The sequence below is a fragment of the Protopterus annectens genome, chromosome 13.part0, assembly GCF_019279795.1.
Source record: "Protopterus annectens isolate FY-2018-M chromosome 13.part0, PAN1.0, whole genome shotgun sequence".
NCBI lineage: Eukaryota > Metazoa > Chordata > Ceratodontiformes > Protopteridae > Protopterus > Protopterus annectens.
The window spans coordinates 102477785-102549873 of record NC_056747.1 but is presented as its reverse complement, the minus strand read 5'-3'; the positions used below and the strand labels follow the sequence as shown (position 1 = coordinate 102549873).

The 72089-nt window shown below is 40.0% G+C and overlaps 1 long non-coding RNA gene across 1 annotated transcript; it reads left to right on the top strand.

The window, feature by feature from the left end:
- The first annotated feature begins 43706 nt into the window (after positions 1-43706).
- On the top strand, positions 43707-63922 carry LOC122788317. Its single transcript, XR_006362634.1, has 3 exons — positions 43707-43717; positions 54999-55003; positions 63833-63922. It is a non-coding gene; the product is annotated as an uncharacterized LOC122788317 (long non-coding RNA).
- Positions 63923-72089: the final 8167 nt, after the last annotated feature.

Genomic DNA, 72089 nt, shown 5'->3' with positions numbered 1-72089 from the left:
GTCAGACATGCTGGCTTGTCTGTGGAAGTCCTGTGGGGTGAAGCACATGAAGGCCACCCCTACCATTCCCAGACTAATGGTCTTGTTGAGAGGTTAAACTCTACAATCAAGTCCATGCTACAGGCATTTGCAGATCAGTTTAAGAGGGGGTGGGACAAATATTTGCCCCATCTGTTGTTTGCTTACAGAGAGGTTCCCCAGGAATCCACAGGTTTTTCACCCTTTGAGTTGCTGTATGGACATAGGGTAAGGGTACCTCTAGATTTAATTTGAGATGAGTGGGAAGGTGAGTGCAAGTCTCACAAGGAGTCTGTTGTGGCATACATCTTAAACCTCAGGACAAGGCTCTGGGAACTCATGGGCTTGGCCCAGGAAAACCTGGCAGAAGCCCAACAACAGAAAAAGGTGTGGTATGACAGGAATGCTCGAGCTAGAGAGTATGCTGTTGGGTAGCAGGTAATGGTTCTCATTACTGTTAGACACAACAAACTGCAAGCAACTTGGGAGGGACCCTACAAGGTGATAAGAATGGTAAGTGATGTTAACTATGTGGTGGAACTGCTAGGCAGATGGCAGGGGCACAGATTGTACCATGTTAACATAATGAAACCTTACCATGATAGGGAGGCCCTTGTGCTGAGCATTTGCAGTGGATTGCAGGAGGAGTCTGAGGGAGATCTGGGGACTAATCTTCTCAGTGAGGCTCATGCTGACACCTCAGTGGAAGGGGTAGCAATGTCACAGCAGCTATCTGCTACCCAGGTTCGAGAAATCTGAGCAGTGTTGCAGGAATTTGGGGACATGTTCACTGGGAAACCAGGGTGCACCCACCTAGTGCAGCACCAGGTGGATACAGGACCCCAAAGGCCTATTAGACAGGCCCCTTATAGAGTGCCTGAGAGAGTCAAACAGACTCTGAGGGAGGAGGTACAGGAAATGTTGAAACTAGGGGTGATTCAAGAGTCCAACAGTCTCTGGGCCTCCTCAGTGGTGCTGGTGCCAAAGAAGGATGGCAGCACCAGGTTCTGTGTGGACTACAGAAAATTAAATAGTCACACAGAGTCAGATGCTTACCCCATGCCTAGGACAGATGAGGCCCTAGAGCATCTGGGTGGGGCTAAGTATCTTACAACCACTGATCTTACCAAGGGTTACTGGCAGGTGCCCTTAACTCCCAGTGCTAGTGAGAACTCAGCCTTTGTGACTCCTTTTGGCTTGTATGAGTTCACAAAGATGCCCTTTGGGGTGAAGAATACCAAAGCAACTTTCCAGAAGCTGGTAGATCATATCCTAGCAGGAGCAGGAGGGTTTGCCCTTGCTTACCTAGATGATATTGCCATCTATAGCCATTCCTGGCCACAGCACCTTCAGCATGTCAGGGAGGTGCTGGGCAGACTACAGAGGGCAGGGTTGACCATTAAGCTGAGCAAATGTCAGGTGGGTATGGAGGAGGTCTCCTACCTAGGACATAGAGTGGGGAGTGGTAAGGTAAGGTCAAAACCTGCCAAAGTGGAAGCCATTCAGGCATGGCCTGCACCTGTTACTAAAAAGCAGGTGAGGGCATTTTTAGGGACAGCATGGTACTACAGAAAGTTTGTCCCCAGTTATAGTACCATAGCTGCTCCCCTCACAGACCTGACAATGAAGAACAGGCCAGATAAGGTAGTGTGGACCCCAGCATGTGAGCAGGCATTCAAAGAAGCTTTGGGAGGACCCCCTGTGTTAGCCAGTCCAGATTACAGCAAATAATTTGTTGTGCAGGTGGATGCTTCAAACCATGGGGTGGGGGCTTTACATAGCCAGATTTCTTCAGAGGGGGAAGAACACCCAGTGGTTTATCTCAGTCATAGGCTCCAACCCAGGGAGGAATGTTATGCAGCTGTAGAAAAGGAATGTCTAGCAATAGTGTGTGCACTGCATAAACTTCAGCCTTATCTGTATGGAAGGAAATTCACTGTTATGACAGATCACAACCCCCTAACATGGTTACACAGAGCCAGCCAGCCAGCAAAATGCCAAGTTGCTAAGATGGAACCCAGGGTTGCAAGCATATGATATGTCAGTGCAGCACCGCAGTGGGAGTAGCAATGCCAATACAGATGGGCTCTCAAGACAGGGAATGGGGTAAGGTACACTCAGATAGGCTTAACCCTTTCAAGCAGCTTTTCTCAAGGGTCACTTGAAAAACTAGATTGAGTTCTCTGGGGGGGGGGGATGTGAAGACTGGTAGAGATGGGTGAAGGCTGCTAGCCTAGCCAGATAGGATTTTATAGATAATTCTATCATTTGTAAATATGAATGTTGAAATACAAGCTTGTTTTCTTAATTGAAAGGATATGCTGTGAATTATTGAACTTAAAACAATGTAGCAACATTGCCCTCTGCTGTAAAGAAAGCTAAGACAAGCATTTTATATCTGTTGCTTTGAAGTTAGAATTTGGAGTCAATGAGTCTAGAGTAAAGCATCCTGCTGATTGTTTTAACTCAAGGAATAATTACTAGAGTTTACATGTGGAATGTCTTTTATGGCTGTAGTTTCCTGCAGGTGCAAGATGTTAAGAATGTAAATGCAGTTTCTGTGTTGCCTGGGAACCCCAGGGAAGTGTAAAAATGAGGGAATGTTTATCAGAGCTGCAATTTCAATTTAAACAGAGAGAACCAGAAAGCATTAAGCATTTTTTTGTCTTGAACATCCAACTCACAGCACCATCTTGCTCTATATATGTAAGTCATCTTAAACTTGTGTTTTCTTTTAGAAATAGCAAGGAACTAGAAAGATTAGACTAAGTGTTTTTCTGTTATGTCAGAACTGTACTACTGAATTATTTTAAGTATTTCTGTGTGATCTCTGAACTCTTGACTAGCACTGTGTAGTAAGAAGTATTATCTTGTGTTTTTATTATTTATTATTAAATATTTTAAAACTTTTCAACTGTGGGTGTTTTGTGTAGAGATAATTTAAGCTCTTAAGAGTACTTGTATGCCTTTGGTAAAATTGTACAAAGCCACTCTAATAGCTTTAGCAATGGGCTGTACTACCAATTGGATAATAATATTGCACAGTAATAATTGGACATCCTTTTAAGGGCCTTTGAGTAACTGATAAGTATTAGTGGGTGGTGGCAAGTGGAACTACTGTACAGTCTGGGAGAAAGGGGCACAGCTGGAGAAACTGTGCCAGACTTCCCCAGGAGTGTCTGTGTGGTTGTATAATTTCTTATCTCAAAGTGCATGTGTGTGTGTCAGCTACTTGGGCAGGGACACAAAGCACTGGCTGGACAGAGAGGGTGCTAGAGGTTTTAGCTTGCCCACTAGGCTGACATCTGGACCCTCTAGCTGTGCCAGTGGGGAGTCTTATGGGGACCTGGAGAGCAAGGGAGTGTCCAGCCCTGGACTGAATATGATCCCTATGTGCTCTTAAGAGAAATTGCACTTTACTGTGTGTATTTGCTATCCTTTCCTCATATATGAGACTGGTGTTAGTGGTGAGGATTGAGGCTCCTTGATTGCTGGGCCGGGGCACGGGCATCACACCTACCAACAGTTAGTTACACCTGAAGTGTCTCCAGGGAATCATACTGTTTAACCAGCCTGGAGATGTATTTATCTTTAATGAATATACTGCCTCCTTTAGTTTTCATGCCTTGCATTTATGGTCTGAACATGCAATAGGAGGTTTAACCTGGTATGGTTGGGGTGCTCTCCACTGCCTTGAATCAGATCTCTGTGACTGCATAGATGTCAATGTCTTACAAGGTGAGGATTGCTTCCAGTGAGTGCAGTTTCATGCTAAGACTCCTAGCACTTAGCAGCATAACCTTGAGGTTGTTTTTTGATGACATTTTTATGTCAGGAATTTTCTCCTTGTGACTTTGCCTAAAAAAGGCACTATGGGGGTGGCAAGAGCCTTTGCCAGTAGCTGAAGTCCCAGGTGTGATAGAAGAAGACCATCTCTGGCAAAGCATCAAGATCTATCGATTATGTCATCCCAGGCTGATAGAAACTGGATCCTCTTAGAATGACACCAGAAACTAAGCCAATTATTGAAGTCAATGATTTTCTGTTTATATTGTGGTATCACCCTAGACAAGGGTAATATGCTGCTCAAGGCTAGGGACATACCTGTCTGTGACACATAATCAGAGAGCTCAATCATGTCTCTCCTCATGTAATCTAAGGAGGTATGTCTCAAGTCGTTCAAACCAGCATGTACTATGACCAGATCATAATGGCACTTGTTGAGAGACTTGATTAACTGTGTAATCTGATGAATCCTGGCATCAGAAAGACAACTGACCATGACTTTCTCCTTGTTCAGCCTGGTGAGGGGGACGTCTGTGTGTCTCACTACAGAGTCTCCTATGACTAAGACATTTGGAGTAGATGTGCATTGCCTTATGGGCTTTGATGTTGAGACAATTGTGCTTGTGTTATTATGTGTAGTGTGTGTTTTGAGTGTTATAGTTGCTTTAGTATGTATGTGTTTTGGAGGTCTCTGGTGTTTAGGTAGATTTTTTGAGAGTACCTCTGCATATGTTGGTCTATGTGTATGCTGTATTTCATGAGTAGGAGTTGTGGTAGGTGGGCTGACAACCTGCTATGTATTGCTATCTACTGCATGAGAAAACTGTGATTCCAGATTCATAATGTAGGAGTATCTCTCACAAGTGGTACAGGAATGATTTAGAAGTAGGGGGTTGGCAATGTACATGAGGCAGTTACTACACTGCCTCAGTAGAACCATGTCAATCAGGCTGGTAGGAGAAAAGGGGGGAAACTGACAGTTCATGGTCCTAGGAATAATCTTGGTCTGGCTATAACAGTTGAAAAGGGAATACAGCAGAGGCAGGTATTAATAGGTTTAGGTGTGAAGAGTTCTGGTTTAGGTAATATTTGCGAAGCTAGAAAGCAGGTGTCTGTATAGCAATCCCTCTGCGCAATAGCGAACAATGCTGTGTGATGCGCAGATAGGCTCAAACAAGCACAACCAGTTCAAACAGAGGCTTATTAAAGCAGAAAAACAGGAAACAGGCAAAGTTCAAATTATCCAATCAAAACATCCTAAACAGAGTCCTGCAACAGTAACTCAAGCTAGATCAGTCCAAACTGTACTTTCCTCCCATGAGTGCACTAGGGGGGCGGCGGCCTCTCCAGACAAACAATTAACTGTTTTTCAAGCTCCAAAGCTCACAAACAGTACTAGATTCAGCAAAAAAGCTGAACGTAGTCTATGCTTGTGTTTTTCAAGTGTAGCAAACAAATGAACAAAACAAGCAGATGAACAGTAATTACAGTTGTAAGAGAAATTCTGTTAGCAGTAAAATACAGCTGCACAGTTTAAGCAAACAGATGTGCAGCAAATCTTGTTTCTGTTAATCAGAAAGTGTAGAAAACAGTTGAAAATAAGCACGTATCTTTTGTAGTCTCTCAGCAGGTATTTGGAAAATAGTAGAGCAAGGGCAGAAGGTGTAACTTACTGCAGCTTTGAGCAAACAATACTGATAAAGGTACAGGACTAAGCAATATACTTCAGGAACACCTCCTAAAGGTTGCATTTCATAGGGTAGCTGCTACCATTGTATAAGAATATGTAAAACAAAACATTTTAACTCTATTGATATAGGTAAAACTTATGAGATTAGATGCCTTATCACTTGTGATACCATTTGGTTGGTGGTAGTATGTTCTTGCAGCACTTTTTATGTTGGACAGACATCAAGGCTTTTCAAACAAATAATTTCACTGCACATAAATGATATTAACTGTAACAGAGATTGTAGTTCACTAGTTAGGCGTTTGGCTAGACATCAGTGTGCAGCATATACTTTTCCTCTTATTGACCGTACAGGTAATGACAGATATTACAAGGGGCTTTGGTATAAGCTATTAGAGCTAAAAGTTTGGATTGTTACCTTCAGAGCCCTGTATTCTCAGGGTTTAAATGAAATACTTTGATTAATTGTTACATATTGCTATTTTTTTTATCAAAATGATGTAATTTGTTGACGTTTCCCCAGATGGCATTTATCTGAATATAAATTATACATAAGTATGGATTTTTCATGGCTTATTCTGTTCTATATTATTATTATTTACTGTTGTATATTCTTGGTGAAAAAGTCTTTTAGTTGCACTTGCCAAAAATGTCATTATTACTTTTGTGAAATACAAATTTACTATACTTAATTATATGTGACAGCCATGAGGTGTATGCGGATTATATATAGCTGTGATTTTCCTAGCTTTGTTAGATGATGACACTAGGAGGTTAAAGGAATGGTGAGGATGCAGGGAGTAGAGTTGGCGAAGGTGGATGAGTTTAAGTACTTGGGATCAACAGTTCAGGGTAATGATGAGTGTGAAAGAGAGGTGAAGAAGAGAGTACAGGCAGGGTGGGGTGGGTGGAGGAGAGTGTCAGGAGTGATTTGTGACATGCTGGTATCAGTAAGAGTGAAAGGGAAGGTCTACAAGAGGGTAGTGAGACCAGCTATGTTATATGGGGACAGTGGCATTGACAAAAAGGCAGGAGTCAGAGCTGGAAATTGCAGAGTTAAATATGCTAAGATTTGCACTGGGTGTGACAAGGATGGACAGGATTAGGAATCAGTATATTAGAGGGTCAGCTTTGGATGGACATTTGGAGACAAAGTCAGAGAGGCGAGATTGCGTTGGTTTGGACATGTGCTAAGGAGGGATGCTGGGTATATTGGGAAAAGGATGCTAAGGATGGAGCTGCTAGGTAAGAGGAAAAGAGGAAGGCCTAAGATAAGGTTTATGGATGTTGTGAGAGAGGACGTGCAGGTGGTTGGTGTGACAGAGCAAGATGCAGAGGACAGGAAGAAATGGAAACAGGTGATCCGCTGTGGTGACCCCTAACAGGAACAGCTGAAAGGGAAGAAGAGAAGAAGAAGTTAGATGATGACACTGATGATGCTTTTTAATGAAACCGGTTTCTCCTTTTGAGGGATTTGCAATATATGGCCGGAATATGCATTCATATATTTCATTAACTTTCCATTTCTACTGATTGTCACCAGATGCACTGGATTGTTTTTTGTGGATTTCTGGATACTTCTTTTTATGCACCCCTTTGTTGTAGCCCATGCACCATGATCTTGTGTTTATATGAGCACACCTCTCAACCTCTTAGTACAAGAAGTCTATAAAAAGCAAACACAGGGACAATTTTTAAATATTGCTCTTAAAAACCTAGAAAATTGCTAGAATAACAGGTTTTGCATTAGCACACATTTTCTGAAGGATATAAAGTCTGAAACTCAAATGTATGTCATTATTTAACAACTTCAGATCTCACTGATTTGCCAGAGAACCACAAATTTTATGAGTAACAGATCAAAAATATGAGGCAAAAATGTGGATATTCTCCAGAAATCTGGACAGTTGAGAGGTATGAATATGAATGTAACTCAAAACACTGAATGCTGATTTGGTTGAAATGTTTTTTTTTTTTTTTGTTGTTTTTTTTTTTGTGGGTGTAAAAAGAAGAGATTGTAAAATGAGTGAACTGTCATTTGTGCAAATCTCATATGGTTAAATTTAGTTTTATATAGTGTAGTTAAGTAAGAATGTGCAGGAAAATTAAAGCTTAAATGGAAAAGTGATGGTTATGAAGATGTGCAAGACTGTATTATACCAGCGTGTAGTGTTCACGGGTCAAGGGTTAACGTAAGGGGTTCACAGGTTAAGAGATAAAGTAAGGGGATAGATTCAGGGTCCACAGGTTAGAGTTAAAGTGAGGGGATAGATTCAGTGTTCACAGGTTAAGGGTTAAAGTAAGGGGATACAGTCAATGTTCACAGCTTAGGGTTAAAGTGAGGGGATACATTCAGTGTTCACAGGTTAGGGTTAAAGTGAGGTTATAGATTCAGTGTTCACAGGCTAGGGTTAAAGTGAGGGGATAGATTCAGTGTTCACGGGTTAGGGTTAAAGTGAGGGGATAGATTCAGTATTCACAGGTTAGGGTTAAAGTAAGGGGATAGATTCAGAGTTCAAATCGGAGTTGTGCACGTTTGGTATTGCGTATTCTGTGTCCTTTTGCCTTGTGTTGTGGTACTGTTAGAGAAAGGGGTTTTAGGAATGTAATGCACAGGACTGGATATATATATATATATATATATATATATATATATATATGGTATACATTAATTTATTTGAAAGGTGGTTGTACGATTCACCAAAGTGCGAAAGTGCAACCTCCAGATGTCTGAAATGCCGAGTGACAATGGTTTGACTTCCAGTGAGCAAATGCACATTGGCATTCGTTCATTGGAAGTCTGCATTTCAGGTGCAGATCACACTATAGTGGGGATCGGGAAATGAACCCTTTCCCTTACTGTAGTGTGATCTTGGAGTTTGTATATTAAAGTAGGGGGCTGTGGGGGGGTGCAGGGGGGCTTGCCCCCTGCATAACAATGTTTGGAGCTGTTTTGATTTCGAAAATGGTTGAATCTGGTTTTCCAGATTACCATTTTTGAAATCTTGTTCCGTCTGACATATTGTCTTTCAGCATTTAAAGTTGCACAATAGTGCGAATGCACAAATGCCTTTCACACAATATATATGTATGTTGATTGAAATGCTGAAAGATCAAAACACAAATGATCAATCCCAGCATATCGAACAAACAAAAGACTAAATATTGCAAAAGGAAACAATCCATTTTCTTGTGTAATCCATTAAAAACAGCACTAATTTCAGACACATTTCACTTGAACAATGGTAGGGTTACAGAAAGGGATTTGCAGAGGTAGGGTGCAGTGTTAGAGTGAAGGGCACGAGCAGAGTTAAGGTTAATATGCATTAATAAGATAGTGTGGGGGGGCAGAACTTACTTATTAACTCTAACCCTGTCCATTCCCTTATCCCCCAATCTTGTAGCTCACCTTAGAAAAACTATACAAATCTCAACGTCACCTCAAACATACTGTAGTTACAAATGACAACACCTTCTCTTTCAAACAGCATATTTCATGGTGGGGGCAAGTTTCTTGCATACCCCACACTCTCCACACCCCATTACTTATATATCCTAACTTCATGGTTGCACAAATACGAGATAAATTGCATACGTGTCACACAGGAACTAATCAATGCTTCACTTTAAATCACACCTGTCATTGTAAAACCTTCTGTGATCAGCTGCACTCATGTTTTAGAAGGAATTAGATGAAAGGGAAGTTTGTTTTAGAACCTGTCTACGTAGCTTCAATGACATGCACCTTTATGCCTATTTGTGGTTTTGCTATATGCATGAGACAACCAGTAGAGGACTGGAACATACACTGAGTTTTATGCTAAGCCGGTGTGTTGACCTAAGTATATCACAGTAGGTGAATCCAGCTGCAGTATGAAAGACAGTAAAGAACACAGAATACCTGAAAAAAGAGGGAGAAAACTAAGCAGGAATGAATGTTTTCTTGCAAAAAGGGGATTTAGAAATCAGCAACATTATACCATCTTTACATTGTAAAAGATTTAAAACTCTAAACCAAACATTGTTAGAGTGACTATGCCATATCATTTCTGTTTGCAAGCTCATATAGACCTATTTAATACTCTTTGAGCCATGCGGTAAATTCATTTTACTAGATAATTGGTGCATATTTTATAAACAAGTGAGATAAGGTTAGAAATTCTGAACATATATATAAGGATTAAGTGCAATGGTTCACATTTTATATTTAATGATGAAACTTTATAGGTTCATAGGTTTATAGGTAGGTACTAGGTTATCGGCCCAAGGGCCTACGTAAGCCTAGCCAGCAAGGTTCCATAGCTTATGCCACCCAAGAAAGCTATTAGGCATCTAAATCAACAAATTTATTTATTTATTTTATTTTACATTTGTTAACCGGGATAGTCCAGCTGGATACATGTCCATTTTCAGTGCAGGCCCGGGGAGAAAAGCTCCAAAGAGACAATTTTACAGAACATGCAGACAAACTTGGGTACATATTTCATCTAGATCCATTAGGGTATGTAGTTATTGACACTTAAAGGTATAAATTACAGACAGATACAGTTTACAGTAGTCAATAAACTGTGTTCATACTAACACAGTTACATGTATGTCATCATACCTCTGATGTGGTATACATTTATATGCAGGTAACAGATAGGACTCTAGTTTAGGACAATAGTTACAACAGTACTGGAGTGGATCAGGTATTAGTCTGGAGTTGAACAGGGACATGGCCATTTGTTGCTGAGGTAGTTGTAGATAGCTTTTTTAAATGTAGGTAGGAAGGTTATCAGGGATATGGATGTAGGCAGGAAGTTCCAGATTTTGGCCACATAAGAAGAGTAAAGGTAGTCACCAGCATGGTTGTTGGATCTAGTAACAGCTAACTGTAATTTGTCAGTTGAGCAGAGTTGCCTAGGACAGGAATATTGGTGGACAATGTTAGCCGGTGAAGGTGATATATTTTGTTGATAGAGTAGCTTGTGAGTAGTAACCAGCTGACTATATATAAGTAAGTTAGGTAGTTCAAGCCAGCTCAATTGCTTTAGGTTTAGGCAGTGATGTGTTCTGTAGGAGCTGTTGTTGGCATATTTGGCTATCTGATTATAGCAGGTTGTCATTTTATTGATTTCTGTTTTAGATAAATTAATCAAGATGGGTGAGGCATACAGTAGTGTTGAGAGAAGGTGCGTACGTGCAATTGTAGTTCTAGCATTATGGGTCAGGAATGCTTTATGTTTGTAGAGGCTACCTAGCTTTTTGTTAGTATTTTTAATGACCAGATTAATGTGTACATCAAATTTGAGCTTGTTGTTAATAGTAATACCTAGTAGTTTTGTCTGGGCTTCAGGTGATATGGGGGTATCGTTATTTGAGTGGATAGTAAAGGTGCAGGTGGGGGCAGTTATAGTTGAGGGATGAAATAGCAGTAGCTTGATTTTTTTGGTGTTGAGTATCAAGCCATTCTCAGTGAGCCATGTTTTCACTGAGTGAAAGTTATCCTGGGTCTTTTTGTGGAGGTCTGGTAAAGTAGGGGTGCTACATAATATAGTTGAATCATCTGTGTATTGTATAAGGCTTGAACTTTTTGCAAGTGAGTGGAGATTATTTGTAAAAACTGAGAACAGCAAGGGGCCCAGTATAGATCCCTGAGGTACTCCGAGTGTTACAGGTAAGAGTGGAGACAAGTTATTATTCCATAGTACTGCCTGTTGTCTATTGTAGAGGTAGTTTTTAAACCAGGAGACTGATAAGTTATCTAAGCCTAGGTTTACAAGATGGCAGATTAGTTTTTCATGGTTAACCATATCAAATGCCTTTGATAGGTCCAGGAAGAGGGCTGAAGAAAGCTTACCATTATTCCTGTTGTGGTTAATGGTATCTATGAATGATAGCAGGGCGGTGGTTGTGCTGTGTCCTGGCCTTTGATAGGTCTAGGAAGAGGGCTGAAGAAAGCTTACCATTATTCCTGTTGTGGTTAATGGTATCTATGAATGCTAGCAGGGCGGTGGTTGTGCTGTGTCCTGGCCTTTGATAGGTCTAGGAAGAGGGCTGAAGAAAGCTTACCATTATTCCTGTTGTGATTAATGGTATCTGTGAATGCTAGCAGGGCGGTGGTTGTGCTATGTCCTGGCCTTTGATAGGTCTAGGAAGAAGGCTGAAGAAAGCTTACCATTATTCCTGTTGTGATTAATGGCATCTATGAATGCTAGCAGGGTGGTGGTTGTGCTATGTCCTGGCCGAAACCCATGCTGTGTATGAGATATGAGCTCTTGATCAATAACATGTGTCATTAATTGATGGTGAATACATTTTTCTAATATTTTAGCAAGTGGGGATAATATTGCTATTGGTCTGTAGTTAGATATGTCATATGAATTTTCCCCTTTGTGTAGGGGTATGATATAGGCAGTTTTCCAGATCAAGGGTACTAAACCTTCTGAGATGGATTGGTTTATTAGGATTGAGACTGGTTTAGCTATTTCATTTGCTGCTAGTTTTAAGAATTCATTGGGGTGGGACTCTGCTCCTAGTGTTGCTGGTTTTAGTTGGGATAGTAGTTTTCTTATATAGAAGGTTGAGGTAGGTTGTAGCTTAAATGTGGGGCTGTTGTTAGGTTTGGGGGGGACACTTGTAGTATTTGTATAGGTTTGGTTTTGGGCAAAGGCAAGTACAGTCTCAGTAAAAAATGAGTTAAATGATTCAGCTATGTTTTCTTTTGTTAAGCCTGTTGTTGGGGGTGGGATAGTGGTTTTTCCTGGGTGTAGTAACCTGTTTAAGCCTGCCCAGAATGTTTTTTGGATTGTTCGAGTGTTGGGTTTGATGGGTTATAAAGTAATTTATTTTATCTTGCATTACTAGTTTCTTAGTTAGATTTCTTATCTGTTGGTATGCTTGCTGTGTTCCTGTGTTTTTGTTGGACCTCCAGGCTGTCCAGGCTCTATTCCTTTCTTTTTTTTGCCTTGTTTCCCTTGTTAACCATGGAACTGTTTTGGATTTAACTCTGGTAGTTCTTGCAGGGGCATGCCTATTTAGTATCTCTAGGAAGGTAGAGTTGAAGTGTTTGATAGCTTCGTCTAGGGGTAGATAATACAGTTGCGACCAGTTGTAGAGCTGTAGATCTTGTAAGAAGTTTGGTAAGTTGAAGTGTTTTTTGTTTCTTATTGTTTGGAGTATGTGGGGTTTGGGGGTGGTGGGAGTTATATTTGAGTAGGAAGGTAGTTTGATGGTCACTTAGTGAGTCAGGAAGGGGAACTGCTAAATATGAGCAAGGTATTTTGTTTAGTAAAATCCAGTCTAAAAGTGTTTCTCTTTTACTATTTTTGTCGACTCTAGTGGGTTCTTTGATTAGTTGAGAGAAGGTAAGTAGGTTGATATGATTAGTGGGAGCCTGGGAAGAGCATGTGAACCAGTCAATATTAAAGACCCCTAATAGAATAGTTTCTTGTGGCAAGGTTTGTGATAGCCATTGTAGTAAATTTCCATGATGGGGATATTATTTCCTGGAGGGATATAACCTGTTGCTAAGTTGATAGTTTTGTTGTTGCCTATTTTGAGCTTAGTTAAGAGTATTTCTGCCTTGTCCAAGGGGGGTAAAGTCAACTCAGTTTTAGCTATGGATAGTGTATTTTTATAAAGTAGAGCAATGCCTCCACCTTTCTTCTTTAGTCTATCTTGCCGAAGGATACTGTATCCAGGTGGCAGGATCTCTGTATCCTTGGTAATTGGTTTTAGCCATGTTTCTGTTAAACTGATTATATCTGGGAGATATTGTGAAATTAGAGTATGAAGCTCATGTATCTTTTTATTGATGCTCCTGATATTTAGATTTAGGAGGAGTAGACTATTTGCTGGACTGGTATTGATTTGGGTTAGTTTGGGAGGTTGTGTATTAGTAGGAGGATTTGTATCATAAGGACCTGGGATAGGGTGGATATCTCCACCATTTAATAGTTCACGTTTTTTTGTAGAATTTTCATTATCTTTTGCAGTATTATTATGTATTTGTGGGTAATAACAGATTTGGGGTAGATGCTGATGGGTTTAAGAAGGGTATAAGTAGTGGCAGTGGTGTTGAATAGGGTGGGGCTTATCATTAGGGAGTATGTAGAAGGGATGGGAGAGATAATGGATGTGAATTTATGGGTGAGGGAAGAGTTGTTTTGTATTGAGTAGCTGTAACAAGTGATGTGGTAGGTAAATGCTAGGAGGAGTAGTAGGGTCATTTGCTGGAGGAAGATATTCATAGTAATTGGCCTTGGTTAATTGACAGGAATGAATTGGAGTGATGTAATTAAATATATGAGGGTAGTAAGGATGTGATTGGTAACAGGAAATGCAGAGGGTGGAAAGGATGTTGATTGGATGTAAGTTAATTGTGGGAGGGACTGGACAGGTATAAATGTAGTTGATGTGGGGGTGTGTGGAATTTGGGGTAGGGTAGGGGAGCAGAGTGAGCCCGCAGGATGAACGGAGCGGGTAGAGCCAAGTAGTGAAGTAAGAAGGCAGGTAGTGAGGAAAACAATCAGAGATTTGGAAGGTAAATTCAAAGTAAGGTATATGAGGAGGTCAGGGGCTTACAAGTGGTGAGAAGGGAAGAAAGATAAGAATAAATTCAAAGAGACAAGGGGTGAGTAAAGGTGGTACCAGAGGCAGGAATAAAACAACTTAGGTTTGAGGACTTGTTTTGTAAGAACAAAGTAACTGGTAGGTCGGGATGTTATACTGCCCTCTAGTGGTTACTCCTTATAACATCAATAGTGATATCACAGGGCGAGATTGATAGAGTTGTAGGGAAAGGAGAGGAAACAATAAAAAACCAGGGGGAGAGTTAGAGGTTAGATTAATGGATGGTATAGAGGATAGTGAGTGGGAGACTATGGTTGCTGGTATTCCCGATAGGGAGCGCTCCCTTAAACTAATAAAAACAGGAATTAGTTGCAGTTGTAGGAGATAAGGAGCAGGTTACACATACTTTTTAACTACAGTTCCCGCGTCCTAGGCCAGTACAGCACAGGGATGACAGTGGTCCTTTTTCTGTGCTGGGATGAAGTAGCAGAGTTTGAGTATGAAGTCTATTATTTCTGTAGGTCTTGGCCAGCTCGAGGGGCACAGTATCTGGGGAGGTTTACCCTGGCAGGACGGTTTCAAGCTTTAAGAAGAAATGAAAAGAGGGAACAAAGTGTTAACAGATACATAATGCAGAGAGAGGCAATACTTTGTTTAGTCTTACAAGAATTTACTATGCTGTTAAATGCTACACAATACTAAGTCAAGCAAATACTTCCAACTGTTTTGCAATAATCTATTAGGCAAAATGTAGACAAACAAGCTATGAGAATTAGACACAACGACAAAATAGCTAGTATAACATTGGAATATCTAACCATTCTATTTTTCTGTTTAAAAGAGCCAGTTAGTGGACTAGGTATAGCCGCTGGTCTTTACAATTAAAAGTAACACTCAGTTTAAACAGTTTGCTGATAATATAGTACCAAAAACATAGAATGCCAACCAGGGACCATTGAGCAATGCTCAGGCTGGAAAATAAGCAATAATGCTGCAAAGCAAGCTAGTTGCACAGACCATTCAGTAGCGGTAGCAAAACTACAACGTATCCTGAGGGTTCTCGAGATAATTGTTTCACCAGTTAAAAAATGAAGCAATACCCGGGGTGACTATTTGCCTTTGAGGTGCCTGCTGAGCCTTAGCTCAATTTAAATTAACGGGCACAAAGAAAACAACTATGCATTCGGATGCTTAACAAAAAGGAACAAAAACCTTTACTTGCACTGGCGTCCGTATCTAGTAAAAGGGAAGAGACCAGCAGCGTATGGAGAAAAACATAGCAAGACTGTTGGAATGCTGATGTAGATACAGTTAACTTACTAATAGCCTGGAAGCTAGGTACTAGATTCCAAGTGAGCTAGCAGCAATATCATAACCTGTTCAGCGCTCCTGTTGTACTAAAAGTGCGCAAACAACTAGTCTGATGCTAGCGAGAGACATAGATAGGTAGCTGGTGACCAAAATACAGGTTTTAAGTTCATTACTTGTTCAGCACTTCTGCTATACTAAAAATGCACAAATAACTGAACTAGCGCTAGCCAGAGTCATAAAAAGTAGCTGGTAACCAAAATACAGGCTGAGGTGCTAAAAAGGTTAGAAACTGTGGGAAACCCTCAGAAAACGCAGTACAATTAATAACATATGTTCACTTAGCACTTTACAAAAGATAACCCTTGACACAATTATGCAATAAACAGAAGTGACTACAGTACAATGTGCCAACAACAGTATATGTTTATAGAAGCATAAGTAATTAGGAACAGTTTGAGTTCAGAAACATAATTAAATAAAAAGCGTCTGTTCCTTTGCACCAATGTAAAAAGTAGTTAATCAAAAAGAAACTTACTGCAAACATTACCACTAGGGATGCACAGCAGCCGGGAGTGGGGATAGGGATTTCAAAATGGCGCCCTGGGGGAGAGGATGGATAAATAGGTTTTGGAACACGAGCGGATGTTGAAAGAGTGGGGAGGAGGGGCTAGGTAGGTGTGTGCGTATAGGTAGAGAGAGGAAAAGGGGGAGGAGTAAGGTATATGTGTATGAGTGGAGGAGCTGGGAGGAAAGGAAGACACGGGGAAGAAGTAAGATAGAAGCAGATAGTGTAATGGGGTGGTGAGTGAGATGCGTAGGGAGGGGGGAGAAGTAAGTAAGGGAGATTAGATGGAGAGGTAAGGTAAAACAGAATATTGAATAGTGTATAACTATAGCACAGTGTGAGGTCAGGGGGTAGGGGGAAGAGCCAAGTAGTGAAGTAAGAAGGCAGGTAGTGAGGAAAACAATCAGAGATTTGGAAGGTAAGTTCAAAGCAAGATATATGAGGAGGTCAGGGGTTTACAAGTGGTGAGAAGGGAAGAAAGATAAGAATAAATTCAGAGATACAAGGGGTGAGTAAAGGTGGTACCAGAAGCAGGAATAAAACAACTTAGGTTTGAGGACTTGTTTTGTAAGAACAAAGTAATAACTGTCAGGTCACGATGTTATACTGCCCTCTATTGGTTACTCCTTGTAACATCAATAGTGATATCACAGGGGGAGATTGAGAGAGTTGTAGGGAAAGGAGAGGAAACAATAGAAAGCCAGGGGGAGAATTAGAGGTTAGATTAATGGATGGTTTAGAGGATAGTGCGTGGGAGACTATGGCTGCTGGTATTCCCGATAGGGAGCGCTCCCTTAAACTAATAAAAACAGGAATTAGTTGCAGTTGTAGGAGATAAGAAGCAGGTTACACATACTTTTTAACTACAGTTCCTGCTTCCTAGGCCAGTACAGCACAGGGATGACAGTGGTCCTTTTTTCTGTGCTGGGATGAGGTAGCAGAGTAGGTCTTGGCCAGCCCGATGGGCACAGTATCTGGGGAGGTTTACCCTGGCAAGAGGGTTACAAGTTTTTAACTACAGTTCCTGCTTCCTAGGCCAGTACAGCACAGGGACGGCAGTGGTCCTTTTTCTGCGCTGGGATGAGGTATTAGAGTTTGATTATGAAGTCTGTCAAATGATGTCAGAGTTGATGGCAGGCACAATTCTCAACCCTGTCAACACAAATTTCTGTTTTGTAGCAATGAGAATCCTAAGACCAAATACCATAATTATTGACTCAGAAAACGTAACTTTTAAAGTAGTAAAAGAAGTACCCTTATACCTTGGTAAGTCAAAACCTTCAGGAAGGATTAAAAATTGCTAATGAGCAAATGAAGCTATTTATAATTAATACTGGTCACATGATTGCCATAATGACAAATATAAAGAGATCATATAAAGTAAATGCTCTCCAGTTTACTTCCTAATTCACTTCTCCATCCTCCCAAAACCGTCTCACATATACAGTGTTCTGTTGTGTCTTGCTTTCATTCAGCTGATTACTTAAGAAAAAGGCAAAAACACACATGCTCATACTGTTTTAAGAAAATATGAAATGCTGAAATAAAAAATAGCACTTGTTTTCGTTCTATAAAGATGGAAATTACGCATACATGCTTACTGTCCAGAACGTTCTGTTGATTGTGGTAATGAGGTTGAGGTCTCCGGAGCATGTAGTGCACAGAGATTGGGATTTCTTTAAATGTGGCATTTCTAACAGAGCTGGGTCAGACATGGCTTTGTAAGTCAAGCAGAGATCGCCTCTAAGTAGGTGATATGAGACAGAAAATAGTTGGAGTTTTTTTGAGTCTGTCCATATAGGACTACTGTTTAAGGCCTAGGATCCTCCTTGTGAGGTACTTTTGTGACTACACCAGTTGTTGCACGTGTCTAGTGAGGTACATGCCAAATGGGGCATTGTACTCGATGACTGGCCTAATGATGGAAGAGTAGAAGGAGACAATGATCTCTTTCTTCCTGGATGCAAAACCCTTATTAATGAGATGTGCCACATAGAAGGACTTTCTGATCACAGTGGCAATGTGGTGATCTTTTGTTGTCAACCTGTGCTCTCAGATCTCTTATAATGCCTTCTGTGTTCAGTGGACTACCCTCGATGCGATAATTCATGGGAACTGGATTTTTCCCAAAGGGGATGACGACACAATTTTTGCATTGAGCTTAAGCCCATGGTTCTGACACCAGTAGTTGGTCTCAGTGAGGCCATTCTGTAGGATGTCAGCATCATGTGAGCAGTTAATAATAGCTCTCAACTTGCAATTATCTGTGAACTTTGTCAGCCAGAGTCCTTTCGTGTTGGCCTGGACTTCAGAGAAGTAGATACTAAACAGGAGAGGACCCAGGACCGATCTCTGTGGGACTCCACTCATGACTAGTCAGCAGTCTGACTTGGAGTCAGCTACTTTCACACTATGGGTTCTATCTGTGAGCCAGTTTGCAACCCACCTAGTGATATAGGGGTTGATGCCTAGCTTTCTCTATGATTCCTGAGTGGGGAATGGTATCAAAGGCCTTGGCCAGATCAAGGTACGCTGTATTAACCACCTTGCCTTCATTCACAGCTCTGGTGACTGACTCAAAGAAGTCAACCAAGTTGAGCAGGCATGATCTACCCTTCACAAACCAAACTGGTGGGATTCAGAGTTTGGAGACTCCCTATATCCTTGTTTATCAGGTCCATGATGATGCGTTCCATAGCTTTGCATATCAGACTTGTCAGGCTAATGGGGAGATAGTTCCCAGGGTCTGTAGTCACTCCTCCTTTGTGGAGAGGGATGACTGTAGTAGAGCGCCATTCGGTAGGGACAAAGCCTTAGGTGAGGATGTGATTGAACAAGGCACACAGGTGAGGTGCCAGTTCACTCTGTAGTTCATAGGTTCATAGGAAGGTACTAGGCTATCAACCTAAGGGCCTACATAAGCCTAGCCAGCATGGTTCCATAGCTTATGCCACCCAAGAAAGTTATTTTCCTGTGCCACTGTCCAGCAGAGACACAGAAGTGATCCCTGGGGTGTATTTCCTATCTCCCATCCACTCATCAAGATTTTTCTTGAAGAGTGCTAATGAAGAACTTTGCTTGACATAGATGGGTAGCTTGTTCCAGAGTATAGGAAGTCTCTGGGACAGGAATCTATCCCTCAAGCATGTCCTGTTTATTGTGGTGACAAGGTTTAGGTCCCTAGAGCGTGTAGCTCGGAGGGATTGGGATTTCTTTAGGTGTAGCATGTCCAACAGCTCTGGGTTTGACATAGCTTTATATGTTAGGCAGAGATCACCTTGGAGTAGGCGATATGCTATGGAATAAAGCTAGAGTTTTTTGAGGTGGTCAGTGTAGGGCATGTAGAACACAGCCAGGGATATTGTCAGATCCCAGAGAAGCTGTATTCTTGGCCTTGGACAGTGCTGTTTTAACCTGTGCAGCAGTAATACTGGGTGCCTGACAATCTACTGGCATTGTGATTGGTCCTTTGGGGGGGAGGGGTAAAGTTGGCACTGAATCTGTCAACCAGTATATTGGCAATATCTGTTGGCTCGGTATAGGAGGCACCATTGTGCAGTAGCTCAGAGCAAATATGGGTATTGCTGTGGAGATTCTTTACATAACTATAGAAGGCCTTGTGGTTGTCTTTATTATCTGCTGCAATTCTGTTTTCATAGCTAGCTTTAGAGGATTTGATGAGGGATCTCAACTTTTTGTTGAGGCTGATAAGGGAGTTTTTCCAGTCTTGGGACTTCACCTTATTCTGTATCAGTTTCCTCCTTCTGTTGTAGAGTTTGTTTATGGCAGGGGACCACCAGATTGACTTCCTTTATTTGGAGGAGAGCATCTTGGTTCTATTGGGTATGGCGAGAGCCATGCATTTGTGTACATGTTCATACAGTGCATTAGTGTATGATTCGGTGGTCATGCAACTATTCTCCATTTACATGTGTGTCGTGAAGTTAGACACCTCTGTTTTTAGGAACTCAAAGTTAGCTTTGGAGAAGTTTCTCATGGTGGTTACCTTTGCGAGGGGGGTGGGAGTTGAGAGCGATGTGAATTTCCAAGGTGATTAGTTTGTGGTCGGATCTAACCAGGGAGGAGTTGACTATTGGTAAAGCAATGGTCACCCATGTTAGTAATGACCAGGTCAAGGATGTTGCTACCTCTAGTTTGGATAAGAAAGAGATGGTCCAAGGCATTGGAATTAATGAATTCCAGGAAATGCTGGGCAAGTATATTGATACATGAGTAGTTTTCCCAGTTAATGAAGGGGTAGATGAAGTCACCTAGTATGAGAGTGTTAGGCTGGACCCTAATATTCTCCAGGGTGCTTAGGAACATGGACCCTTCCCAACATTCATTGCTTTGCCCATGCTCTGCAGACCTTTCCTTCTCTTTTACCTTTGACCATTCCCAGCATCTGTGCTTTGCCCACGTTCTGCAGACCTTTTCTTCTTTGGCATTTGCTCTTTCTCACCATCAGTGACTTCTACAGTGAATCCTGTCTTTGATTATATGTGGTCAAACATTCTGAGTTTTAGTTTTACTTTTCAGGCCTTCCAGTGAAGAGTCTGGGATTGTTCCTTAAGTGCCAACTCATTTCATCATTTTGCAATTCACAGAGAATTTTCTGAATATATCTCCAACTTTCAACTGTCCTTCTCCAAAATGTGGAACACTACATCTCATGCGGTGGGACAAATGGGCAAAAATGTGAAACACTAACAATGACAACTAGCTCACAACATGGTTTAAATATGCTGCTTTATACTTATAAAATATTATTTTGATGCATTAATATAATTCAGTATTATTTACCATAAATATTATTTTAAAAGTTCTTAACCCTAAATGTGCTGAAGACCCTTTCACTATGAAACATAGACTTTTGAAGACTAAAAATGAAAAATATTCTTTATAATGAGATATATTTAAAATACATACCAACAGCACATTTTGAAGGTAACCAGAGCAAGTCCCGAACCCCAGAGACTGAATGATCAATAAAAACATTCTTACGTATATCAGGTCTAAGACTGTCATTTGCTGGAATATTCCCTTTTCTCCAAATTAATGTCAATCTTGGAGTCGGTATATATATATATATATATATATATATATATATATATATATATATATATATATATATATATATTAGACTGCGGTGGTGGTGATGCGTTAGCATTGTCGCCTCACAGTTAGACGTTGCACGTTCGATTCTCAGTTAGAGCGTCTTCTGTGTGTCAACATACGTGAATGGGCGTTCCTTCGCTGAAGGTTGTGCGTTAGGCCCGACAAGCCAGCACGTAAAAAAATCTACTGCCAATCATTAGCGGACCGGAGTTCCGCTGTGGCGACCCCTAACCGGGAAAAGCCGAAAGACAGTTTTATATATATATATATATATATATATATATATATATTTATATATATATATATTTATATATGTGTGTGAGTGTATGTATGTATGTTCAGGGGTGTGGGGGTCTTGCTCTCCTGCAAAAAAAGAAGCTTAAAAGAGAAGAGTAATGTTTGAGATTTGATCTTCTGGGTTTTCAATCTTTTTTTTTTTTCAGTCTGATTGGCAACATTTTGAAAGGAAGCTCCATCTGAAAGCATTAGTTTTCCAGTACACAGTCTGACTTATAGTTTAATTCTCATACCTTTACATTGTTCCCAAGAAAACTATCAGTTTGACTTTTAGAGAACTTTTTTGACAATGTATTGTTATTCTTTAATATCTTATCCAAAGTTGCCATAGTTTTCTTGTCCAAGAAGCAAGTTACTTTTAAATTCATGGCTGCAGTCATCATCTACAGTGATCTTTGAGGCTAGAAAGCAAAACCATTTCACCTGCCTGTTTAAATGTGAATAGGGCTAGATGACTTGATCTTTATCTGATGTTCACCAGCAAACCTGCTTTTGTGCTTTACTACTCTCACCTTCATCAGCAGGATCAACAAATCTTTCTTGATTTCGACCATCACAGTGGTATCTTCTGTACATCAGAGGTTTGATTCCAGCATATGATTAATCTAAGCCAGCATTTCAAGAGATTATGGACTTGGTAACAAAATTTAGCACTTCCTCACCATCTCAGATCTGTTAGTGTACCTACATGAAGGATGTATTATTTATTCCTAAGAAGAACCCCTGTATCCTTTGATATCCTATGTCACAAATGTTATAAGGGAGGACCTTGAATTATTTCACAGATTCTTTTACTGGTCCAGGATAATTCTGCTTAACACTTTTGCTTGCCCCTTTAACACATTGCTGGCCTGCTGGTGTCACTTCTGTCACAGAGACCTATCTCATTCCATCAGGAATCTCAGCTTGCATAAAATAAATTAATAAAAAAAAAAAAACTAAAAACAAATATGCTTTTAATAGTGTAATGATGCATAATACACTTAACCACTCCCACAGTAAGTGCTTTCATCTTTCCAAACAACCTCATCAGGAAAAAGTATATTTTTAGAGGAACAGACTTCTGGTACAGGGACTCCTGAAGTCTGGACCTCTTCGTTTTGCACACGAGTGGAGGTTCCTGTATTTGATTACAGCATCTGTGTACTGGAATGTTTTAAACTTGTGGCAACAGGTCAAAGTGGCCTCTTTAAACACCAAAAACCTCTCTACAAAGTAGAAAAAGATAAAAGAGTTTCCCCCTCTTCCATCTTTATCCAAGTCAGATGAAGAAAATGATGTCTTACCTTGACTTTAATGCATTAATTTGCTGCTGAGTTTATCAAAGACTGATCAGTTATGCCTGCAAGATCAAATCCATTTTTGATAAAAGTATTTTATGTAGGAACAAACCCCTTCCACATTGCATTCCTTGTATCATGTAATTAAATCAGGTACCTGCAAGGGCTCCAAACATCGAGAATAAATTATAGTTTCCTTACTCTGTCAGGCTTGACCACTTTTTGGTGACTAAATAAATATCCCTTAGCATGTTCAGATCAGATTATATCTTCCATTGGCATTCACACAGATATAGGGATGAAGAAACTTCTTTCTCTGGTGTCCCCAGAAGAATGTTTCTTTTGGTGATACTTTAAATGTTATGAAAAAAAACATTTAAATGACTGACTTAGCCCTTATCTTGCCTCGGAACTGGAAAAGCTAAGCTGATGAAGCTGCCAAAACACAAAGCACTAGCATTACCTTCTATTCTAAGTTCATTGTTAGGTATTTTTCAGAGCTTTCTTTGGAACCTGATTATTATTCACTTGCCGCAAAGAAAGCCAGTAGCTTTTGCACAGTTCACAAGAAAGCTAAACTTCTGTACAAAGATGCAGTGGTTGTTCTGATATTGTAGAACTGTTTATGCTTAAGGAATGAAAAAAAAAACTTCTGCTCTATGCACTTTCCCTAATTATAATGAGACCTTGGGCATGTCTGAGGCATATCACTCAACCTTTTAGCGAAATAAAATCTGGACAAAATGAAAATTAATGAGGGGGGCAAAGGCCCTAAAATAGTGGCAGATTTTAAATATTGCTCTTAGAAACTTAAAAAGGTGTTAGAATAACAGGTTTTGTGTTAGCATTCATTTTCTTAAGGATATGAAGTCTGAAACTCAAATTTCTATCATTATTTAATGACTTCAAGAAAGCTACAAATTTTATGAGGAACAGACTCAAAATATGAAGCAAAAATCTGGAGATTTTGATAAAATCTGGACAGTTGAGTGGTGACCAACAGAATAACATATATATTTGCTATTTTAACCATCATAATTATTAATTGTTAGCCCTATATGATACTGTATCAGGATGCAAGCTTAACCGAGTGCAAAGTAGCTCATGGTTGCCTGGGCACTTCTCATAAGAGGAAAATAACATTGTCTCAGACTTCAGACAACATAGGGTCCCCTATTGTCAGGAGTAGTTATGACTCTGTGATGCTAGCTTTAGAAAAGTTGCACAGTCACATTATTACACTGACCTGCTTAGGTTCTTACCCAGGTGTCCTGCCAAATTATTATGCTGACTTACCTGGTTCCTTACCCAAGGCTTTCTAGAAGATCTTCGGCATCTGTTGAAATGGTCTTCTGGACAGTTTGGTCCTAGTTTGGGAAAAATGTTTAAAAAAACTTGAAGAAAAGGGAAGGAAAATGTAAAACAAAGATTTCATATCCAAGTTTTATTTCAAGTGCATTACATCCACTCACAGCCTCTTTTTGTCATTTTTTTTGCACATGAGGTTAAGGTGTCACTTCAACAGTGACAATCATGTAGAGCCAATGTTACTTCAAAAAGTATTTTTATAGTTAGTAGACAGAAGAGCACCAGTATAATGCAAACAATAGTGTCAGCAACTAAGTGGAGGAAAGAAGAGGCCAGCGAAAATATTCTGAAAAGAGAGAGATTGTTTCCTTCTAGTTCCATGTGACAGGGTCTTCTATTACCTACCTGGATGCCAAAACAAAGGACAAAGATTCTCTTGACTTAGAAAGTTTTGGCACCTTATAACTACAGACAAACGGGTAGAAATTTCCTTCAACTATTGTTACTCCATGGAATTCTGAACCCACCCCATTTCCAAACTAATTCCAGATGCCTCAGAATACCAGCTTTCAGGAGTGTGTCCTCTAATTATATGGCTTTTAGTATCTAGAACTGTTCAACAACTGCTACATTTGAAGACAAGCCAGGATTTTTATTTAAGGTTTTCGGTAGCACCAAAGGAAGAAACAGTTGAGCAATGTGCTATATCTGACAAACTTCAACAATTTAGCTCTCGATAAGCACAGCTCCACCAGGACTTATAGTAACAAAGCCCAGCAACTGGATTAGCGGTAAAAAGTTTATTCTTCCTGGTAAAATGTTTATTCTTCACTTTCGTCTGTAAAAGACTTCCTCAGAACAAAATTCAGACTCACAACAAACATTTTATACAAAATTATATCAATTAATATAACCCCTACCTTCAGCTTCCTGACTGTCCTTCTAGTCTTTTCAACTCCCACTTCTGACTAGATTTAACTGGAACCTACTGATGTTAACCCTTCAGCATATTGAGTTCCAGCCCAGATAGAAACACTAAGCAGCTAAACCTGAAATTGTGAGCTTTGACTTTCTAAAACAATCAGACCTGTAAATCACCAACCTGACTGTTTTTAGCCAGAAAGGCATCCGTGGTTCTTCCCACTCTGTTTGCCCTAGGGGCTCACTCCACTCCCCTACCCTACCCCCATTCCCAACCACCCCATTTCAATTTGATTTATACCCATAGACCACTCCTCACAATTACCAAAAGCCTCCTCCCACCACCCCTTCTACCCTATCACACTCCAATATGCTGTCAGCCCTCTTAAGTGGTCTACTACAATCCTCAGCACAGTATCCAATTACTCTATGAACCCTCCCTTATATAAATAACAAACCCATTACCAGTCAAAGCCACTCTAAGACTTCTTCCATATGCAGTCTCCATAGCTATCCAACTTCTCCTCTTATCCTTAACCAGCTACCATGTCCATCTCCATGTTCCCCACAACACTACCCCCCAAGACAGACCTCATCCCTAGACTGTAATTTAGTCCCACTAAACTTTCTATTTACTCCACACCTCTTCCAACCCTCCCACACTGATTATCACAAATACAGATTGCTTCCAATAAGGAGTAGGTCCCACACCTATCTAAAGCATACTAAAAATCGTCATAAAACTCAACAAGCTCTACCAGTCTTTACTAAAAAAACTCGTTAGTAGTGGGGACATACACCCTAACCCAGGTCCAGCTACAACAGTCACCCCATACCCCAACATAATTAATACCCTAATCCATAGGCAAATAACCTCTCTGCTCACTCTCAACCTAAACATGAGAAGTATCCTCAATATGGTTCATGACCTACATGTCCTATTAGTGCTATACAAGCCAGACATTGTCCTGCTGACCGAGACCTGGCTAAAGCCTGAAATCCACAAAAATGAAATTACAGCTCCTGGGTATAATATCTATCAGAAGGACAGACTAAGAAAAAGGGGAGGGGTGGTAGCTGTAATGTATAAGAACCACATTAACCCTGAACAACTTCAGATTACCCTCTCAGATAGCAAAAATGTCGAATTCATTCTTGCCAAGTTTAAATTGAACCCCAAAAAACATATTAATATCATAGGAGGCCACATACCCCCTGGAAATAACATTACAATTATGGAAAACCTACTAGAATGTGTCACAAACTCCATACCTCAAGAGAATATCATATTAGGTGACTTTAACATAGATTGTCTCAACTGTTCTAGCTAAAATCCAGTCACCCACATTAACCTCCATGGGTTTACCCAAGTTATTTCATCTCCCTCCAGAAATGATAAAAAAAAAAAACAAACACCATCCATACTGGACTGGATGCTTACATCCCACCCATCCCTTGCAGCCCAAACTGGATGTCGTCCAGACATCCTCAGCAACCAACAACCAACATATCTACTGAGAACCAAAACTCCCCATATATTCCAAGTAACACATAAAGAAGTCAGAAACAAAAAGATCTTTAACCCTAATGCCTTTAACAACAACCTAAAAAGTTGCAACTGGACCCCTTTAAAACAGTTACCACTTGATGAGGCAGTGCAACACTTTAACTCAACTTTCCTAAACATACTGAACCAACATGCCCTCCCCCACACCCCGAACCACTAGAATAAAAGCCAGACATGCCCGCTGGTTAACTAAAGCCACCAAAACTATTTTCAAAGAAAGGAACAAAGCATGGGAACAATTTCATAAAGACAAAACCAAATAGAAAAACAAAAATGCTTAGAACTGTGAAACAAAACCAAGAAACTCATCAAAACAGACAAAACCACCTATTACCAAAATCTACAAGAAAAACATGCTAGAAACCCCAAAACATTCCGGGCTGCAGTCAACTCTGTACTGCAACCTGGAAAACGACTACCCCTGCACCCAAAACAGAGAACAATAATGACAATATCCCCACACAGTTTAACAAATACTTTACTGAGGCAATCCAGGCCCTAGCTAATAACCAAATAAACTCCTCTCATCCAACCCCAACAAACACACCAACCACAATGGAAACACAAGCTAGCAGCCCTCACTTTATCTTCCAACCAGTATCTATCAAAACCATCAAAAACTCCTCCCAAAACTCAAACCCACCACCCTGGCTGAGGACAATCTACCCACAGAATACCTCCAAATAGTAACAACAGCCATAGCCTATCTGGTTGCTATTCTCATTACCAGATCTATCACAGAATGTAAAGTACCCCAACTATGGAAAATCTCCCATATCATGCCGCTACACAAAGGAGGTAACTCCTTTGAACTCAATAACTATTGTCCTACTGCTATCTTATCACCCATATCTAAAATCCTAGAAAGGATCATACACACTCAAATTAAGAACTACCTCCTAGAAAACAAATTACTATCTAAAAACCAGCATGGCTTTAGGTCCTTCCACAGTACGTCCACTGCACTTATAGCATTCCACTAATACCATTAATTACCACAGAAATAATGGAAAACTTGTCTCAGCCATATTTTTAGACTTATCCAAGTTTTTCAATATGGTTAACCACAACAGACTTCTCAACCTTAAATCTTATTTCCTCCTCCATCACATGGATGAAGAGTTATCTATCAGGATGGCATCAGGCAGTAAAATGGCAAAACCAACTATCCCCTCTACTACCAGTATCCTTAGGAGTCCCTCAAGGTTCCATTATAGGACCATTGCTCTTCACACTATTCACCAATCAACTCCCATCCTCCACCCCCAGGGCCTCAGTTATTCAATACGCAGATGATACCACAATCATATGTGCAGGCCCCCCCCCCCCACCCTAGACCATCTCCACAAACAAACACAAGAGTCCTTCTCACTAGCAGAAACCTGGTTCACTAACCACCACGTCATTCTTAACCCAAATAAAACAAAATTACTGCTATTTTCCTCTCATAGAACCCCCCCCCCAACAGATAACTTCACGATAACCTCTGATGACAAAACTAAAATCCCCCCCAACTACCCACACCAAACTTCTAGGCATCGAAATAGACAACAACCTAAGATTTGACCTGCACACTGTCCAAACTATCAAGAAAGTCCACAAAAAACTCGGCCTGCTCTAGCGTAACAAACAATTTCTCACAAACCAATCCAGAACCACAATAGCCAGGTCACATCTGCTATCCATCCTCCTCTATGCATCCCCAGTCCTAAACAACCTTCGTAAATCCAACCTAAATAAGCTAGAATCTTGCTACAATAAGATAGCTAGATTTGCTACAGCATCCGCATATAGGACACATCATTGCACCTCCCTCAAAAAGCTAAACTGGTTAGAACTCCCTCGACTATTTCAACTCAATCAACTGTCACTAGCACATAAGCTATACTACTACCCAGACAAAATCCCATCCCGCCAACATCTTATACAACCTCACACCACAACAAGAACCTTGAGATCCAGCACCCTTAATCTTCTAGAAATTACCAAATATAACAATGAAGCAGGGAAATCTCTCTTTAGCTACTACATCTCAAACTCTGGAACACTCTACCAGCCACCCTTACATCCAATACCTCTACTAAACAATTTAAAAAAACTCCTGCAATCCACCTTACAAACAATTGGCTATGCTCCTGTAATGCCCCTGGGTAAAGACAAGGATACAAGCAACAACTATTTACACAGACCAAAGTCTCCCAACGAGTCTCTAATCCTAATGTGACCTATGAAAGCATAACTGCAAAATATTGTATTTATAAATTCTAAAGAAATGCATGACAACATTTATTAGTCTACTATGTACCATAATGTATTAGAAGTGTGTTATCTCTGTATTGTAAATAGTAACTAGTCTGTAGTAGAATGTTAGTATATAGCATGTAAATGGAGCTTTTCTCCCCAGGCCTCAGCTGAAAATGGACATGTGTCCAGCCGGACATTCCCAGTCAAAAAATGTAAAATAAATAAACAAATAAATAAATAATTAAAATTAACCAAGCAGATCAACTTTTAATCAATTAAGGGAACAATAAAAATAATCAGCTGAAAAGTAAAATATGTAAAAAATGTAAAAACATCCAATACCACTATTGTTTTTTTTAAATATTTCATAGATGAATAACATATGTCTACTTGTCCCTGCCAGATTTATTAACTTCCAACGTTTTGTTTTTCAAAAACATTTAAGGTTAATAGTTTCATTTAATCCAGGGGGTTTATCTGCTCTTAGTTTCAACTGCCAAAGTATCTCTGTTTGCTTAACCATGTCCCTATAATGTCCTCCTCTAAGATCCTTTGGCACTTGTTCTAGAATAGAAAACAAAAGCTTTTTGCTCTCCTTGCACACTAACGTGCGCTTAAATAAAGCATTATTCTGGTCCTTAACCTTTATAGACTATAGATGTTCTTTGATACGTTTTTCTAAACTCCTTATAGTCATTCTTACATAAAGACATTCACAGTAGGAACAAACACTAATGTATATAATTCCTTCAGTTTTGCAAGTAAAAGCACCAGAAATAGCTATAGTTTTATCTAAATGGTTCAAATTTACAAATGGACCTTCCAAAACATGCCTACAAGCAGAACAAGCCCCACATTGGTACATTCCTTTAGTCTTCATTGGTACATTCCTTTCATCTTCATTGGTACATTCCTTTCGTCTTCATTGGTACATTCCTTTAGTCTTCATTGGTACATTCCTTTAGTCTCATTAGATAATGATCTCATTGAGGTAATCTTAGAAAAAACATTTTGTAAGTCTTTTCAAATTTTCAGACAAAATGTTCTGAGTCTCTATTTTGTTCTGAGGAAGTCTTTTATAGACGAAAGCGGAGAATGAACTTTTAACCGCTAATCTAGTTGCTGGTCTTCGTTACTACAAGTCCTGGTGGAGTTGTGCTTATTTGATGTGTTTATTTCTTCCTATTCATTTAGGATAGGACTTTTTTTTTTATTTAGGTTCATAGGTTCATAGGTTCATACTAGGCTATCTGCCCAAGGGCATTTATAAGCCTAGCCCATAGTTATGTGGCTTTCGCCACCCCTTTAGTTTGAATAAAACTATGCCTATTATTTTGCTGTGCCTCTGTCAAGTAGTGACACTGAAGTAATCCCTGGGGTATATCTGCGATCTCCCATCCATTGGTCAAGATTCCTCTTGAACAAGGCCAGCGAGGTGCTCTGCCTCACATGTACCGGGATTTTGTTCCACAGCATAGGGAGTCTCTGGGTGATGAATTTGTCCCTCCAGCACGTTCTATTAATAACCGTGTCAAGGTTTAAGTCTCCCGCCCTTGTGGTTCTGAGGGATCTAGATTTTTTGAGGTGAAGCATATTCATCAAATCTGGGTTTGACATGGCCTTATATGTCAGGCACAGGTCACCTCTGAGCAAGCGGTATGAGACTGAATAGAGCTTGAGTTCTTTCAGTCGGGCAGCATAAGACATATTTTTGAGACCCTTTATCCTTTTGGTGAGGAACTTTTGGGGCCTTTCCAGCTGCTGCAGGTGTCGGGTCAGATACATTCCGAATGGGGCATTGTACTCAATCATAGGTCTAATGAGTGATGAGTACAGGGGGACGATGACCTCCCTTGATCTAGATGTGAATCCCTTCATGATCAGGTGGGCAATGTAGAAGGTTTTCCTAACTACTTTAGCAACATGAGTGTCAAGCGAAGGCTACTGTCAACCTGGGTCCCTAGATCCCTGATGACTTCTTCTGTGCTCAGTGGATTGCCACCTATATGGTAGCTAGGGGTAACCTTGTTTTTCCCGAAGGGTATGACTATGCATTTCTTGGCGTTTAACTTTAGACCATGGCTCTGGCACCAGTTATCCGTTTCTGTGAGGCCCTTCTGAAGGATATCTGTGTCAGATGTGTTTTCGACTATGGCGCCCAGTTTGCAGTCATTTGCAAACTTTGTCAGCCATAACCCTCCTGTGTTTGCTTGTACTTCAGAAAAGTAGATGCCAAACAAGAGTGGACCCAGGACTGAGCCCTGTGGGACACCACTTGTGACAGGCTTTGAGTCTGACATGGCTCCAGCAACTCTGACCCTGTGGGTTCTGTCACTTAGCCAGTTTGCAACCCATCTTGCGATGTATGGGTTTACATTCAAGCTGATGAGTTTTTCGATGATACCTGAGTGGGGTATTGTGTTGAAGGCCTTTGCCAGGTCGAGGTAGGCTGTATGGACTGCCTTTCCCTCATCAATGGCCTTGGTGACTGTCTCGAAAAAGTCAACCAAGTTTAAAAGGCATGATCTGCCTTTGACAAAGGCAAACTGGGTTGGATCCAAAGTCTGCAAGTTCCCTATGTCTTTATTTATGAGTTCCATTATGATCCTCTCCATGGCTTTGCAGATAAGGCTTGTCAAGCTAATGGGACGGTAATTACCAGGGTCGGTGGAGGCACCGCCCTTGTGAAGTGGGACCACAGTCGCCGTGCGCCACTCCTTGGGTACGTATCCTGAGGTGAGGCTAAGATTAAACAGCTGTCCTAACTGCGGGTTTAATTCCTCATTGAGTTAATGGAGCACACAGCCGGGGACACCATCCGGTCCCATGGATGCTGTGTTTTTTGCCTTGGAGAGGGCAGTTCTCACCTGGGCGTTGGAGATGTTTGGGGTGCTACAATCCTGTGGTATAGATATCTCTCCTTTTGGGGGGGGGGAGAAGTTTGCACTGAACCTGTCAGCCAGTATGTTGGCAATGTGTGTAGGTTCAGTAATCTTCACATCATTTTGAACTAATTCTGAGCATATCTGGGAGTTTCCTCCTAGGTTTCTAACATAGCTAAAGAAGGCCTTATGATTGTCTTTTGAGTCCTTGGCGATTTTTCTCTCAAAATTTGCCTTGGATGATTTTATGAGAGCTCTTAGTTTTTACTTATAATGATCAAAGGTGTCTTACCTTTCAAGGATTTTGCTCTATCTTGTAGTAGCTTCCCCCTTTTGTTGTAGAGCTTGTTTATGGCTGGGGTCCACCAGACTGGACGCTTGCCTTTGGTACAAAGAGTCTTAGTTTTGTTTGGGATTGCCTGATCCATGCAGTCCTGTAGGTGCTGGTAGAAGGCATTTGTAAGTGATTCAGTGGTTTGAGTAATGTTTACCACTGGCTCAGGGGCCTTAAAGGAGACCACGCTAGTTTTTAGAAGTGTGAAGTCGGCTTTTGAGAAGTTTTTTACTGTGGTCTTTTTTATTTCAGGTGGGGGCGGGATGAGGACCTCCAGCGAGATTAGTTTATGATCTGATCTCACCAGTGAGGGGTATACTTCCGGTGTTGAACATTGTGATCCCATATTCATGATGATGAGATCAAGTATGTTTTCTCCTCTTGTGGGGATGGTGACTAGTTGTTCCATGGCATTTGAGTTTATGAACTCCTGGAACCTTTGGGCTAGAGTGTTTGGGCTTGAGTAGTGTTCCCAGTCTATGTTAGGGTAGTTGAAATCACCTACTATGATGGTGTTTGGAGATACATTTATCCCCTCCAATGTTTTCAGGAAGGCCATGTGAGGTTCCTGAGTTTGAGAGGGTGGCCTGTAACATGCTACAAATTGCAGAGCAGTCTTGCCTATGGTTAATTGCACCTGGATGGTCTCCGATGCATCGTGCGTTGCCACCAACCTTGAGGTGTGGGTGTCCTTTATGAATATGGACACCCCCCCTCCTTTCTTGGTGTCGTCCGGATTTTGGGGCCAGAACGCATGATATGAGGTGAAACCTGATAGTGCCGGGGTGCTCTCGGGAGCCTTGAACCAGGTTTCAGTCACAGCACAGACATCGATGTTCTCCATACTGAGAAGGGCCTCGAGTGCGTGCATCTTGAGATTGAGACTTCTGGCATTGAGCAGCATTACCCTTAGTTTTTTTCCTTTTTTGTGTTCTAGGGTGGTAGGTTTAGAATTTGAGCCTTGCCTAAAAAAGGCACTATGGGGGTGGCAAGAGCCTTTGCCAATATCCAGAAGCCTAGGGGTGACAGGTGCAAGCCGTCCCTTGCGAAGCAGCGTGGCTTGTCCAGCATGTCATCCCAGGCAGACAGACATTGGATCCCCTTTGAATGACACCAGAATTTAAGCCAATTATTAAAGCTGATCATCTTATCACTGTATTGTGGCATCATTCTAGGTGAAGGTAGGATACTGCTCAAGGTCAGGGTCATACCTGCCTGGGCTACATAATCAGAGAGCTCCTCAATGTCTCTTTTCATGTAGTCCAAGGAGGTACGTCTCAGGTCGTTGACACCAGTGTGGACAATGACTGAGTCATACTTGTACCTGCTGTTGAGAGACCTGAGTGCTTGCGTTATGTGGCGGATTCTAGCGCCCGACAGGCAGCTTACTGTGACCTTCTCCTTACACAGTCTGGTGAGCGGGACGTCAGTGTGTCTGACTATGGAGTCACTTATGACAAGTATGTTTGGTGTTGTATTTGGCCTTAAGGGCAGTGACTGCTTTGCACACTGATTTTGTTGTTTATGTGTTGTTTGTGTGGTGTATTGAGTTTGCAGTTGCTTGGGTGTCTGCTTTGGAGGCCTCTGCTGTTTAGGTAAATTTTTACTCAGAGCCTCCGAGTATGTCTTAGTGTGTTTATGTGTTTGATTCAGTGGTGTGGTTGAGTTATGTGAGACTGGTATTGTGGTGTGTGTAGTTGTCTTCTCCTCCTGCCTGGTCTTGCCAGTCCTGAGTTGAGAGAGCTCAGCCTCCAGTCTGGCTAAATAGCTGCATCTCTCACAAGTGTTAGTGTTACGTGGGAGGAGGAGAGGGTTGTCCGTGTACATGAGGCAATTGTAACATTGTCTCAGAATTCCCAGATTCACCAACTGGGCAGGAGAGGACGCCAGCATCTGACCCTTCGACATGCTAGAAAGAATTATGAGTTGGTATGAGACAGAAAAGTAGTGGGCTTAGCAGGAAGTGGGCACTCCTGGGGGGTTTTACTAGTGAGAGATTTGTATAATATAGGAGTGCTTGACCTGCAAAGAGAATGCTTATAAGACAAGGGATATGCTTATAAGACAAGTGCTGAGCTTTTTGAGAAGAAAAAGCTATTTGGAACAAGTGCTGCACTTTTTAGTGAAGGTATAAACTGTTTAGGTTCCTAACAGAGCAGTTCTAAGGGAAAAATTGAAGAACAGACTTTCTGGAGCCATAAAGAGTTTAACCTTGTTTAACCGCCGCTGCCCGATGCTGCTCTAGTGGCAACTCCGCGCTAAATCGCGCTAAAGCACGTTAAAGCGTGCTTGATAGCAGGGGCTGGAAAGAAGCAGGAATAGACCCAAAATGGACAATAAAACTACAGTTTCAAGTCAGTAACCACCTCTACGGGGGGCAGGGAAGCTGCTCAATGTTATTCACTGCCACTGATCACAGAGACCCTCCCTCAGCCCAAGCAAAAATGGCCTCACAGAAACTTTCAAACAGTTCAGGAACAGCAAGCCTGTTCTGGATGTTTACTTTTTTTACTGTTCTTCTTCTGGTTAATGAGAATGCTTGGACACTAACCTTGGATATAAAAAATACCAATTTCCATATTTGAATCCATAAGACCCCCAGGCAGTTTCTAACATTTTGAATAGAGAATTGCAAGTAGCAATTTACTTCCCCACCATTTAGAAGTTCGTATTGAATCCAAGGTGTTTTCCAAAGTCTGTCTCCAGTTTTTGTCCATCTCAGTTTCAAGTGGTATATATTTACTCTTACTTAGATAACTGTCTTATACTGGCCAGTCTCTGAAAACAGTACAGTTGGGCATGCAGGAAACTGCAGTGATTTCACAATTTTGGATCTGTTTGAATTACAAGAAACTGGGCTTCCTTCTTTCTCAGACAAAGAGATTCTTGAGATTCATTCTCAACACAGAATGCTGTGTCATTTACTGTCCTTAGAACAGGATGCAACTGAAGAGAGAATATTTTATCATATGAAACACCCTCGCATTACATTATCCTGAAGGCAGAATGAGGCAATAAAATGTATAGTCCACGTTTTATGTGAATTTAACATTCTACATCTCCCTCCATTCTTAGTACCCCCCTTATCCTTTTCCAGATGTCCCATGTCCTCTTGAATGCCTCTTTGGGTTTCCTATTTGCCAGCTGTTATGTTGCTGCATTACATTGATCCACAGCCCTCTCTATGAAACAGTACTCTTAGAGATCCTAGACATAGTGTGTTCCTACAATCTGCTGTATGTGCTCTTCTCCTTCTGTCCTTCCTCATCTTGTGCACCAGAATCATGACTCCCCTTCTATTCTTCCTGTTTTTGATGACCCCTTTAGATCTCCCTGACATGATCTTGAGCAGCAGTATCAATGACCCCCCCCCCTGTCCTTCCTGTTTTGAATGACTCCTTCATATCTTCCTGACATGATGCTGTGTACTGATTTCATGGTCTCTCCTCTCTTCCGGTCTCAGTCAAGAAGTATGACTTCTCTTCTCTATGTTCATATCACCCCCCCACCCCATGCAATTTTCTGTTAACTTTGATCTGGACTCTTTCTAACAGCCAGATCTTTCTTTCCTTGTTTGGCCTCAGAACAGTGCATAGTGTTTAAAGTGTGGTGTAACCAGGGCTTGATATAGTGGAAGACATTACCTCTTTGTTTCTTGAGTCCAGCCCCACCATAAAGGATGTACCATAATATACTGCTGCTGCTACTGCCCTCTGTTCCTGATATTCTGGTATGGGTGTCATTTGGTATCTTGAGCAGTCCCCACACCAGTGCTCCTTAACCCAGTGTTGAGGTCCAAGAATAAAGTATTCTGCCAAAGTTTAAGTAAAAAAAAAAAAAGGACGTTACCTCTTCTAAACTGTAGCAAGGCTTACAGAAGCCCCCTCCTAAGGTGCCACACACATTCATTCAGCAGTACTTTGTAATTACTAATAGTATTGCATCTGTGTAAGTGAATCACAATTGGTAGCTATTGCTGATTGCACCATCTGACATCTTGCACCTGGAGTAACTGCAGCCTTCACCCCAAACTATTTATGGTACTGGATCAACAGATGCTTTTTCTGTGTTGTTGCCATCACTTGCACTCCCCAGGCTAACATTTCACAGCATGTTGTTGTAGCCCAAGTGCAGCTCATTACATTTGTTAGCCTGGCAATTTAATGCTGTTTGCTAAAGCTTTGACTTGTTAATTAATGCTGCTTGCTAAAGCTTTGACTTTTTAATTAATGCTGTTTGCTAAAGCTTTGACTTGTTAATTAATGCTGTTTGCTAAAGCTTTGACTTGTTAATTAATGCTGTTTGCTAAAGCTTTGACTTGTTAATTAATGCTGCTTGCTAAAGCTTTGACTTGTTAATTAATGCTGTTTGCTAAAGCTTTGACTTGTTAATTAATGCTGCTTGCTAAAGCTTTGACTTGTTAATTAATGCTGTTTGCTAAAGCTTTGACTTGTTAATTAATGCTGCTTGCTAAAGCTTTGACTTGTTAATTAATGCTGTTTGCTAAAGCTTTGACTTGTTAATTAATGCTGTTTGCTAAAGCTTTGACTTGTTAATTAATGCTGCTTGCTAAAGCTTTGACTTGTTAATTAATGCTGCTTGCTAAAGCTTTGACTTGTTAATTAATGCTGCTTGCTAAAGCTTTGACTTGTTAATTAATGCTGTTTGCTAAAGCTTTGACTTGTTAATTAATGCTGCTTGCTAAAGCTTTGACTTGTTAATTAATGCTGCTTGCTAAAGCTTTGACTTGTTAATTAATGCTGCTTGCTAAAGCTTTGACTTGTTAATTAATGCTGTTTGCTAAAGCTTTGACTTGTTAATTAATGCTGTTTGCTAAAGCTTTGACTTGTTAATTAATGCTGCTTGCTAAAGCTTTGACTTGTTAATTAATGCTGTTTGCTAAAGCTTTGACTTGTTAATTAATGCTGCTTGCTAAAGCTTTGACTTGTTAATTAATGCTGCTTGCTAAAGCTTTGACTTGTTAATTAATGCTGTTTGCTAAAGCTTTGACTTGTTAATTAATGCTGCTTGCTAAAGCTTTGACTTGTTAATTAATGCTGCTTGCTAAAGCTTTGACTTGTTAATTAATGCTGTTTGCTAAAGCTTTGACTTGTTAATTAATGCTGCTTGCTAAAGCTTTGACTTGTTAATTAATGCTGTTTGCTAAAGCTTTGACTTGTTAATTAATGCTGTTTGCTAAAGCTTTGACTTGTTAATTAATGCTGCTTGCTAAAGCTTTGACTTGTTAATTAATGCTGCTTGCTAAAGCTTTGACTTGTTAATTAATGCTGTTTGCTAAAGCTTTGACTTGTTAATTAATGCTGTTTGCTAAAGCTTTGACTTGTTAATTAATGCTGTTTGCTAAAGCTTTGACTTGTTAATTAATGCTGCTTGCTAAAGCTTTGACTTGTTAATTAATGCTGTTTGCTAAAGCTTTGACTTGTTAATTAATGCTGCTTGCTAAAGCTTTGACTTGTTAATTAATGCTGCTTGCTAAAGCTTTGACTTGTTAATTAATGCTGTTTGCTAAAGCTTTGACTTGTTAATTAATGCTGCTTGCTAAAGCTTTGACTTGTTAATTAATGCTGTTTGCTAAAGCTTTGACTTGTTAATTAATGCTGCTTGCTAAAGCTTTGACTTGTTAATTAATGCTGTTTGCTAAAGCTTTGACTTGTTAATTAATGCTGCTTGCTAAAGCTTTGACTTGTTAATTAATGCTGTTTGCTAAAGCTTTGACTTGTTAATTAATGCTGTTTGCTAAAGCTTTGACTTGTTAATTAATGCTGTTTGCTAAAGCTTTGACTTGTTAATTAATGCTGCTTGCTAAAGCTTTGACTTGTTAATTAATGCTGTTTGCTAAAGCTTTGACTTGTTAATTAATGCTGTTTGCTAAAGCTTTGACTTGTTAATTAATGCTGTTTGCTAAAGCTTTGACTTGTTAATTAATGCTGTTTGCTAAAGCTTTGACTTGTTAATTAATGCTGTTTGCTAAAGCTTTGACTTGTTAATTAATGCTGCTTGCTAAAGCTTTGACTTGTTAATTAATGCTGCTTGCTAAAGCTTTGACCTGTTAATGAGATGCTTCATCTTTCAAGAGTACAGGGTTTGAATCTTTCCACTTTCATTTGTCTGCTTTGTGACGCTCAGCAAGTCTGTTAACCAGACAGTGCATTAGGGATTTGGGAATTTGGACTAGGCTGCTTAATGGTCTCCTCAGCTGCTTGCCTAGTAACTATCTATGAAACTGAGCTGTAATAATTGTGTGTACTTGGTCAGCTTTTAAAAAATCTTTCCTTATACTGACTGCCCCATCCCCTACTTCTTTGTGTCATCAGTAAAGGTGATGATTCTGTTCTCGACTCTCTGATGTGTCTGTATGTCTGAAACAAATACACTGAAGAGTATTGGATCCATGCCAGACTACTGCAGTACTCTACTTGTCCAGTTCTCAATTTCTGAAAATGTCCCTCTCACCATAATCACCAGTGCCCTCATTCAGCCATGCAAATCTCTAGTTCCTCAGTTTTGGTCACCCCAGTCCATCCCATTTTCCCCTTGTCTTCTTGTATGAGACTGAATTAAATGCCTTGCTAATGTCCAGGTAGACAATACCTGCTGGTACTCTCCTGTCAAGTTCACCTGTAATCCAATCATAAAGCTGGCTTGATCCAACTGGAAGCTCCTTCTGGTCATGAGGTCATGTTGGTTGCTGTTCTGGTAACTGTAGTTCTTTACCAACCTTATGTTCAGGATTCTCTCTAACAGTTTTCCCCACCAGTGCTGATAAACTGGCAGGCCTGTAGTTCCACATATTTTTTCTGTTTCTCTCCTCATACAAGGGTACCTCACTTTTAGCCCTTCAGTAATAAGGTGCTTCTGCACTAGCCAGTGATATGTTGAAGATCTCTGTCAGAGGATCTGCCAGCACACTGGTCATATTCCTAACAATTCCAGGAGTCAACCCACCTGGCCTTTGTGCTTTACCCTCTCTATAAGCAGCCATTTCCCACTGAACTCTCCTCTTTCGATGTTGGCATTTCTCAATGGTTTTCTCTTTTCTGTCTTGCCTCCCTCCCTTTACAAAAATAGGAGGAGTGCATCTGATGTTTCCAGTCTTGTGTGATCATTTTCTCATCTTTGCTTAGAGTGGCCAGATCGGTTCCTTCCTTTTTGAGCACGTACCCAACGAGTTTTGTTTTTCTTCATGTTCCCTTGCTGCCCTTTTGTTAGCTTCCTTTTAGCCTTCTTTTACTACGCCACCTTAATCTACATGCAGCCTCATTTCTTTGTCTTGTAAGGACCTCTCCTTTGCCGTCATCACAAACCTCACATGTTTATGACACTGCTTTGGCCTTTTTGTCCTTTTCCTCAGAACGTTGTCTGTAGCCCTGTGTCTGTTTCATGCTTGACCATCCCCATGGTTTGTTTAGTCCCTCAGTTTACCATCCCAGCTCATCTTTTACCTTCACCACCAGCTCAGCATAATACAGTGTTCTGAAATCGTCCACCATTTCCTTTATCTTTGCATTCATACAGTCCCCCCCCCTCCCACTCTAAACCACACACACTGGCATGTTCCCTATCAGCTAATGGTACCATTATGTGAACATCCATCATCCCTTCTTTCTTAGTTGGAACCCCTTTAACAATTCTGTCCTTCCTTTCTGGAACAGTTCCAGACTAATTGCCTGGCTCTTTTCATGTCCTTGACCACAGGCAACACTTGTTCCTTCTCAACCCTGGTGAGTGGAATCTCCCAAGCTGCTCGTGGCAGAATCAGATCTCGATGAGTATTATAATTTATTCCTATTTCCACTTCTTTATTTTCTCAACCAGACTGTCATCCTCCTTTGTTGATGTCTGGGGGAAGATTTTCTACATTAATCCACTGGCTTCCCCCTCCCTCACTTCCTTTGATGCTTGGGCACTTGAACCAGGTTCACCCCCACCTTTCTTCCATACAGCTCAACTTTTTAGCACAAGAATTCTGGGCAACATAAAAAATAATGGGGGAACACAGGCCCAAAATCAGGGACAGATTTTAAATATATTGCTCTTATAAGTTAGAAAGCTGGCACAATAAAATGCATTAGTCTGCATTTTCTGTAGTATATGAAATCCAAAACTCAAATGTCTGTTATTATTTAGTTACTTCAATTTACAATTTGTCAGAAAGCCATGTATTTTATGAGGAACAGGCCAAAACGTTAAGTAAAAATCTGGACATTCTGTGAAACAGTTGAGAGGTATGGTCTACCCCCTTGCTCTGTTCTTGATTAGATGTTGTGCCTCCCCTATTGGCTTACATCTAGTGTCATCATTCAGATGGTTTTGTCCTCCTTCGCCATATTTTCCTTCTCTGTTTTTCTGAACAGCCTATGGTCACCCACCTCCATGTCACACCTGATCTTTTTATTGATTGATGTTTCTGTGATACCAGCAATTCCTACCCTCCCCTCTTACATCCCTATGTGACCTGCAGCTCATCTCCCTACTCAGGCTCCTTTCATTACTTTGTTACATTGTAATACAAAGTAATGTCCACCCTCCCCTCCAGCATCACCCATTGCAGCCCTCCATCTCCGTATTCAGACTCCTTACATTACACTGTTACATTGTAATACTGAGTAATGTCCATCCTCCCTCCAGCATCACTGTATGCAGGTCCCCATCTCCCTACCCAGACCCCTTATGTTACATTGTTACATTATAATACTAAGTAATGTCCACCCTCCCCTCCCGCATCACTATATGTAACTCCACATCATCCTACCCAGACACCTTACATTACATTGTTACATTGTAATACTAAGTAATGTCCACCCTCCCCTCCTGCATCACTATATGCAACCCCACATCATCCTACCCAGACTCCTTACATTATATTGTTACGTTGTAATGCTAAGTAATGTCCACCCTCTCCTCCTGTATCACTGCCTGCAGCTCACCATGTCCCTACCCAGACCCCTTACATTACATTGTTACATTGTAATACTAAATAATGTCCACCCTGTCTTCCTGCATAACTGTTTGCAGCTCCCAAATGTATTACAAAGTCATACCCTGAGTCACCTGTTCTCTTGCTCGCCCTCTCTCTCTCTCTCTCTCTCTATATATATATATATATATTTTTTTTTTATCTGGCTGAGATGTTCAAATTACATTGTATCATGCAGTAAACAGACAAGCAAACAAATAAATAAAAGCATTATGAATAAACGTTTTAACAGTTTTTAATAACAATAACGTTGCTGTTAATGAAGAAGGGCTTACCTACAAGTTGTTGAAGCACTGGTGCTTAAGAGGATTAAATGTTTTGGTGAGTTTCACAGCAATGTGCTGTTATATGCACCAACATAGCATCTTTCTGCAGTGTGTTGTGTTATGTGCACCAACATAGCACCCTTCTACAATGTGTTGTATTATATGCATCGACATAGCACCTTTCTGCAATGTGCTGTTATATGCACCAACATAGCATCTTTCTGCAGTGTGTTGTGTTATGTGCACCAACATAGCACCCTTCTACAATGTGTTGTATTATATGTACCGACATAGCACCTTTCTGCAATGTGCTGTTATATGCACCAACATAGCATCTTTCTGCAGTGTGTTGTGTTACCAACATAGCACCCTTCTACAATGTGTTGTATTATATGCATCGACATAGCACCTTTCTGCAATGTGCTGTTATATGCACCAACTTAGCATATTTCTGCAGTGTGTTGTGTTATGTGCACCAACATAGCACCCTTCTACAATGTGTTGTATTATATACATGACATAGCACCTTTCTGCAATGTGTTGTTATGTACACCAACATAGCACCTTTCTGCAATGTGTTGTATTATGTGCACCAACATAGCACCTTTCTGCAATGTATTGTATTATGTGCACCAACATAGCACCTTTCTGCAATGTGTTGTTATGTGCACCAACATAACACCTTTCTGCAATGTGTTGTGTTATGTGCACCAACATAGCACCTTTCTGCAATGTGTTGTATTATATGTACTGACATAGCACCTTTCTGCAATGTGTTATGTGCACCAACATAGCATCTTTCTGCAATGTGTTGTATTATGTGCACCAACATAGCACCTTTCTGGAACGTGTTGTATTATATGTACTGACATAGCACCTTTCTGCAATGTGTTATGTGCACCAACATAGCATCTTTCTGCAATGTGTTGTATTATGTGCACCAACATAGCACCTTTCTGCAATGTGTTGTTATGTACACCAACATAGCACCCTTCTACAATGTGTTGTATTATATACATGACATAGCACCTTTCTGGAATGTGTTGTTATGTGCACCAACATAGCACCTTTCTGGAATGTGTTGTATTATATGCACCGACATAGCGCCCTTCTACAATGTATTGTGTTATGTGCACCGACATAGCACTTTTCAACACTTTTTTGCCTTTTACTTCTCTGTGGTGATACTGTAGTGTAGGGGTTGGGAGAGAGCCTCCCACATGGGAGGTGTGTGTGTGTGTGTGTGTGTGTGTGTGTGTGTGTGTGTGTGTGTGTGGGGGGGGTGTTGCTCCATGCAAATAATATTTGTTTTTATGATTTTTTTTTTTTGGTTTTCCATTTCGCCATTTTCAGTATATAATTTTCAGTAAATGGCAAGCTGAAAAACTGTGCTTCATCCAGACATAAGTAAACAAGAAGAAATGACCAGTCATGGCTTCATACACATAAGTAAACAAGAAGTAATAAACTATCATGACCATCATACATGTAAGTAAACAAGAAAAAATTAAGAATCAAGGCCATCATCTGCCCAAAAATAAGTATCATGTGTAAATTTCTGGCACAGGTGGGTAGTAGCAAAGGAAGGAAGGTAGGTAATTACATTTATACATACTAGAAATAATTTAAAAACTATGGAAATAGTAAAATAGGATACAAGACTGATGTATGAAATAAACCTGTTTTACTGAAAAATATTAACAGTAGTATAATTTCAGTGTTTACAAGTAAGAAAATGTAATGTGTTTTGAGCATGTGTTGTTACTTTATATATAAAGGTGTGTTGCTATGAGGAAGGCAGGCTGAGGAGATGTCAGGTAACAGTTTCTAAAATAATGGCTATCAATGGAGAATTAGTTATAACAAAGAGAAAATAGAGGATTTGCCAATGTTATAGTTATAAAATGCCTGGAGTAAGGAAGGGAAAAGACAGAGCAGTATACACCAGGAGGTGAGTAGTTTTCCAGTCTGTGTGGCACTAATAACTCTGATGTGTAGTTGGATGGACAACTAGTCATACTGGAATATTAGGAGGTAAAGTGCACAAACAGTAAATGTGGTAAAGCTTAATGCTACTGTACACTAAGCCATTCGGGTATTTGGCTTGAATTAGGACCATCATTTCTGATACAATGTATAAAGAGCAGGAGTATTATGCACTGTCCCCTGCAGTGGCTCTGCAATCAGCTTCTCTTTATGATGAGTAACAAATCTGTGAACAGATGGCTTCAAAAGCAAATGCGTGGATCCTGAATCAAGATCCTACTGAGAGTCAGAGAGTCACAACCTGAGACAAGGGGTAATAGTCATTCTGGTGGGGGTGCTGATGCACAGTAACAAGCACAGAGGGTTTAGAGAAAGGGCAAAGGCACAGAACCGAGGCTGCAATACAAGCACAATCCGAAGGACAGATACATTTTATGGAAATATAACAGGTTTGGACATTTGCACAGTTAAGTCAAATTCTATGTAAGTTCATAAGCCTATAGCAGAACAGCTCCCCATCTTCCTACCCAGACACACAGATGGGTAGTGGGAAATAAGAAAAGGTTAAAACAAATAAATAGTCAAGGTGTGTGTGTGCGCGCATGCATGTGTGCATGTGTGTACACCCTGGTGAGTTCTAACTTAGTCGTATTTACAGGTTTATTCCATTTAGTGGCTGTAATCAGCATACAACTACACACAGAGGATAAATCCTAGTCTGGCCATGAGCAACTACTTTGACCTAACAGACGTCCAACAACCATGTTTTACCTCAGGAGATATGGAGAAATCAAAAAGTAATTACAGAAAATTCCCAAGATTAGGGACACCTTTTAAATACTAGTACTATTAACTTATAATTTCTCAAAATAATTTCCACTTTTAAGAAGGGTGATGTAAAAGTTTGAGAACCCCTTTAAAATATAAGCAGTTGAGAGGTATTTGGCAGGAGATAAAATAAAAATAGAAGAGCAGCAAGAGGAAAAATATTTATCATGTACAGCCTTTGAACTAATAGCCACAAGGTGGCACTGTGAGCACATGTTAGCAGTACTGCCAATAATGCGAGCTGATGTCCTGTGAATATAAGGGAAAAGAATACAGTACAGAGACATCGCCAATATTTCACAGTGCCACCTAGAATAATACGTGTTTATTAAAATAAGTAAAAATGCAGTTACATTAAGGATAATTGCATAAACAAAAAAGCATCATGCAGTATTATATTGTAGTGCCACCTAGAACTCACTCAGCCTTACTGGATTAATGTAATTTTGGACCAATATGAAATCAGTGTGCTTCACCGTGTAATCTGAACACATCTAAAACAAAGAAGTCAAATGACAGCAATGTGTGCTTTCCATAAACAAAAATAATCAGCTTTTGTGTTTCAAGTTTATAAAACTAATAAAAATTATTTGAAGAAAAAAAAAAATAATCAGCTTCATGCACAGAGTAGGGCTGCCTACCAGAAGGTGAGAAACCAATTAAATTAAATATGCATTCCAGTAAAGAAACTGTAAGAAATCTAAACTAAGAGATTTATTAGGTTGTTGTATATAAGCTGAGGTATAGATAGCGATAATCAAAGAGATTTGAATCTGCTCTCATTTTTTTTAACATGATGTAAATTAGTAACCAGCGACAATGTAAAAAGAGAACTCCATTTATGTTTATTGACTGGTTTCTTTTTGTAAAATGTGTTACATGCTTTTTGTCTTGTTTTGTGCTACATAAAACCCAGACTATGTCTGAAAAGGGTCCATGTGAGTCATCTTTTCACCCAATTAATACATTAAATAAAATAATACAATGTATTGCAAGAGTGAAATATAGTTAGAAATACGTATGGCCAGACCATTAAATGCTTCCAGGTATGCTTTAATTGAAATATTTAAAAAAAATGGAGCAATTTAGCAGAAGTCAGCTGTACAGTTACAGTAAATCATTGCTAACAATGCAAGTTGTATCGATCTAATCACAGCGATACATGACAGAAGCAGTACTGATGAACTAGAGAAATTGCAGGAATGCTGCAAGGCTGGGGTTCATTAAATTTAAAAGCATGGAGAAATAAAGCATAGGATCCTTATTCCTTAATGCGCTACTCTTGGAGGATTGCAGGGTCACAGTCATCATCAGCCCCTTCTTTCCAGTTTCTGTTTGGGGTCAAAGAAATAAGAGTGTTGCACCAACTATTATGACTTCTCTCGATTCAGTGATGCTCTCTTGTCTTGTTTGCAGTCATGCCTGACTGCCTCAGGTCTTCTCTCTAACATAATCCATCCATCTCTTTGTCGTATGTCTTCATTTCCTTTTGCCTTGCTCCTGTCTGTCCAAAATCTTCTTCAGCAAATCGTCTTCTGCTTTTCTGCAAGTGTGCCTGAACCATCATAATCTGTTCTCTTTGACCTTCGCTGTAATTGGAGCCACTTTGACAGCTGCTCTAATGTCATCATTCCTTCATCTGTTCCACAGTGTGCATCCTCCCACCCATCTCAGGCAATTCATGTCCATCACCCTTAGCTTCAGCTCTGCCTTTACTGCCAAAGGTTCTGTACCTTAAAGAAGTACTGGTCGTACCACTCTGCTTTGCACATATTACTTTTCAGATGCTTTGGCATTCTTCTGTCACGTCTTTTTTTTCTCAAAACACACTTTATTTGCTTTAATAACTACAACGGGCATAATAAGAAGAACACATTATTACAACAATAAATGAGTTGAACTTAAGCATTACTACATAAGTGATCAAAAATCATAACCTATATACATAAGTGCCAATGTGTACAGGGAAGAAAGGGAAATGCTACACAAAGTGAAAACTCCAAATACTAGATTTAAAAGGTAGTGTAGATACAACATCTACCATACTGCAATTCACCCCAACCAACTAACAGAGTACTGAAGAAATGGGGGGAATTAAGAGACAAAAACATCCATGGCCAAGATCACAAAGGGGGACCTACACCAGCGGCAGGGAGATCTGGTTAATAGAGTTTGTAATGAGCAAGGGGCGTGGAGTGACATGTGGGTAGTGCTCATTATTCGTCAGTCAAAAGAAGAAAAATAAAATCCCATAGTTCCTGGTATGAAGCTCATTCGTGGGGATTAATTATTAGCAGTTTTTGGGAGGTAATATATTTAATTGCCAGATTCTTAAAGTCCCTCCAGGACAGCTTAGAGCGGTCAATCCAGTGCTTGGTAATATAAAATTTTATTAGAAGACAGAGTGGAATTAGGGCTCTAAGTTTAAATTTAGGTATGTTAAGGCTGATAATGTGTAGTAAGGCCATTTCCCAGGATAAGGTAGATTTATGGTAACCCATTTTGTCCAGCCTTACCTTGAGAGAGCACCAGATGCTGTGAGAGTACCTACAAAACCACAGAATGTGAATGATATCAGCACGGGGACAAGAGCAGCAGGAGCATGAAGTGGAAACATTCGGATTAAATTTATTCAAGTGGACCGGAGTTAGATATAAGTTATTTGTAATCATAAATTGTGTATACAAAAGCTTTTTAAAGGGAGAATACTTAAGAGTGAATTTTATTGATAGTGCTTTCTGCTGTGGTGAGAGGGTAGCGCCCTGTTGCTCCCAGTAATCCGCAAAAATAATTTTCCCTTGATTTAGAAATGAGGAAAAGGTTGTATAGGCTACAGAAAGCATGTTTTTCCTATGAACTAAGTCTTGTAATAGGTCTGCTACGCGGTTATGATCAACATCAGAACTGGGATAACTGTGAAGAAAAGATGAGGTGAGCTCTCTTAATTGCCTCAGGATAATAGTATATTTTTTGGGCAAAGCCAAAGCAGCTCGAAGATCTGTTAGTGAGAGGTGGTTGAATTTATGCATATCCCATAAGATAAAGTCCTTAATTAATGGGTAGTTACTTAAGTTGATCATTTTACCATTCAGATTTAAATTCGGGTTAAGATGAATAGGTTGAAATAGTAGGAGAGCATTACCTAGGTTAAGATATTGGAACAGCTCCTGAAAAGTCTTAATTAACCCCTTCAGGGAGTGATGTAACTTTAGTTTCTTAAGGTTTAATTTATTCAAGAAAGGTAGAGCTCCAGGGTTAAGATCATTTTTAAGGGCATGATTATACCACACTTTGACCCACAAGGGAGTCCAAGTAGAAGAGTTTGGATGATGATTAGCAATAGGGATGAGATTGGGCATCGCCAAGCCCCCCAGAGATAGGTAATATAAGTCTTTGGTATGAGATTCTAACCGACTTAGGGTGCCAGATGAATTTTGCAAGGGCTTTATGAATTCTGTTGAAGAAAAGAATTGAAGCCGAAGATAGAAAAGAGTTGAGATGATAGAGGAGTTTAGGAAGTATATTCATTTTAATGATAGAAGTTTTAGTTAACATTGGGAGTTTTAACTGTTGCCATCTCGAAATGCCTTGGGAAATAGAAAGCCAGGCTTTTGATACGTTGGATTGTAGAAGAGAAGATTGTAGAAGAAGAAGAGTGGTCATAAGAAACTCCTAGATACTTAAGAGAGTAATCTGTATGAAAGGAGAGATCAGGAAACAGATGTTGTTTGTGTGCTATAGGGTTGATCGGGAAGATAAAGGATTTGTTTTGGTTGATTTGGTAGTCTGAGATAGAGGCAAGGGTATTCAGAGATTCAATTATCTTCTTAGAGTCAGATATAGGATGTTCAAAATAAAGATTCAGGTCATCGGCAAAAGCCGTAAAACTGATGTTAGTGTTGAGAATTCTAGGAATTGAGTGATAAGTTTTTTGCAAGATAAACAGGAAAAAGGTTTCTAAATATAAATTAAAGAGTAGGGGAGATAGAGGACACCCCTGTCTAGTACCATTTACAATCTTTATCGGTTGAGAATATTGCTTGTTTATATGTAAGCAAGTATATGAACTATTGTATAATGTTTTGATCATACTGTTAAAGTCAGGGGGGATATCAAAGCCCGACAAAGCCAAAAACAAAAAGTTCCAGTTTACCCGGTCGAAGGCCTTACAAGCATCCAACACCATAGCGTATCTAGGGTTTCTTTCTTTTTTGGTGAGATTTATTATGGATTCTAGTGTTAAGGTATTGTCCCATGTATGTCTGTTAGGCATAAAGCCTGCTTGTTCTGGAGAAATTAAGGTATGCATAGTTTTTTTAAGTCTGTTAGCTAGAATGGCTGAGAGAATTTTTATGTCCACATTCATAAGGGAGATTGGCCTATAGTTATTTAAGTTAAAACTATCCAGAGTGTTTTTAGGAATTAGTATAGTTTTAGAGTGATTGATGTATAGGTCCGTTATACCTTTATTAGAGAAAGATTCAAAAAGTTTGAGCAGGATGGGGGCAAGGGTAGTTTTAAATGTTTTGTAGAAATCAGGTGAATAGCCATCCAGGCCTGGGGCTTTACCAATCTTGAGGTTGTTAATGGCTTCCAGAATTTCTGACATAGCTAGTGGAGCTGATAGGAAACTTTTCTGAGAGTCGGCTAATTTTGGGAAGGTAAGTTCATTCAGGAATTTTTCCATCTCATCATAAGTAGGAAGCATGTTATTACTAGCATAAATATCTGAATATATTTGGTGAAATAGTTGGATAATCTGAGCGTCAGATTTGTAAAGCGTGTTATTGTGGTAAATGAAAGTGATTCTGGGGGATTTAGGCATGTTAACTATTAGCCTGGCTAGAGCTTTGGAAGGGGTTTGTAAGGATTCAGAATATCTAGAGATATAACGTAATTCTTGGAGAGAAAGGTTAGATTAGTGATGCTCAAACAGTTCTTTTTGTTTAAATTGCAGCTCTTTTTCAGTGTCTAAGGAGTAATTAGCTAAAAGTTTGTCATCCAAAGTCTTTAATCTCTGTAACTAGGTTGGTTATCTTTTCTTTGTTCAGTTTTTTGAAAAAGCTAGCTTTCCTGATAAGGATTCCCCTAATCACCGCTTTACATGCCGCCCATCTAACATCAAAGGGGATATCACTGTCACAAGAAGCAGAGAAGAGTTCTTTTAAAGTAGAAGTAATTTCTTCAATTAGTGGCTGGTCCTTTAGTAAATTACTATTGAGAGACCAGTTAAACGCTTTATAAGATAGGGACAAGTTGAGCATAAAACCTATCCCTAGGATTAACCTTGAATGATCGGAGAGAAATCTAGGTTCAGTTGAGAGTTTGATTTGCCTTTTAGCTAAAATGTTGGAAATTAGAAAGAAGTCTATGCGAGACCAGAAGTGGTGACATTTGGAAAAGTAGGTGAAAAAGTTATTATTCCCAGAGTTGGATCCGAATGAAACTGGGTCCATCAACTCAAAATCCAGTATTAACTCTCTTAGAGCTATAGAATCCTGGGTATTTGCGACTTTAGTCTTACTTGAGCGGTCTATGCTAGGGTCTAAGACCATATTCCAATCCCCACCCAAGACAAATATGTGGTTTGGAAACTTAAGTAGGAGATGATAAACTTTCATGATGAAATCTAGTTGCCCTGAGCAAGGTCCATAAAGATTTAAAAATAGTACAGGTTTACTTAGGTTATGTGATAGACATGTAAAATAGCACCACCTCCCATCTTGGTCAACTCCTTTTGCCACAATCGTAGGCTTAAAATAATTTTTGATAATAATCGCCACCCCCTTGGAATTATGGCTCACGCCCGATGAGATAATGTCTCTAATCCATTTTCTGTTTTTATCCTTGGCCTATTCTTCATTTAACATATGTGTTTCCTGAAGAAAACAAAGGTCCGACTGGGACTTATATAAAAGATGCAACACCAGATTGTTCTTGTTTTTCTCATGAATCCCCCTTACATTCCATGAAGAAATATTCCAAACTTTATCCCTGAGTATTTGGAGTCAATTTAATATTATTTAAAGGCACTGTTGTGAGAAATAAGTAATAAAGAGTAAACTGCAGAAGAACTGCAGAATGCAGCACTATATAAAATATGGCACAAAACTCCCTCAATTTTATCCCCGTGCTTAACCACATCACCCCTACAATTGAGAGAAAGAAAAAATAAAATACACTAAGTGAACATGAATCCAACATACATTTAGGGATTAAAAATAAAAAAAGAAAAGTAAAGACCCTAAAATATTTACAAACAATATACAACATCCATCTAATTCCCAACGAAGCCATCAACAACCCTACTTAGTAAATCCAAATAGCTTCCAAAAACTGTAGAATAACCTAAAAAGAAAGAGGTCAACTAAAAGCAGTTAGACCCTGTATAATAATTTGAGTAATCTCTGGCTGGAGTACTCCAGTATAAGTAACACTAACCACACATAGAAGGTAAACAAAGCTCAAGAGGTTTCTAGAAATTTACAGATAAAACATTTAGATTAATGATTGAAGTTTCTCCTGAGCGACCACTAATATATTTATGAAGGGGTATAGCCAGGTTTCACCAGTTATCAGTAATAGTGGGATATAACAATTCCAGAGGAATAACCAATCTACATACGCTAATCCTTTATATCTTTTATCAGTCCAAGCTGTAAGCCCCTTGCCACCAAGGGACATGCGTAGATATCCTAGCGACTTGCAATAGACAAGTTAATATTAGACAATGTCTCACACATCAGGCAACCGACCTCTGGTCCACCCCAGCTGATTGGATCGAGGTTCGCGATCCCAGAAAATAAAGTGTATTGGTTCTGCCATGCATAACTATTAAAGGAAATCCAGGGAAGATAACGGTTCCCACCCTTCCAATCCGAACAGACCAACTTCTAAGGAGATTTGATTGACATATCATCCAGGTGTAAGCGCTCCCCGTAGCTGTCGATGATAACATTCTCCAGGTTATGCACCCATTCCAGGACAACAAAGGATGTAAACCATTCAACTTCCGGCTTCAGAGGTGCATCAATCAAGTCTCGGATTAACCACCATTTTCATGGATCCCCCGAGCAACAGGAACTAAAGGAAAGTTCCTATCATAGCAAGGGAGACTCAAGAGCTGATTAATAAAAAGACCAGTTGTAGATTTGTGCGAATAAAGACACACTAACAGCAGTGAAGGACTAGAAAGGCTGTAAGAACCTCCGGCGAGTGGAGCAAAGTAGTCGGGGGCTTCACCGATTGGTTGGGGTTGCACTAAAGCATTTGGCAAAGATAGAATCCGCTTCTTTGGGTGAGGACATATAGAACTTTGTTTCCTTGTAGGTAAATGATAATGAGGAAGGAAATTTCATTTGGAATTTGATTTTACGAGAAATGAGGTCGGCACAGTAGGGGGAGAGTTTGTGGAGTTTCTCTCTTATTTCAAGGGGTAAATCTTGAGAAATGGCAATGTTTTGGTTATTCCAGGAGAAATGGTTTGCTTTCTTGTAGGCTGATAAAATAGTTTGCACATCCTGATGGTTAAGCATTTTGACATAGACAGGTCTCAGGATTGCGGTGGTTTGCTGTTTCCGCAATTCTCTGTGTGCTCTCTCAATGATGTATTTAGTCGGAGGGCTTCTCTCATGACATAAATTGCTGAAGATTTGTGTGGTAACTTCAAGAAGTTGATTTGGTTCTTATTTCTCAGATAGACCCCTAATAATCAGGTTGTTCCTCCTACTTCTAGCCTCAAGATCCAAGATTTTTGCTTGCATGTCATTGACCGCTTTGTCTTTCATTTGTAATTCTTTTTTTATGTGTTCAATTTCAAACTCATTGGATTTAGATCTCCCTTCAACCAGGTCTAGTCGGTCAGCTATTTTATTGATCGAGGAGCCAAAAAAGCTAATTTTCACAGTTAATTCTTGGATGGCCACTTGCAGAGGTAGCAGAGCACTTTTCAGCTCATCCATTTGTAGTGATCCGCCGGCCTTCTGTTTAATTAGATCCTTTGGCTGCTCCTGTACAGATTTGGATGATCTTAACCTCTTTGCTTCTTTTTCCGGTGATGTGGAGATGGCTGATAGTTTGGATTTTGTGGTTTGAATATCCATAGTTTCAGGTTCCTTTGGCATTGTAATCTCCGACTCTGTCCTCGTGGGTGCTGTCAGTTAATCTGGTACTGAAAACTTGGGCCTCTATATAGCCACATGTAGCTTCATTAGCTTTCAGTTGCTGGTTAAAACGAGCAGGTTTAGAGTACTAAAACTATTAGTTTTAGTGTAAAAACCTTAAATATTTAAAGTTGAAGCGTAAAGGTTCGCTTGTACAAGGTCTTAGCCTATATAATCTTGAGTTGATAGGGTTAACCTATTGAATGTAGATGGAGCTAAGAGGAGAGGGTGTTTCTCAGATGACCACCATCTTGGAATCAACCCCTGTCACGTCTTATCCCTATTGCTCTGTGCCAGTTGGCTGCAGCCCATTTGATTTTAGCTCTAACCTCTTCATTCAGACTTCCTTTCTCTTCAAGAATCCCCCTAGATATGTGAATCTTTTATGCTGGTGCACTAGTTTCCCTTTTATTTCAATGTTCAGCTTCATCTGATTTCCCTTATTTGCTGCCATGACAACTGTTTTGTCTGTGCTCAGTTTCATCCCATGTGTGTTCAGTTTTGCATTCCATTCCCCTATCAGTTGCTAAAGTTCTTATTCAAAGTCTGTTTATAATGCCAGATTATCTGCTTACAGCAGCTTGTCTCCTCTGACCTGTTTGTTAATGTAGTCTATCACCAGTATAAACAGCAGTGGGCTCAGAGCCGAATGCTGATGTACACCCACTCCCACTGGAAACCTCTGTGTAAGTCTGAACATTGTTTGAACTTGTGCCATTGGGTTCTTGTGCATAGTCTGCACTAATTCTACCAATGTTTCTGGGACTTTGAACCAGTTCGGGACTACCCAAATCAGTTTTCTTAGGGCCTTGCATATGCTTTTTCCCGGTTTAGGAATGGGCTCTTTACTCATCTCTAGCTCCTTTTTCACTATCTGTCTCAGTGTGCTGCACCCTGATCTGAGTCCAAACTACTTATTTCCCATCTTATTTCTTATTTCCTACTATTCATTGGTTAATTTATCACCCTCTGCAGCCCTTCCATGCAGTGCAACAGGAATCTGATACCTCTATTCTGTCCACAGTCCTGAATGTCCCATTTGTTCTTGACCACTGGCACTAGTATGCTTATTCTCCATTCATCAGGGCTACATCTTTCTCATCATACTATTATGGGTTCCTCAGGAGCCATTTGTCCGCTAACTCACTCAACATCTTGATCACATCTGCCCTGACTTTATGTGAACGTACCTTCATTTTCCTTAGTGCTGCTCTTATTTCTTCGATGGTGGGCTCCTCTTCTTCTCTCATCATAGGCTGTGTCTGGGACAGTATAGCTTCTGTGAGAGTTTCTTCATTCAGAAGCTGCTGGAAGTTCTCCTTCCATCTGCCTTTGACATCCTGTGGCCTGATGAACAGGTTGTTGCTGGTACCTCTAATGAAATGTGTCTGGTGACTGTCTTCTATCTTTCTCTCTTTGTCTTGCAGCCTGAACATCTTTCTTTGTGCCATCTGCTGTTCCTTTCCAGAGGCTAGCAGAGTGTCTCTGCATGCCTTATTCTTTGCTGTTGTAACTGTTCTCTTAGTCTCTTTGTTAGCCATCCAATATTTCTTCTTAGCCCGGTCAGTCTTTTCTATCTCTCATTTTCTCCTGCACTCCTTTCTTTTGAGAACTTTGTGGACGTCTGAATTCCATCACCAGTTCTCCTTATGTACCTTATTTCCATACCTCATTTTGCTGCATATCTGTTCTACAGCCCTCACACATAGTGCCTTCAGGTGCTACCATTCTTCTTCAGTTCCACCTATTTCCTCTTCTTCCCAAGGTGCTAGAGCTCTGAGTATTTCCTCGGAATCCTGTGCTTTCATTACAGTCAACTTTCAGGTCTTTAGTCTAGTCTCTGTTGAACTTGGAGCCCTCTCTGACCACTGCTTGCAGCTAATTGTGGCCACTAGTAATTTTTAATGTGGGTTGAATGAATTTGCAATCTCTGATTCTACTCCAATGTCCTTTCCTTACAAGGAGGAACTCTAGCTTAGTTGCATGTTGGCATTTGATCTTGTGACTGTATCTGTTGATGAACCATGTGTTGGCCAGCATGAAGTGCACACCAGAAGCAACACCACACATCTCCCATAAGCCTCCACTCAATTGTCCCCCAAGAGCAAAACCCGATAAGGCAATCATGTATTTTACTTAATACGCTTGTCATTGGGGACTCCATTGTGTGAAACACAGATGCCCCACTCACTGGGTTAGACAAGGAGAAGATAAGGATTAGTTGCCTATCTGGAGCCAGGATCCATAATATCATGCACACACTGAAGTCACTGCACCCCAGGAAGCAATATGATTCTGCCATAGTCCATGTAGGTATAAATTACCTGAGATGTACCTCATTGGACTATATGAAAAGAGACATAATAGATCTCTTGGAATATGTGTCACTGGCAGGTACAAGCATTACATTCAGCAGAATTCTATCTTCAACTATGACACCACAGTATGAACATAAAATGACTGATTTTAATAATTTGCTTAGTTTCTGATGTCACTCCAGGGGGATCCAATACCTGTCAGCATGTGAAGACATGGCCAACAGAACTCGTTGCTTTGCCAAGGATGGGTTTGTAGGATCATAAGATCATAGGAAGTTACTAGGCTAATGGCCTTATGGCCTTTATAAGGCTAGCCAAGAGTTTAACCCATGTTTAGACAAGTCAGCACCCAATGCCCCTGTCGAACAGGGACACGGGTGGAATCCCAGGGATGTATTTTCTGTTTCCAATCCAGTTATCCAGGTGGTGCTTAAAAAGGGGTAAAGAGGTACTCAGTTTGACGTGGAGAGGGAGCCTATTCCACAGATGAGGGAGTCTCTGGGACATAAATCTGTCCCACCAACAAGTCCTGTTGATGTCACTGACCAAGTTGTGGCCGCGAGTGTGGGTTACTCAAGTGGAGCTTGACTTGCGGATATGCAGCAGCCCCATCAAGGTGGGGTTCGAGATCACCTTGTATGCCAGGCAGAGGTCACGTCTGGGGAATCTGTATGAAACTGAGTAGAGGGATAGGGCCTATCTAAGTATGGTAGATATTTGAGGCCCTGGATTCTCCTGGTGAGGAACCTCTGTGGTCTCTCCAGCTGCTGCATGTGCCTTGTGAGGTACATGCCAAAAGGGGCATTATACTCAGTAATGGGCCTTAGAAGGGAAGAATACAGGGATGTTATGACCTCCTTGTCCCTGGATGAGATACCCTTACTTATGAGGTGGGCAATGTAGAAGGCTTTCCATACAACGGAAGCAATATGGTGGTCAAAAGTCAGGCTCTTATCAATCTGGGTGCTCAAATCCCTCATGACTGATTGCATGCTTAGGATGTTGTTACTAATGTGATAATTTGTGGGGAACATCACTATCCTCAAAGGGGATGATGATGCAGTTCTGGTATTCAGCTTGAGGCCATGTTTCTGGCACCAATCATTTGTCTGTGTCAGACCCTCTTGGAGGATGTCCACGTCACTAGGGAAATTGATGACAGCACCCAGCTTGCAGTCATCTGCAAACTTGGTCAGCCATAGCCCACTGGTTTTGTCCTGCACCTCAAAAAAGTATATCCCAAATAACAGAGGCCCCAAGACTGCACCTCCTCCTTGGCTTTTAGATATTGGCTAAAACTTTATCCACCCCCTTAAAGCCTTTTTAGGCAATGCCAAAAAGACAAAACTACCAGCATAGTAAAAAAGTCTCTGAGCAACATTAAAGTGTTACTGCTCAATTCTAGGAGCCCAAACAAAAAACTCCACAACATTCAAGCTCTCCTTATTCTGGGGAATGTAGGCATCTGTGTCATGACACAGACTTGGTTTAAAGCTGTAGAAAGTACTCCAGCAGTGTAAGGTTACAGTGCCTTCCACACATTTACACCAACAATAGCACAGACTGGGGCCAAAGGTGGAGGTGTCTCAAGCTACGTTAGCAACAAACATACATCTTGGTTGGTTTAAATAGGATGATTCCATGGAGCTCATCCATGAGCAAGTCACCACAGATAAGGTCCTTCAGCATATCATGGGGAGCTTCAGGTCACCATCTATCCATCAAGTGTCGGATGACTCTTACTTAAACGTACTTAGAGGCACTCACCATCCAACCAAACACCATATTCATGGGTGACTTTAAATACCCATCTATAGACTGTGATATTTACACTGCCTCAGACTCTCAGGCACAACACTTCCTTGATTTTATTAACACAAACACCCTGGAATAGACAGTGCATGACCCTGACGTAGGATCAAACATACTGGATCTGGCACTCTCCAGCAAGGGACAGTGTTCCAACCCGCCCATGTCACGTCCTCATGAGTCAGGGTGGATCACAAAGCTGTCTCCTTTAAAGTAAAAAATCAAGGAGGAAAACCCAGGTAAACCAGTAATAGTTAAGAACTGTTCTAAGGCAAAGCTCCCCCTAAGCCTGAGAACACAACTATGTATGCAGAATTATTCACAGAGTCCCTATACAAACATGTGAATGGCTACATAGAAGCTACCATACCTACTAGAAATAAATCCAAAGCAAACACTAAGAACAAATCCCATTGGTGGAATCCTCACCTAAGCAGGGTATATAATAAAAGAAGAAAACTCATGGTCAGAATCAGGATAAGCAACTCCCTTAAAGACAAGTGTTCTATTACACAACTAAACAAGAAATTAAGATTAAGTCCAACAAGGCCAACTATGAAGTCAGGATAGTCTCACAGGCTAAGGACAATGACAATGCTGTCTTCAGATTTTCCAGAACCTTAAAGATAACACATTGCACTGTACTGAACTGGTGGTGACTGGTACCGCCTTCATTGATCAGGGTGAAGTAGCGAATCTACTTGTTGATAAATTCCCCCAACTACCCCAGCTCCACCAGGTGAAATCCACTACCACGTACTTCCCCCAGCTATTAGCTGGGACCAGGTACTGGCAGCACTCACTAAAGCCAAGAGCAACACCTCTATGGGTTCAGACAACATCCCTGGTTGCCTCTTGAACAGTCTAAAACATGACCGATCAGGACAACTTGAGGCACTCTTCAACTACAGCCTTGAAACAGGCTCCATTCCAAGTGAATAGAGGGCTGCAAAAGTCATTCCCCTGCACAAGGGTGGGCCATCAATCCACCCAGGGGACTACAGACCCATCCATCAGCCTAATATGTAAAGCCATGGAATGAATTATCATGCAAAGGATAAACAAGGACATTTGGAATATCCAGACACTGGACCCATCCCAATTCGGCTTTGTTAAGGGAAAGTCATGCCTACTTAACCTGGTAGATTTCTTTGAGAGGGTCACCAAGGCAAAGGATGAGAGTAAAACAGTGTATACTGAGCATCTTGACCTGGCCAAGCCATTCAATGCAATACCCCACTCAGGAACTGTTGACAAGCTTTCTGAGCCAGGTATAAATCCCTACATAACTGAATGGAATGCCAACTGGCTCACAGACAAGGCCTAAGCAGTCAGGATTGGTGAGGCCATCTTGACCAACAGACCACTCAGCAGCAGAGTAACCTAGTGCTCCATGCTGGACCTGTTCTTGTTTGGCATCTACTTCTCGGAAGTCAAGGCTAACATTCAAGGCTAATGTTCAAGGCCTCTGGCTCACCAGGTTTGCAGATGACTGTAAACTGTGAGCTATTATAGATCCCCCCAAGACAACTATATTTTGCAAAAAAGTTTGACACAGAAAAATGACTGGTGCCAAAGCCATGACCTAAAACACAATGCCAGAAAATGGATTGTAATGGTCTTTGGGAAACTGTCAACCCAAGCTAATTACTCCATCAATAAAACACCCCTAAGAGTCAACTGAGAAGTAGGGGTTCTGGGAACAAATGTGGACAACAATCTGGCCTTTGACCAACACATAGCTAAGATAGTAAGAAAATCATTCTATGTCACCCAGCCTATGGGTAAGGGTATGGCATCCAGGTCCAAGGAAGTTATAGTACCACTCTACTCAACCCTCAGACCCATTATTGAGTACAATTCTTCATTTGGCATGTACCTAATCAGAAACTTGCAAGAGATGGAATGCCCACAAAGGTTTCTTACCATGAGAATTCAGGGTATGACTACTCTTTCCTACACTGATCATATATACCCTCCCTCCTGCTCATGTTCCTTTATGTATAAAGGTTCTGTCTCTGTGTTCAGGTTCCTACAGGCTGCTGAGAGGGGAATCTTTGCTTGGCTTACAGGGCTTCCTCAGACCCACCCCTGATGGATCTGTTCCACATGCACAAAACAAACAGCACCAGAAACACTAGATCTAGGGATGTGAACTTCATTACTGACATAAACAGAACATGCTGGAGAGACAGATATGTATCCCAAGGATCCCCGTGCTATGGAATAGGCTCCCCAACCATGTAAAACAGAGTTCATCCTATTCAAATGAAATCTTGACAACTGAATGGGAAACCGTAAATTTACTCCCAGTCTGGCATCCATGTCTTGTATGGACAGAGACCCTCAATAAAAAAAGTATTATCCTAACACCCATAACACCCCCACCCCACAAATCCCATAGTTACCTCCCTACTAAAATGTCCCTCTCTCATATAGATGCCCATGATACTTGGGAACCAAATGGTTTGGGGTGTGCTGCTAGGCTTATCAGGGCCCTAGTGATCATTAGCCTGGTAACAACCTACAAACCTATCAACAGTCTTTGCATTGGCATGATAGCCTGGTAACAACCTATGAACCTATCAACAGTCTTTGCATTGGCGTGCTAGCCTGGTAACAACCTATGAACCTATCAACAGTTTTTGCATTGGCATGCTAGCCTGGTAACAACCTATGAACCTATCAACAGTCTTTGCATTGGCATGCTAGCCTGGTAACAACCTATGAATCTATCAACAGTCTTTGCATTGGCATGCTAGCCTGGTAACAACCTATGAACCTATCAACAGTCTTTGCATTGGCGTGCTAGCCTGGTAACAACCTATGTACCTATCAACAGTCTTTGCATTGGCATGCTAGCCTGGTAACAACCTATGAACCTATCAACAGTCTTACGGATTGGTGGTAACAACCTACGAACATATCAACAGTCTTTGCATTGGCATGCCAGCCTGGTAACAACCTACTAACCTATCAACAGTCTTTGCATTGGCATGCTAGCTTGGTAACAACCTACAAACCTATCAACAGTCTTTGCATTGGCATGCTAGCTTGGTAACAACCTACAAACCTATCAACAGTCTTTGCATTGGCATGCTAGCCTGGTAACAACCTACGAACCTATCAACAGTCTTTGCATTGGCATGCTAGCCTGGTAACAACCTACAAACCTATCAACAGTCTTTGCATTGGCATGCTAGGCTGGTAACAACCTACCAACCTATCAAGAGTCTTTGCATTGGCATGCTAGCCTGGTAACAACCTACGAACCTATCAACAGTCTTTGCATTGGCATGCTAGCCTGGTAACAACCTACAAACCTATCAACAGTCTTTGCATTGGCAAGCTAGCCTGGTAACAACCTATGAACCTATGAACAGTTTTTACCCTGGCATGCATTTTCTGAACAATAAGAAATACGAAGCTCTAATGTCTGACATTGACTGACTGTAATACTTGCTTATTTAGCAGAAATAAAAAAAATATATGAAGGGCAGGGCAAAAATATAATATAAAATCAGGGATGTTCTGCAAAATCAGGGATAGTTGACAGATATGATTCTTTGTACGGGCTCAAAGAATGTGAAATGAACTGCCAAAGATTCTCAGAAGTGCTGCCCTATACTGAACATTTCAAGCCAGGTTTTAACATTTTATATTCTTGACTCTGTATGTAACTGTTTCAGAAGCATATCATGATAATCTGTCTTAGTTTTCAATACTTTGAATCTTGTATATTCATATGCCAAGATGGTAATTTTTTGTTATGAGTCATGTGTATTTTTCATGTTACATACACTATTTGTATGTCTCCATACATTTCTAAATACATTGTGTTCAGACCAGGTGTCCAACTCAGAAGTCAGACTCCAAAACATTGAATAAGTAAACCTTAGAATGAAGCAAAACACCTAGCCTTTTTTAAACAGTGAGAAAGATTTTGAACACCTGCTAAACAGAGGGTGTTTACTGTAGCAACTAGGAATTCGGGTGGGGGGATAAACCTTCTCCTCCTGGTGATATTTACAATAGGAGGATGTAAACTTTTGTACTATACCTGGGAGATCATTCATTTTCAGATAACTGCAATCATAAAAACATCCTGAAAACAGGATCATATAGGGCCTTATAATATAGACACAGTCTACCCATTATACATTTATATATGTGAGGTCATAGCTTAGACATATTCTACCTGTTATGTATTTATACATGTAAGGTAAGGTCATAGCTTAGACATATTCTACCCGTTATGTATTTATACATGTAAGGTCATAGCTTAGACAATGTCTACCCGTTATGTATTTATACATGTAAGGTCATAGCTTAGACAATATCTACACATATCTATATATGAGTTAACTCCGTTTGTACGAAGTTTCAGTACTTCGAAACCCACTTGGTCGAGACCAGTTGTTCCAAGTACCAAAACTTCGAAAACAAAGTACGGAGATCACAAGGTTGGGGAGGGGACTACTTTAAGGTGTTGTTTTTACAAACAAACACAAGGTACAGGGAATGAATCTCACAGGGATATGGGCTTAAAATGGCTTTGGCTTGGCAGGGCAGTTAGTACTAATATATGAATCTATGAATCTATAACAATACAGCACGGAATGGGAATATTCCCTTTTCCTCGCTGTAGTGTGATCTCAGAATTGGTATATTCAAGTAGGGGTGTGGGGGGGCACAGCCCCCCACATGGGGGGTGCAGGGGAGCTTGTCCCCCTGCAAAACATGTTTTCTGTGTTTTTTTTTTTAGTCAGCCGATCCGGCAACTAGGTTTCAGCAAAAGTGCACTTTCGTTGAAATGCACTTTTGCTGAAGTGGGCATCTTCTTTGTTTATTCGATGTAACGTATTTTCGAACAAAGTAGATCCGTATATATATATATATATATATATATATATATATATATATATATATATATATATATATATATACATATATATAAGGTCATAGCTTAGCCATATTCTATCCATTATGTATTTATACATGTGAGGTCATAGCTTAGACATATTCTACCCGTTATGTGTTTATACATGTGAGGTCATTGCTTAGACATATTCTACCCATTATGTTTTTATACCTGTAAGGTCATATTTCCTGATTTTTGTCTACTTCTGGTTTGATTTCCGTTCCCGTTTGACACCGATATAATTATGCTGAACTAATCAAGGAAGCCATCTTAGATTTGCTCTCTTCATGATTCAAAACTTTCACTATTTTTGGAGCTAATGAGGTCAGCAGTTCTCTATGCAGTCCTACAATTGCAGTTCTCTACATGTAATCAATTTTGAGGAAGCCCATACCTCCTTCAGAATGAGGGATATATAATCTTGGTATACACTGATTTTTATATATCATTTAATAAGCCTGATCCAATATCTTTTGGGCCAGTCAATTAACCGAAAACTAACTTAGAATAGGAAGAACAAATTGATTTATAGCGTGGACATGTTCCTAGATATCAGGGCTGGTTTAAGTATAATTTTAGTCTTCCAAAGTATTTTTTACTGAGTTTTGTTTGCATTTGTTCATGTTTTCCTGTCGATTCTTCATGAATTGCCAAATATTTATACACTCCCTCCTGCTCACGTTCCTTTACATTGCATTCCTATCCCAGGCTGATATTTTTTTGGTGCTGCGGCGTTCCTGCTTTAAAAGTTGCTTTTGCGCATTTAAGACCAAATGGCATTCTTATATCATCTAAGAAAGTTTTGACCACTTCCAGTTGTGCCCTCAGCTCTTCATCTGACAACAATAGAGTTTTACATCAAAACACAATAAAAGATGAGATGTCATTACACTTTGCTGTTGTCTGGAAGCCAAATTGTAACCATGACCTCATCTGTTAAGTAGACAGATTAATGGGTTAAGGGCAAGACAAAAGAGCAGCAGTGACAGAGTCACCCTGGAATATCCCCCTTTGAATATTTATTCCCGGGATAATAATTTGTCCTTTATCATGGCTTAGCTGCAAAGTGGTTTGCCACAGTTTCATGGTCACTGTAATGTAATTTGATCAATGTAGGGAGTATCTTATGCATCTGTAAGCACTCCTTTTTCCTTGAGTGTGGGATGCTGTCAAATGTTTTTTTTTTTTGTAGTCTATCCATGCAATACTTAGATTCTTTTTACAATTCTCCATTATGGCTTTATTTAACAACAAATGATCCTTTGTTCCATATGACTTTCTTTTGTTACCCTTTTGTACTATTGCCATGATTGAGTTTTCTTCTAAATGACTATAAACTCTGTTGACATCAATTCCATTATATAGTTTATACATCTTTGGAAGGCAAGATATTGGTCTATAGTCTTTGGGATAACTTGCAGGTTCACTCTTAAGGAGGAGTATTGTTTTTCCTGTTAATGCTGTTGTTGTGCATTTGGAGTGTGCATATAAGTAGTTCTTACTCAGGGCTAAATCCATATGTGACAATTTTAATACTTTTAGCCAGAAGTAAGGTACTGCATTTGGGCCTGGGGTTTTCCATTTAGGAGATTTTCTTAATTTTGTTTTCATTTCCCTGGCAGTTACTTCATCCCATTTCGCATCCTGTATATTTGAACTTCTTGTTCTTTTTTTTACTTCTATCCATTTGGCATCTTTGTTATGTTCCACGGGGCCTTCACTGATATTTCTCTAAACGTGTTTATTTATTGTTTTTAGTGGTGTTGCTATTCCTTTAGTTTTGTTTCCCAATTCTCTATAAAACCTTTTTTGAGTCATCAATGAATTTCATGTTTTGTAATTTTCCTTTGTATTATCTGCATATCATCAAAAGTTTTTATGCCTGTTCTTTTATCTTTAGTTTATTGTTTGCAAAAGTGTACTGTAGGTCCTGGTCTGTTTAATATTACGCACAGTTTTTATCGTGTCTAAGTATTTTTGTTGAGCTCTTCCCTCTTCTGTACTCTTCTAACAGTGACACTTCTTGTATTAATTACATTATAGTTTTCTCTATGCGATACTTCCATGATGTCATTTAATTTCTTCCCTTACTTCCCCTATTGCCCTGTATTTATCCGTTATTAATTTTGCTGCACAGTAATGTGTCCTATTTACATCTGTTATATCACACAGATTTCTGTTAATAGTCTTGATTACTGTGTTCATTTGTTTTATCAGACTGCTAACATTTTGGTTCTTACTGACTTTCTGTAATTTATTTCTTTCATCGATATTAATATGTCTATCCATCTCTTTGAAATCAAGTAACTCTTCCCTTAGATCACTTTCTTCTACACTGGGGGTACATTCTTTGTTCTGTTTCCTGTGTGCATTCTACAGAAAGTTCCAAAACATCTTCCTGTAACATAATCTCTTCAGCTGCGTCATCCATTGCTCTTTCATATGGGAACTCGCTGGCGTATCACTCCTCAACATTGTCTGCATCAGAGTTGCCACCATTTCCTGTTCCTTACCTTCTTGTGCAACTCCAAATGAACTTTTGTACTAGTTTCCTATCACCATCTACCCGTTATGTATTTATACATGTAAGGTCATACAGCTTAAACACCATCTACCCATTATGAAGTCTGGCCCTGAATAATGAATCCATCTTGGTATTTTTTTCAGGGTAATTGAATTTAAAACCGAAGCCCTGATGAAAAAAGCAATAGAAGCTTTGCACAGATATGAGCTTGGTGGAAGACCCCTTAAAGTGAAAGAAGTAATTATTCATCATTCATTTCATGTGCTTACAAACACTGCATGCTGCATGCTTTTGTGGATCATGAGGAAATGTAGCAGCTCTTTGGGGGGGGGGGGTTATCTTGCTAATCCTTGCAGTAGTTTGTGTATGTCCAATTTTTATTTTTGTACTTGTGCAGTTCTACAAGGCTGACAGACATTCCACCTGTAGCATGCTTAGTTTGGGGTATTGTAGTGTTAGAAATGTGCAGTTTTGACAAGCTTGTTGCAAAATAGATGCCAGCACAATTGCTTGACATATGCAAGTTTCTTGAAGATACTCTGTACAATTTTTATGTCTGATCTAAATTAATTTAATGTCACTTCCTGCTATTGCATATATTGTATGTTATTGTATGTTATGATACTATTGCATATGTCGGAGCTTTTCTCCCCGGGCCTCTACTGAAAATGGACATATATCCAGTTAGACTAGCCCAGTCAACAAATGTAAAATAAAAAATAAAAAAATAAATACTAGACCCAGATCTGGGCTATCCTTTGCTTGGTACAGTTCCTTATGGGACTCTTTATCAGCTGTGATGTGCTCATGTAGAATGATTCCAGATTACTTGAAAATGTACCTTCCTTTCAGTAATGTTGTATCTAGTTTACTAAGTGTACTAGTACCAATAGAGATTAAACATGGAGCTAGACTTTACAGGCATGCCTCATTTTGCATTACCAACATTCTTTTTAATTGTTGGGTCAGATGTTTTTGAGATGCAAGTCTGTTTTGAAGGAGACGTCTGTCCTGAATGTGATTAGTACTTATTTCCAGTACCTTCTATGAGGCTTTGCTAAATGCTGGCGGAGAGCAGGCTCCTTCATTCTGTTATGCACTTGCAATTTGACGAGGTTAGCCTCAGAAGTCAGTGGACCCCCATCAACACACACAGTTGTTCACATGTAGTATAAATCTTTAGGAAAACATCTCATTTACAAAATAAATGTAATGCTTACCTAGACAAGATTCATTTTGTGTTCGTAGTAGTCCATAAAAATTCACCTTTTCAGGGGTTTACAGGAGGCTTCATAATCTCCACTTTGGAAATACAAAAAGGGGTTGCCCATCTTACAACACTGTCTAAATTGATCTCCCATTGCATTGCTTCAGCCACAGATACTATGGCAGATACTTGCAGGGTGATGTGATATCTCGGCTGGGGCCCTACAGAAAACATTTCAGTGAGGACGTGGAAGCTGGTACATGGTCACCATTTTAGACTTCCTTCAAGCACTGTAAACTGGGTATGTTTAGAGTCTGCTTTGTCAGTATTGAGCATTTTGCCTGCTTTGTCCTCTGGTTAACAGTCCCTCAAGGGCTAGAAACTGCAAGCTGAAGTTACGAGTGCTGCACTTTAGCATCTGCATTTATGGTACATTTGTAACTGTACTGTGTGTTTTCTAGGAAGTTCCCCTACGTAATAACGCAGACTGTATGAATTGCGTGTGATCAAAATGTAACTACGCATGCCTTGTTTATTACTTAGTCGATTGTCTTAAGGTAGTTAAGAACTAGTTTGCATTAATGCACCCTTCATTATATAGAGGACATGGTTAAACTCTTATTCTAGCTTTACACTGAATACATTTTTTTCCCAGAACCAGTTGTAACTTGCACTTTGTTACTGTGTAATTCTGTTCACATATGCTATGCTGGTAGTGTCTTCTATACAGAATGTGCAAGCATACTAACCCCACCCCGGTTAGGCAATAACAATGGTAATTTTGACAACCTTGAGTGGAACCCTGGTATTGCTTTGACTTGTGACCCCCCCCAAAAAAATATTGTCCCAGAAGGTGGTATAATAAAGTAGCTGTCTGTGTAATGGTCTTACCTTTCATCCCCAGTTTGGAAATGGGTTTTCTAGTATCCCTTTGAAGGGAAAATGCTTATTGTTGTAATGTGGCCAAATGGGCTACTTTTATTGGCAAATGTATTATGTGCAAGAAAGCACTTTATTGGAGTAGATTATGTGGGAGTGTTAACACTGGATTTTGCTAGTGCCTTGGCACAGGTCTTTGCCTGCTAGTGTTGCACCCTTCCATTGCATGCAGACTTGAAACAACAAAGCAAGCATGGAGTAGCAGCATGCGAGTCTTGTGCCATCTGTCAGTACCCAAGTAAACATGAGACCCTACTTGTTTTTTCACATGATAATATTACTGTTGCTAGAAAATCTTACTAGATTAATCCAATTGAGATTGTCCTAATGGTGTTCTCTTCCCAAAATGTGCTGTTCCTATAAGTACCTTTACTTTTTCTGATCCATAAAAGGAGCTAGGGAAGGAAGTTATGCAATTACAATTGGCTGTGTATTAGTCTTAAAAACTGGTTTGATGCTTGAGGCAAACTAGTCGCATCAGGGTGGGATATTGGCATAATGGTTAAGGTGTTTGCCTTACAGCCACAAGGTGCAGGGTTTGATTCTCACATGGAGTAATTGGCTAGGCTTAAAATGGTCCACATGGGCAGTTAGCCTAGTACTAATCTATGAACCTATGAACCTATGTATACATTTACACTCAGACACAGGAGATGCTGAATAATGACATCATTAGGAATGCTATCAAAGGTCTTGGCAAGAACTGTATAAACTACAGGCACCTCCAAGCCCTCATCCAAAGCATTTCTGATTGGTTCATAAAAATCAATCAGAGAAGTCAACATAGATCCCCCCTTTATAAATCTATGCTGGGTAGCAATTAATTTAAGGCAGCATGCATTATCTGCATCCAATAATGATATTAAGCATCTTTCATAACATTTCCCAAAAATGGAAATAAGCAGGTCATCCTGTCTTATATATGGAAACAACACTGGTTTATTTTCCAGGATGATGGAACTGATCTATCCCACAGGAAAGAAGTATATACGATAGTAGATGGGCTGGCTAGTACATCGTTTAAAGTGCATGTAAAGTGAGTGAAGAAATGATCAGGTCATATACTACTTGCGTCATTAATTTCCATTAGTGATTTCCTCACTAACTATTCCAGAATTATAGGATAGCTAGCTAAGATAAAATTACTTATCCCAGTCAGGGACCATGGAGATGACTGCATCAAACAAGGCCAGAAAAATAGCTATTAAAACTTTTTGCTATTAACTTAGAATTGTTAGCCACAGAAATTAAATAAAGTAAGGGACCAGCTGTAAAACCTTATGGTTGTGATACTTAGCACCTTTGTACAACACTGTATTAATATTAGATAAAGACACTCGATGTTCTTAGTAAGGGACCAGCTGTAAAAAGCTATGGTTGTGATACTTAGCACATTTGTACAACACTGTATTAATATTAGATAAAGACACTCGATGTTCTTAGTAAGGGAGCAGCTGTAAAACGTTATGGTTGTGATACTTAGCACCTTTGTACAACACTGTATTAATATTAGATAAAGACACTCGATGTTCTTAGTAAGGGAGCAGCTGTAAAAAGTTATGGTTGTGATACTTAGCACCTTTGTACAACACTGTATTAATATTAGATAAAGACACTCAATGTTCTTAGTAAGGGAGCAGCTGTAAAAAGCTATGGTTGTGATACTTAGCACATTTGTACAACACTGTATTAATATTAGATAAAGACACTCGATGTTCTTAGTAAGGGACCAGCTGTAAAACGTTATGGTTGTGATACTTAGCACCTTTGTACAACACTGTATTAATATTAGATAAAGACACTCGATGTTCTTAGTAAGGGAGCAGCTGTAAAAAGTCATGGTTGTGATACTTAGCACCTTTGTACAACACTGTATTAATATTAGATAAAGACACTCGATGTTCTTAGTAAGGGACCAGCTGTAAAAAGCTATGGTTGTGATACTTAGCACATTTGTACAACACTGTATTAATATTAGATAAAGACACTCGATGTTCTTAGTAAGGGAGCAGCTGTAAAACGTTATGGTTGTGATACTTAGCACCTTTGTACAACACTGTATTAATATTAGATAAAGACACTCGATGTTCTTAGTAAGGGAGCAGCTGTAAAACGTTATGGTTGTGATACTTAGCACCTTTGTACAACACTGTATTAATATTAGATAAAGACACTCGATGTTCTTAGTAAGGGAGCAGCTGTAAAAAGCTATGGTTGTGATACTTAGCACCTTTGTACAACACTGTATTAATATTAGATAAAGACACTCGATGTTCTTAGTAAGGGACCAGCTGTAAAACGTTATGGTTGTGATACTTAGCACCTTTGTACAACACTGTATTAATATTAGATAAAGACACTCGATGTTCTTAATACCGAGATTATTCTCTAACAATTGCTGCCTTCATTTCTTGGTTGCATATTTATATGTTTTCAGACTAATCATTGTCGTATACCTTTTCTATATCTTCTAATTATGCTGTTTTTATACACCAGTGCCTTAAGTCCATCATGGTATCACTTGCCAAACATTTTTACTTACATGTTTTTCAGAAGCACTCATCAAAAAGGAGTTATTTTGTAAATTTTGAAATGTGTTACACCCACGTGTATGACCCCCTGGGGCATACCTCAGACCAACAGATTTCATTTGTATCTTTTTAAATGTGTTGTTCCTTACACTGACACAAATTAATTACATGTTTAATAAAATCTCAGGCAATATAATCTGAGTTGCCTAAAGTAGTGCCTGTATATTAACAAAAAACCTTAGCTGGTTAATAAAAATCAGATCAGTTACATTACGTCCACTAATGGGAAACTCAACAAACTGTGTAAAATTGTTCTCTGCTATCAGACCTAAGAATTCCATCTCTGGACATCCACTACGGTACTGGCAGTACAGTGTGCTGCAATAGTCTCCTCCTACTGATCGAAATAAAATGTTGATTAAAAATAAAAATGTAAAGGAAGATCTTAATGCAGAAAGGCATGAGATGGTTAACTTGTGACATCTATAAGATAACATCTAAAGATGTTCATCACATTGATTGCTACTGCAATAGCCTTAGCTATATGGGCTTTATCCTACCATATGGGTTTTTAAACTTCCACATGCCCAAACTGAGCTGAGTCAACTATAATACAAGTTTGAGTGCCAAACACCCTAGAACTTCACTGCTGTAGAAGAGTACCCCCCTCTGAGGCTTTCGAGGATCGACGATCAGCTTCTGATGTCCCTTTGCAGATATATATTCCCTTTGGGGGAAAAACTTTCTGTTTAATATTTTTGTTTATTATCAGGTTTCCTCTTCATTAAAGCTATTTTAAAGCTACGAGTTTGTGTTTCAGTGGACTGTCGCAACACTGCACTGTACTTTTAAATGGGAGTGCTCTTTTTTTCCTGTCAGTTTAAAAGGTGTTTCAAGTAACTGAAAACCATTCTTTCGGTGGAGAAATTGTGTTTAGTGCTTTTTAATGTGATTTGCTTTGACTTCTGTGAAAATATGACTTTTAAAGACAATTTGTTTTTACTGGAATTTGCTGTTTGTTTTCCCCAGGAAAGAGGCACCATTTTCAACTGTGGAAGAATCTGTCAGTCCCATGATTGGTCCTTCTCCTAACCACAAAAAGAAAAAGTTAAGCAAACAGCCTTTGCCATCACAGCAGTTTAGCAATTTGCCTCAGCCCCAGGTGGGTGACTCTGCTGTGGCCATTAGTTCTACCTCAGGACACTCATCTTTTACCCCAGTTCCCTCTCGTGTAGCACCTACAGCCACTAGGGTCCAGGGATTAGCTTCGTCCTCTGCAGCTGATGGGATCCCCTCAGTGGGCAAGGGAGAGCCCCTGTTGTTGGTCCTGGGAGAGTGAACAGAGAATACTTCCCTGTTTTGTCAGAATGTTGTGCCCATCCCAGGGGAAGCTGCTGTTGCCACTACTAACACTGTTGGTCCCATTTTTCCTGTAAAAAAGAAACAGAAAACTAAACATATATCTACTCCTCCTCAAATTCCTTTAGACAGGAGTAATTTACTGGATTTGGCTCAGGGTTGAATTCAGATTATTGATCCTTCTTGTAAAGTAGTTTCTGGTAAAAGAAAGAGGGACACCTCCTTTCCTGAAAAGATTCAAGATTCTGAATCTGGACAGGAGAATGAAGAGGCAGATACAATGGTTTCTCTTCAGATTTCTGATTCAGACTCAAAGGAGAGCTCAGTTTCTGACTCTCCCTGTGGGAGTTTCCTCTTTCTCGGAGACTCTTTCTAGAATGTGCCAGTGTTTTCAATAGGAGAACACTAAGGTTTCCCAGTCCCTAAGAAAATACTATGAGCTGTTATAGAAGGGATATAGAATATATTCCAGAACCTACACCCATTCTAGTTCATCTTTGAAGGATGCATGTTTCACTGCCTGCATTCAGCCAGCTGCCCCTTAAAAGGCAGATAGGATGTATAAAGTTCATCCGTCTTTTAATTTTTTTTCTACATTCTTCCCAAACCTGATCCAGCTTCTTTAGCTTTAGTTAATCCTTCTGCTGATAAACAAGTAAGGGGAAAGAGTATATGCTTCTACAACTTTGATTTTCAGAATATCAAATTGTCAGGCTCATACGTTAAGGTTTGCCCTGACTAATTGTGAAAGTATGGGGAATGTTTTGTCTGAAGTTTCTTCTTGTGAGGAAAATCTGCTTTAAATACTTTAATTTATTCTATTGTTCAAGTCATTATTCATTGCATACAGTGTGTGTATGACTGTTGCTAGAGGTAAACAAACAATTAAGAAGAAATGGCAAGGGGGCTTAAAGAAGAATTCTGTATACTCCCAAACCGAGGACAGTCCAATAAACCAGAATGACTATTTAAGAGACTTTGATCCCCCTCCCACCCTGCACCCCGTTTTGTCTTCCAGAAAGTTTGAATCTCCACTTTTCTCTTTGGCAACATTTTCAGACAGACTGATTCTGAAGATCATTTGTGAAGGTTAAAGATGGCAGTGGGAGGATATTCCTCCTTTCCAGGGGGTCATTCCTCATCCTCCAGACTAGAATCTTTTGTGCCCATCTGTCCTTCATAACATGCTGTCCCAAGGAGTCTGACCCCCTTCACAGGTGGGAAATGGGGTTTATTCAAGGGTGTTTTTAGTAGCAGAGAAAAAAATGCTTGGAGACCAGTTTTGGATCTTTCTTTCCTACATCTTTTTTTGTGATAGTGCCCAAATTCAAAATGATATCCCTTCACAACCTGCTACTTCTTCCTCATTCAAGTTTCCTGGTAATGCAAGATTTAAAAGATGCTTATCATCACATTCCTATTCATCCAGACTTCAGACGTTTCTTAAGGTTTTGTGTGTGTGGATCACATTATCAGTTCTCTGTCTTACCCTTTGAGCTACTAAGATTCTCATGATATCCCTGACAAGACTCCACATGAGAAAGGTTCAGTCCTATCTGTAGTCTTTTTGGTCCCAACACTAATGCTCCCTTGTCTTTTCGGATCCCATCACTGGGGTTTGACAGAATAGAAATTACTTAGTGGAGACAACAGATATTCCTAAATCCAGGTCTCCCCTTCTCCATCCCTATTCCAAAGCAGTCAGTCACCACAGATACCTCAGACTTTGCTTGGGGAGCAGTTTCAGGAGGAATAAAAGTGCAAAGTGTGGAATGCCAAGGACAGACACAAGCACATAAATATAAAAGAAATGCTTGCCCTGATCAAGGCACTCAACTCTCTGAATCATCTTTGGTCCCCATGACCTCTTTAAATTGTTGCAGCCAATACCACTGTCATGTGGTATGTCAACAAACAAGGGGGAACCAGGTCTCTGCCCTCTGCAGACTAGCTGTGTTAGCTTGGGATATTGCTTCACTGCACAGTCTCACTGTACAGGCATTCTACATTCTGTCAGAGCAAAACTGTGCGGCAAAGAAGCTTAGCAGGACAAGTCCAGACCCTCACAAATGGAAACTAGATGGGGGGGTCTTCCAGGATTTGATCCATCTGTGGGGAGTTCCTCAAGTAGATATCTTTGCTTCCAATCAGCTGGCTAGATTCTTCTCCAGGACTCCATGCAAGAAGGCCTGTAAGACAGATACCTTTTCTTTTCCTTGGGCAGGAATATTCTTGTATGCTTTTCCACCCTTTTCACTTATATCTATGGTACTGCTGAAGATTCAGAAGGAATCCCCTAAGATCATTGTGGTAACTCCCTTCTGGCACAGGCGAGTGTGTTTCTCCCTTCTTTTGGAAATGGTC